The sequence below is a fragment of the Ascidia mentula genome, chromosome 7 (genome assembly GCF_947561715.1).
Source record: "Ascidia mentula chromosome 7, kaAscMent1.1, whole genome shotgun sequence".
Lineage (NCBI taxonomy): Eukaryota > Metazoa > Chordata > Ascidiacea > Phlebobranchia > Ascidiidae > Ascidia > Ascidia mentula.
The window spans coordinates 7,986,107-8,055,653 of record NC_138572.1 but is presented as its reverse complement, the minus strand read 5'-3'; the positions used below and the strand labels follow the sequence as shown (position 1 = coordinate 8,055,653).

General features: G+C 39.6%; 8 protein-coding genes across 9 annotated transcripts; 5 read left to right on the top strand and 3 right to left on the bottom strand.

The window, feature by feature from the left end:
• Window positions 1–1,669: 1,669 nt before the first annotated feature.
• LOC145908941 (arrestin domain-containing protein 2-like) lies at window positions 1,670–5,628 on the top strand. Its single transcript, XM_082996262.1, has 9 exons — window positions 1,670–1,896; window positions 1,954–2,055; window positions 2,165–2,280; window positions 2,762–2,866; window positions 3,168–3,313; window positions 3,907–4,138; window positions 4,361–4,550; window positions 4,738–4,896; window positions 5,368–5,628. Exons 1-9 carry the CDS (start codon window positions 1,791–1,793, stop codon window positions 5,502–5,504), a joined length of 1,293 nt encoding a protein of 430 aa, XP_082852388.1. The 5' UTR covers window positions 1,670–1,790; the 3' UTR covers window positions 5,505–5,628.
• Window positions 5,629–6,396: 768 nt separating this feature from the next.
• LOC145909770 (uncharacterized) lies at window positions 6,397–19,951 on the bottom strand. The gene is made up of 27 exons (XM_082997121.1): window positions 19,694–19,951; window positions 19,049–19,153; window positions 17,978–18,039; window positions 17,602–17,812; window positions 16,325–16,421; window positions 16,046–16,095; window positions 15,902–15,970; window positions 15,600–15,712; window positions 15,182–15,257; window positions 14,787–14,960; window positions 14,375–14,545; window positions 14,132–14,212; window positions 13,772–13,901; window positions 13,201–13,445; window positions 12,739–12,969; window positions 12,565–12,666; window positions 12,357–12,499; window positions 12,006–12,161; window positions 11,043–11,794; window positions 10,655–10,807; window positions 9,915–10,181; window positions 9,479–9,709; window positions 9,091–9,230; window positions 8,575–8,855; window positions 8,220–8,374; window positions 7,490–7,582; window positions 6,397–7,122 (listed from the first exon to the last, which is right to left on the bottom strand). Exons 1-27 carry the CDS (start codon window positions 19,718–19,720, stop codon window positions 6,824–6,826), a joined length of 4,614 nt encoding a protein of 1,537 aa, XP_082853247.1. The 5' UTR covers window positions 19,721–19,951; the 3' UTR covers window positions 6,397–6,823.
• A 2,730-nt stretch (window positions 19,952–22,681) lies between these two features.
• LOC145909457 (tyrosine-protein kinase JAK2-like) lies at window positions 22,682–26,011 on the top strand. Its single transcript, XM_082996848.1, has one exon. The coding sequence runs from the start codon at window positions 22,682–22,684 to the stop codon at window positions 25,970–25,972; it is 3,291 nt and encodes a 1,096-aa protein (XP_082852974.1). The 3' UTR covers window positions 25,973–26,011.
• A 1,414-nt stretch (window positions 26,012–27,425) lies between these two features.
• LOC145909278 (tyrosine-protein kinase JAK2-like) lies at window positions 27,426–31,734 on the top strand. Its single transcript, XM_082996639.1, has 2 exons — window positions 27,426–29,711; window positions 29,745–31,734. Exons 1-2 carry the CDS (start codon window positions 27,606–27,608, stop codon window positions 31,023–31,025), a joined length of 3,387 nt encoding a protein of 1,128 aa, XP_082852765.1. The 5' UTR covers window positions 27,426–27,605; the 3' UTR covers window positions 31,026–31,734.
• A 2,357-nt stretch (window positions 31,735–34,091) lies between these two features.
• LOC145908435 (uncharacterized) lies at window positions 34,092–38,117 on the bottom strand. The gene is made up of 3 exons (XM_082995715.1): window positions 37,970–38,117; window positions 37,162–37,255; window positions 34,092–36,309 (listed from the first exon to the last, which is right to left on the bottom strand). Exons 1-3 carry the CDS (start codon window positions 38,022–38,024, stop codon window positions 34,341–34,343), a joined length of 2,118 nt encoding a protein of 705 aa, XP_082851841.1. The 5' UTR covers window positions 38,025–38,117; the 3' UTR covers window positions 34,092–34,340.
• Window positions 38,118–51,327: 13,210 nt separating this feature from the next.
• LOC145908479 (alpha-(1,6)-fucosyltransferase-like) lies at window positions 51,328–55,845 on the top strand. 2 transcript variants are annotated; one of them, XM_082995773.1, is made up of 8 exons: window positions 51,328–51,506; window positions 51,650–51,699; window positions 52,504–52,598; window positions 53,549–53,795; window positions 54,112–54,367; window positions 54,683–54,847; window positions 54,986–55,136; window positions 55,498–55,845. In XM_082995773.1, exons 1-8 carry the CDS (start codon window positions 51,430–51,432, stop codon window positions 55,819–55,821), a joined length of 1,365 nt encoding a protein of 454 aa, XP_082851899.1. In that variant the 5' UTR covers window positions 51,328–51,429; the 3' UTR covers window positions 55,822–55,845. The 2 variants fall into 2 exon arrangements, with proteins under 2 accessions (XP_082851899.1, XP_082851900.1); XM_082995774.1 differs by lacking the exon at window positions 51,328–51,506 and adding an exon at window positions 52,277–52,366 and having other exon boundaries at window positions 51,674–51,699.
• Window positions 55,846–55,867: 22 nt separating this feature from the next.
• On the bottom strand, window positions 55,868–57,302 carry LOC145908480 (uncharacterized). Its single transcript, XM_082995775.1, has 5 exons — window positions 57,167–57,302; window positions 57,039–57,099; window positions 56,744–56,902; window positions 56,619–56,686; window positions 55,868–56,398 (listed from the first exon to the last, which is right to left on the bottom strand). The coding sequence occupies exons 1-5, from the start codon at window positions 57,263–57,265 to the stop codon at window positions 56,276–56,278; spliced, it is 510 nt and encodes a 169-aa protein (XP_082851901.1). The 5' UTR covers window positions 57,266–57,302; the 3' UTR covers window positions 55,868–56,275.
• Window positions 57,303–57,559: 257 nt separating this feature from the next.
• On the top strand, window positions 57,560–68,254 carry LOC145908266 (protein timeless homolog). The gene is made up of 26 exons (XM_082995508.1): window positions 57,560–57,682; window positions 57,751–57,904; window positions 58,223–58,340; window positions 58,434–58,642; window positions 58,879–58,993; window positions 59,049–59,182; window positions 59,421–59,597; window positions 59,922–60,095; window positions 60,510–60,644; window positions 61,067–61,170; window positions 61,873–62,017; window positions 62,410–62,563; window positions 62,824–62,978; window positions 63,212–63,309; window positions 63,721–63,853; window positions 64,343–64,511; window positions 64,909–65,093; window positions 65,237–65,319; window positions 65,838–66,038; window positions 66,159–66,252; window positions 66,451–66,521; window positions 66,607–66,693; window positions 66,754–66,876; window positions 67,288–67,397; window positions 67,675–67,784; window positions 68,114–68,254. The coding sequence occupies exons 1-26, from the start codon at window positions 57,601–57,603 to the stop codon at window positions 68,202–68,204; spliced, it is 3,411 nt and encodes a 1,136-aa protein (XP_082851634.1). The 5' UTR covers window positions 57,560–57,600; the 3' UTR covers window positions 68,205–68,254.
• The last annotated feature ends 1,293 nt before the right edge of the window (window positions 68,255–69,547 follow it).

Here is a 69,547-nt window from a genome sequence, read left to right as displayed (position 1 = left end):
GACTAGACCGCGAAGCCCGATTCCCATAAAATCAAAATACCCGCAATATTGATGTGTCCCGAATGCCAGATGGCCCCATAATTGTGTCCGAACTACAATGTTTTCGATCACTATTATCAGGCGTCCTTCCCTTTCCAGGGAAAACCGTGACCTTTGGGCTCTGACGAAACACATTTACACGCATTAGTGTGCCTCCCTTGTTTTTGCTTGCCATCTAGCAGCACTACCAAGAAGCATAGTTAATGGAAAACACTTGTTTCTCTTTAGTAGCTGTTATCATAAACCTCATAGGAAAACAAATACCAAACCATGAGTTCGCATTCCTTATTAGTACCTTCCTGAACCCTTCAGTCAGTGAATCTACATCAAAAACGAGATGTACAAGTTTCCCATCGTGCCTAAAAGGGCGAGACACACGTAAAACTTGGCTTGGCAGGATATCATCAATAACAGCACACAGCTTGCTGTGTTTCCTGTCCTACCAGCAGCGCAGACTGGGCGTAAACTCGTGAATATTGTACTGGGACTTCTAGGGGTATATCAGCAAATATTAACAGCAGATTGCTATGTCACCGATATCTCATGAACGGCATTGCCATCAGCTACTTTCCTTTAAAAGTGACTACTTTGCATCGGCACGCAACAGACTTGTTAAATTCTTTTACATTTCTTTATGCCTACTGAGTAAAAAGTGGACCTGGCTATGCAGCTTCTCTCTCTATAGACCATGCAAGTTACTGAGGTCGTATTGCTTCCACTAATTTCAATACCTGATACTTTTGTTTATGTTTCTGTACTGATACAGTGCACAAACGAACCGACAGCGTGGTGGCACATACCAGTAGGGCAGTGGTGACTCATTTTCAAACCGGCACAGACAGCGCGCATTTCAAAAGCTGTACGCGGATCTCAGGGCCGCTGCTTTTGTATTTAGTTGTGCTGCAAATGCCGTCTGTAGTATTCAAAGAAGTACAAAATGACTTAACTGTACAGTTAATCGTGCATGATGGGCCGTGTTGGGCTTCGCATTACATGTCCGTGCCGGCATATTTACTTGTCTGGTCGTGACAACACTTCGTTTGTAGAAGCTTTAACCAGCTGCCATTCAGGACGTGACACTCCGGTATTCTGCTGCAAGTACCACTATTGTTTAGTTAGAAATTTCCAAGTAAGTTTACGACGTTTATCGGGTCTTTGTATAAATGTGTAGGCTTTCACTCTGCGCCCATACAGCTACACCAGTGATGGCCTTAAATATGCAAACCTCATCGCATGATTTTAAATATACTACATTGCTGCCGTAGTGTTGAAAAATACATTTTTAAGGTATCTTATGATATGAAATTCTTCATTTGAATTTCCACCTTATTTTCTGAGATTCTTAACTGTAAACTACAACTACCAAAATATCATCCTAAAAATAGGGACTGATTTCTAAATCATGCGTCTTTTCACACGAACGACGTCAACGGCGATTGGGAACTGACGTCACTCACATCGGAAGTAAGCACTTTGTTTACTTTAATATTGCTACCGTAGCTTCTCATGCGCGAAAGGTTCACCTCTGCGAATGGCAGACACAAACCGGAGGTCATGGTGCTTGAAACGAACAGTTCCTGTTTTTGTTTTGTCTTTAGAGGAAGCGACAGCGCACGGAGCTTCGCAGAGCTAGCAAGCAATCTAGGTGATAAACAAGTATTTCAGCACTGTATGAGTTGTTAAATACTTCTGAGTCTGTCTGAAAAGTTTAAGGGCAGGTTCTTGGTTTGGAACTGAGGTTCAAAGGCGTGATGCCAATCGAAATTCACTTTACACATAAAAGTGCTGTATTTCGTCCTGGAGATTGCGTTACAGGTCACGTGGTGGTCATATCCCAAAAGTCATCGCGGTCGGATGGTAAGTCCGTGTTTACGGAATCGTTGCTTGGCAACTGACGCACGTTATGGATTTCAGGCATTGAACTGGAATGGAGAGGGCGGGTGACAATCATGAACAAAAACAATCAACAGGGAACCTATCTTGTTTTTCGCACTGGACAGGTCCTGAATCACAGCGGTGAGGTTGATGTGTGTATAAAATTATCAAGGCTCTCTAAACGTACCATTGTAAAAAACTGCTATCGTCTTAATGTATGTATTTTTTCAAAGCCTGTTTTTTGAAACAGATACTGGATCGGATAACGACGAACGAGAAATTCGAATTCCTTTTAAACATCGACTTCCGAGTCCTATTCCTCCTTCTCACGTCGGAATATCGTCATGTGCGTCTGTACGATACTCGGTATGTTTAGCAGTGTTGCTTAACCGTGAAGTTGCCCACATGCTGGTAACATAGCATCTGTGAACTTTTGCACCGTTTCATGCAGGCGTGCAGTGACCTTTTGCCTCACTTTCGCTTTTGTGCCTCTGTTAAGTCGACAATTTAGATTGATTGATGATGTATACGGCCGAATATATATATATAGATGAATAGATAAGTAGAACTCGACGATACAGTTTGACAAAGCCTGGCAAAGCATAAAAACATGTGGTTTGCATACTCGTACCGGTAGAAAGTTAATTTAACTGGCGAAAAACCACAGTCACTAATCACTAATTTGAAGCACAGAAGTTTGGAAACATATACGCCAACCTCAAGAAACATTTCGAGTATTGCCACGAAATATTGCGACTTTTCTGTTTTTTTTGCACATCTTTTTCCTTTAAAGATTGTTTTGCAATGCATAAGTCACAGTAACCGCATACGATTCTTTGGCAAAAAGGTGGAAGCGACATTACGGCGAAATTGGGAGGATGGCGTGATTTCTTTGAGCGCCGAAAAGACGTTCAGCATTGTGACTGTTCGAGAAGTCACCGCTTCAAATTTGGTGAGATTTTGTTGATCTTAACACCAGATGTCTTCTTTTCAAACCTAAAATCTCATTAATACGAAACAAATTTTTCAAAAGGTTCGGCGGCGGTGTTCAAAAAGGTTTTATGTTCAAATATGAAATATTAAATTGCATTAAGTGTAAATATTTAAAACTGTAACCATTAAAATAAGGATATATTGCCGATATCCTTAATTTATCATGAAAACAGCATAATATCTTGCAATCTATGCATAGTCCTACTCAAAAGACGTTATGCCACATGTTAAAAATATCGTCATGGTTAATTTTTGTGCAGAATCAAGTGAAGTTGAACCATCGCGTTCGGGCCATGATGTGTTGCTGTTGTCTTTACCCATCCATTGAAGTTGGGATCGCTCTGAATAAACGAGCTTTTGTACCTGGAGAAGAGATATCTGTTCAAATGGCTGTCGCTAATAACAGGTTGCTTTCTTGTCATTATATATTTTTCCCACCATATCATGACTTCGTCGCGTTGAATTTAACAAATTATTGCTACGTTTGCTGGTCATTTGTTCCTCTGATGTATTTTCCCCATTCAATATAAAATAGTAGTTAGTTTGTTTAAATACGCATTGAATATGGAATCATTTGTTTTGGACAATCTGTCAGAATTATATGTTCATAAAATGCGTTTTCCCAAACCATTTTGTTAGGATTTCGCTTATTTAAGAGTCGTTATTCCTAACAAGACCGACACATATGCTTGCATGCAACGGTAATAGAAATTTCAACAGAGCCAATTTAGCGATACTGTGAAAAATGGTCGTGTAAGTTTAACGCAAAATCGGCTCTGCTTACGACATACGACTATTGTATAATTTAAACTAAATTCTCTTGATTAGGCACTCTTTTGTAAAAGACTGACTTTTGTATTACAAAAAATACACTAGCTTTCGCGAGTTCCCCTCGTCAGGTGTAAAAAGAGTGCCTATTCAAGAGAATTTAGTTTGTATTCATATAAAGACTGATACGGCACGTTTATTAATTTGTTTAATTTAAGTGTTTGTTCACAGTGGAAGTGAGATTGCCGGCGTTAACCTGAAACTTCTGCAACTTGTGTCTATTGTGTGCGGGGCTGGTTATTCCTATCAGCGTTCAGTTGTCCAAGAACTCGATCTTCACCAGATCATCATCCCATCTAATCGAAGTCCGTATACGATGCCGTTGAAAAAAATTCCCGTACCCGCGACTGCACCCACGTACGATACCGGTGGTGATATCATGTCTATGAAATACGAAATACAGGTTGGAAATGACTTTTTAAAAATTCCTTTTTAATGTAGATAAATTTTAGGAATTTCGCCAAAAAAAAGGAAAAATTGTCTTTCGGTTTTTAAAACAAGATTTTCTGCATATTTTGTTTGCATTTTATTATATTTTATCAAATCTAATATAAAAGACATTTAGTTTATCTATTGCACACTTTATTTTGTCAAATCTTGTACAAATATTTGAATTCAACCGCAGTGCATAATCTGTCTTCCGTCCTTCTACGAGGATCTCATTCTCACAATGCCTGTTATCATTGGAACGTACCCCGAACCCCTTTGCGCATTAATGCGAAAAATGCCCACTTTGCCTCCTAAAGGATCAATATTGCGACCGGCGCCCAGATCCGATTTGGATTCCCCGGATTTTGCGTCGTCCATTGAAGAAGGTTATCTTTTTGTTTTCCTCTTATATTTAACAACATTCATTTTCCGATAATGTACACGAGGTAGTGCTGAATTACACACAGGAATATCACGTTAAATTAACCAACATAATTATTTGTGCATAACAATGTGGACATAGGGCATGCTTGTGTTCAAAACCAAGGTGAAACCTATTGCTATCCTGCACAGTTGCACCTAAAAGTTCCATGGACAACCTTCATTCCACAGTCCGCAGAAACCAATCAAGTTCAGATTCGGACAGTGATGTGGAATTTCCAGTTCCAGGCAACGGAATCGTTAACCCCGGTTACCAAGCGTCCAGTTTTTCTGAAAATCCTTCACACGAAAGTAGGGCCATTTTTTATATACGTTTATTTGTACCAGAAGAGCAGATTATTTAAAATATAATATGCAGCAACGGCAATACAATCTCTAGGGCCAACTTTGAGGGGAAAATCTCACAAAATACGGTTTCAAGAACTATAACCACAAAGTCATGTGATTCTCAAACTATATGTTTATTTTGTATGCTAAAAAACTACTGGCTATCCAAAGACATTTTCTTGATCAATAACGCGGCTTTATCAAATCAATAATGACAGCCTTTGTAGAAAGAAACCATTGACAAATTAAACTAAAAGAAGCGGCGTATAATCTTTACCAACAGTTCAGCAAAATGACGTAATGATCAGTGAGCTTTACTGACGAGACCTTATAGGTCGAAACAGTGTACACTCTCCGCGGCTTACTTTCACAGACATTTTGTTTAAATTAACACTGGAAAGATTTGACCATGAGCTCGAAACATGTTGTTTGTAGGTCCGGGAACAAAGCGGCAAAGGCCAAGGATGATAATTTACGAGCGAATAGGCAACAACGAATGGATGATTAATTATGCTAGATGTGGAACACTTTGTAAACAACCTGTAACTGACCAACCAACTAACAACACATGAAAATTACAAGCATTATTCGATTTGGAAGTTGAAGATCTACAATTACTGCGTAAACGGCACTTTATTGATAGTTTTTTGTTTTGTATTTTGTTTTGTATCTGATTATTTTAGTACCTCTTGCAGACTTTCCCAATTTGTTGCACTTTTTGTATTTTATTTATGTTGCTCTGTTGACACGATGTGGCGAAAGAAAAAAAAAACTGTATTTTTAGCCAAAATTGCTGTGCCTATTATGGCTTGTTAGAACACACATGCAAGGACTGAATGTCAACACATAACTTTCATCTTGATTGCATTCAACCGTGAAAAATATTGGGACTAATTCTGTTTTTAATAGTCCATTTAATAGCCTTTACCTAAATTGTTATTCGGCATAAGACTATATAAAGGACGATGTGTACAAGACCGCTCTATTCGAATTTGCTAAAAAAGTTTCTAATGAAACGGCACAAAAGAACAACTAAAATACACACATGCTACTTACCAGTCCTATTGCTTGGGTATGTACTGTCCATCTTACCAAGCATGCCATGTAGTGTCGGAGTGATGACAACTAAGTCCAAGTTTTGCGTTATGTGCGCTTGCACTACATGAACGACTGGTAAAACCAGACCAAGAAGAATTATACTTTCTTAAAGCAAGCAACCAACATACCAGTGTTTCGTAAGTACTTGCACATCCTTATCGCCTAAGAGCAAAACTCCGTGTAATGCGAAGCTATGGTATAAGGTATTCGTTGAAGCTAGCGAAATAAAAAAAAACGATTTTCGAAATAATAGAAGTTTTAAACAGTTACTAATTACCCGTTATTTGCCACGCCCAAACCTACACTTACTACTTGCAGAATACAGCACCACTTTTATTCGAATTCGCGTTAACGTTTCGAGTGAAACGGTGCAAGAAAACAATTAATATTGGCCCAGTGTGAGTATCGTGAACAGAAAACACAAAAATGATGCAAAATGCAAGACAGAAGATATAGGCACAAACTTCTAAACGTTGTAATGCTGAGATAAGTGCAACGTAAGTGACTTGTTTGTGTGACTTTTTCCAGCAAAATCGACAATGTTTTTTCTGGTTTGGTTTCCCTCACTTAAGCCCTCATAATCTCAACAAATTGTACACAGTAAAATAAATACATGCATAAGCACGTCGCACTATTTACAAAACGCACGATATTGTAACAGCCTCACATATTGTTCGCGATACTGGTAGACAGAAATGTTTCCAATCAATCTTCAATCCGACGATGGGCGCTCAGTAGCGCCACCATGTCGACGCTTATCTTAATTGCTAGTCGCCGCTAGTGGACGTTATCGTTAGCATGAACAGGATTCTTGTCTCTGAAATTCTCCAGATACTTTTGCCACATATTGAGGACAGGTCTCGCTGCATTCAGAAAAGTGGTTCATCAAGCAAGGATGGTAAGTACCAGCTGTGAACATTCGACCATCCGATTCTCCTGGTGTTTTGACCCACGTGTAAGCATCAAGTCCACTTTCATCCTGAGACTTGCACAAAGTGGTGGTGGTAGCGCCTTCGTAATCGTATGCATAATATTCTGTGCCTCCAGCTTTACCTCCGGTGCCAGCATAGTCTTCCGTGTTTTCAGTGTTTACTGCAAATGTCAATAATGTGTTACTTGCTATCTTGAAGGCATGGCCACAAAAAGGTTTACAAAATGGCCACTACACTCCAATGCTCAAACACGAAACAAATTTTATGTATTCCTTTTTTGTCTAAGCGGGATTGCACAGCCATAAAAGGCCTCATGCCATACCTTAGCTTCAATATCGATCAAATATGGTTTGGTAGAATACAGAGTGTCCAATAATTTACAGCTATTTTAATTATAATTCACATTTTACTAAGTATTTAATGACAACAAAATATACTGGAAATGTTCAAAAAACGTATAGATCTTCCACTGGCAACTGTATTTGGTCTTGGGATGGATCGTTGCATTATATACAAGAAATGCTTACCAGCACCAGCAGCTGGTCCTTCACCTAGAATCGGCTCGTTTCCAGTATTGCCGGCGGACAAAACCCACCGCCTTTTCCTTTGTAAAGTGGTTGCTGCACAAAATACAAAAAAATTTAAAACACAGCGTATATTGTTTTTTATCTAACTGTTATTTTCATAATTTGTTGCTGTCGCTACCAGCCATAATATTCAATAACTTAATTTTCTTCTGGCAAATAATTGTTAGTTTGGTCGACATTTCGGTCGTTATGCAATCAACCTTCATCAGGACAAGTAAGCAAGACGCAAACACCAAGTCGTGTTTAATTCGGTAATAATGTACTGTAGAGCAGAAGTTCCAAAGTGATGTGTCGCGACGCACTGTCGCCTATTGTTGCGGTGTCGCTAACTTAAAAGTTCGTATCAATTATATTACTCTATTTTAATTAGTCTGTTCTTTTGGCACAAAGGTGTAAAGTAGGTGAAATGTCGGTGAATAAATGTTACGTTTAATTGTGCTCGGAGAACAGATTAATTAAAATACAATATGACTGGAAGCTGCAGCAACATAACATATTTCTTTACTTTCGAAGAAGCTTTGCGAATTCTATTTCAGTTTGATTTGTCATACTCCTAAGCCAAAGCATATGTCATTAGAACGTCGCCGTTGGGAAAAGTTTATTTCTTTTGGAATTGTTGAGCCACCGAATTGTTGAAACTTTTATTATGAAATAAACGGCAATAACCAACCTTCCGTTGCGGTCTCTTGTACGTCACTTGCAGCCGCTCCTTGATTGGACACTTGACTAAGAATCTTTCTTTCTGCCCCTTGCATCCACATTGGTCTGCTGCCGTTAATGACGTTTGGTGGATCATATGTACACAAGTTAATTTCTTCCAAAGATCTAAATATAGAACAAAATTGGTAAAATAAACACCAACTGATGGAGCACACTTATTTGTGACTAACGCAAGCACGCATGCAAAAAGAGCAAAAAGCAACCCAACTGTTTATCACAAAGAAAATCGCAACGATATGCTACGTCAATTTAAATGGCAAAAAAATTTAGGCAGTACTTTTACCAAAAACAAACACAAATCTTACCTGTCGGAGAAAGAACCGCCATTTCGAGATGTATCTATGATGTAATGAAGTCCTGTCTGACAATGAATTTCTTCCGCTAACTGTTGATTAAAGGTGCTGTTCACGAAAGAACCGACATTGATGGAGAAGCCTCGTATATTTTGTGGCATGTTTTTCATCACTCCTATTATATGATCCAGATTGACTTGCCATTGTAGATACATGGCGTTCCCGGCGTCCACGTAGACCCACGAATTAGGAAACATTTTAACAACGTTCCCGACACGCTGAGCAAATGCAACCTGTAGATCGTAACAACTCCATTATTAAACCGTTAAATTTACCTTATGCGTCGATAGTTTTACTGGCATAGTAGCCAACGCATTGCAGCCTAGCTGGATCGGCCACTTTTTTGAATCAAGATGAAATATTAAGGCAACCTTTGGATATATGTAGGGGAGTGTTTTTTGCTTAACATGCGAAAGCACGAAACACTGCTGCGTCATGGAAGTCATGAATAAGAAAAAATGGGTTTACCTGATATTCTGTATTGTGATACTCCGTCTTCGAATTAAAAGTGTGCATAAGAAGAGATGGTTCCATCACAATTAATGACGGCACATCCGATAAATGCTCGGCGTACTTGGTCATTTTTTCGTCGTATTCCTCCCACGTGTCTGGAAACATCAAATATATACGAATTAGTGTTGAGAATATAACACATAGACTTGTCGAAACCAATAATAGATATCACATACATTCAATTAAAAATTTTTTAACAACAAAATAACAAATTAACAAAATGGTAAAAATGCTATTCTTTACAATTTGCGTCAAAAAATTTTCGACTTGGACTTTGCGGTTATCGGTGGCTTTGTTTTCTACCACTTGCGGTCAAGGCCTCTCAATATTTGTAGCAACTTACCAATTCTGTGCTCGGGCATGTAATGTCCTGCTTCTTGGTCAAGAGCAAGGCCCTGAGAAGGATGCATGAAAAACACAATGATAGGGACTTCATCCTTTTCGCATGCAGACTGCTTGATCTGCTGCATCGTGTAGAAATCGTCTTCTAACCCGAGCAACCAGAAAGCATTCCTGTTGACCATAAGTTTTGATGCTGCGTCCTGGGTCTGTACCATAGTGAGTCGGCTCACTCCTGTAAGAATATTGTATGATAATAATGACACGAGCAGGTTGGTAAATGTTTAAGGTTGGCAGACATGAAGTAAGGCAACCACTTTTTTATTGCGTCAGTTATTTGATGTAGTGGAAAACACTGTATTTTATCACAAAATCTATATTGACGAATTTCTTTGATTTTTTTCGACAATTCTGGGGAAAAAAATAACAAAGAAACTTACCAAGCTGTCCAGTGTAGGTGTGAGGGCAAGTAAAGTTCTCAGTCAAGTTTCGAGTTGTGAACGCCTGCACCATGATGAGGGCGGCGCAAACCAGACGAAGCAGAAGCTGCACGTTCCTAAAGCAGGCGACCAACAAGCCAGGGATTCGCACGCGGTACCAGCAGTAGATTACCACAATCAGATAGGGTGTCATGTTGATAAGAGCCCAAGACATACCAATCATGTACATGTAGTAGAAGTAGAACTTTACATCCTTGGCAATACTAGCTGTAATTTAAAGTTGTAAATGTTGGCATTGTCGCTAATAGGAAAAGCAGATAATTGGAATTCATTTGAATGGAAAAGTGTGGTGGTTTGGGCTTATGGTAAACAGGACACGTCAGACCACGCCAGTATATTGCCCGAGGCGGAAACTGCTCTTTAATTTATAACCGAGCGATTTAAAAGTAGATTGACGGGTTTGTTCCCAGCAAACAGATTTCTGTTGTAACTTAATAATCTGTTCTTCTGGCAAAGATAAAACGTAACTTTATTCACCGACGTTTCGCCTTACCTTGAGGAAGCCTTGTTGAATAACAGGCGAAACGTCGGTGAATAAAGTTACGTTTTATCTTTGCCAGAAGAACAGATTATTAAGTTACAATATGCCTGGCAGCAACAAAAACATTAGATTTCTGTTGATTTAAACAGCGTTGCTGCTAAAATATATGAAATTAACAGTGATTAGTGATTTTCCGAACCTTGAACAATAGCATAAACGATGGTGATCAACATGATGAAAAACATAATGAAATGCATGTAGCAAGCCCGCACGTCTTCCTTCTGAAATCCGACGTTCGAACCTTCCTCGTCTTCGTCAGTCTTCTTCTTGGTTGTTTTAAATGTCAGCTCACCTGTAACACAAACGATGAATAAAACACAAAGAAGTGAAATGGCTCTAACATACAAAAGTGAGGTTCGTGGACCTTATGCAATTGCCTGTAGCATAAGAAGTAACGTAAGGCTAAGCCATAAAAAGTCTGTAAACAATTATATAACTACCAATACTAGTATAATGATACCAATCTAAGATCGATAAAACCCAGTCCTGTTCAAACAGAGAAATGCAAACAGGAATAATATTCGTACCTTTTCCCTTCAGTAGCTTGGTTCCGACGATACGTCTTACTCCGTTGAAGTAAGTAAACCACAGGTTAGTAGAGGCCAATTCTCCGTTCCACATGTCTCTGATGCCGAATCCCGGTGGCGGGAACAGCAGAAGGACGTTTCCAAGCAGATAGTAGATAAAGAAAGCGAAGGCGAACTCTAAGCCGATTTTAGACACAGGCCAGAGACCGAAGAAGATAGCCCAGGTTGGTACAAGCTGGAAGAAAGGAATTGAAATGGAAGCACAGAAGTAATTGAATCCACAGGAACTGTAGAAGATACGTTGGGAGAGCGAAAGACCAGACTGCATGAGTGGAAACTCGTCGAGGAAAATCTGCAGGTTTCCTTTACACCAACGCGAACGCTGTTTAAAGATCTCCGTAATCTCGTGAGGCGATTGACCGATGGCGAGAACTTCATGATGGTAAGCTACACCCCATCCCATGGTACACAAGCGAAGAGAAAGAAGAGTGTCTTCCGTAAGACAGCCCACAGGGAAGTATCCAACGTCCTTGAGGGCATCGGCTCGTACGACGAAATTGGTTCCACAACAGTTGACGGCACTCCAACGATCGAGACTCGGTTCAATACGATGGAAGAAAGAGACGTTCAAATGATCCCACACGTCTTCCTCAGGGTTGACGTTGTAGAAGAACTGAGGTGTTTGTACCAAAGCAAGAGGTCTTGTTCGTTTCTCGGAGAAAACGGGCAATACACGTAGTAGGTAGTTTCTCCTGAAAATTGAAGAGGATTTTGTTTTAGTCTTTGGTAAATAAATACGAAAAGAATGCTGAAAAAAAACAGATTTTTGACAGCTAGTCAAGCAAGCGGATACAAATCATTGGTATCATGTACCTATTTACAAGACTGGATGCAAAACAAACATAAAAATGCAATATGGTAGTTGAAGCTTGTGACGAACCAGGTTAAGTATCATTTACATACCTGGGCATGAAGTCGGCATCGAAAATAATTACACATTCCTGTTCAGGATGGGCGTCATCAAAGATGTAGTGAAGAGTGTGGTTGATGTTACCGGCTTTAGCGTGGTGGGGGACACCAGGCAACTTTGGACGAGCAACGTAGTGCAAATACACTCGTCTGCGATAATAAAAACTCGTTTTATGTGTGAACATGCTAACATTCATTTTGTCAAATGCCTTTTACTAGTTTTGTTAGATTTTTTTTGTACGCTGCAATTAACTAGCATTCTCTATATACTGGTTGATATTATTTGCAAGAGAATGATTTTTACAAATAAGTTCAATTTCGCAATTGTGTCGCTGTTAAGATTACCGTTTGGTTCTCTTTGATAAAACCCAGTTTTCCAAGATCTCTCTCTTTCCGTCGTCGAGAACGTAAACGTGAACGTGGAAGTTTGGTGGCAAATCCATGTGAATAATTTCGTGTACAGTTCCAGCAACCACCTCTAGCGGTTCCTGCGTGAAAGGCATTTATTGAGTAAATTACACGTTTTTCACAGTACAGCAGTGCATGACTTTACCTTGTAAGTAGGTACCATAATCCTGGCGGTGTGAAACTTGGGGTTTTCGAAGGCATCAGTAGGGGCGGGGTCACGTGATATCCATCGCCAAAGACACAGACCCTGCAGTAATGAATTGTTTGTTAACTCATGGAACAACATTAGAGGAAAAGATGTTGTCAAAAACACACCCACCTGTAATATAAGGGAAGGTGCAGTGATGATCTCAAGAATGGCGACAACGATACAGTAAATTCGGTTCAGTCCGGGCGCGTCCAAGGTGAACTGTATGCGCACGTACACATATGCAAGGAAGGACATGATGTACACAACGTACACAACTTGATAGATGTAGTTATGGCTTTTAACGGAAATTTTGGGCACCGGAATGGCAGTTTCAGGGGCAGGAGTGTCATCGTCGATAAACTGAAAGAGAGTTAAGACGTTGTCAACAAAATCAGTGTTTTCTCATATTCGGTGCACTAAATTCATACTAATAATCGCAATTAAAAATACAAATAATACTAAAATTAAAAAAATACCAACAACACCAATTTAAAAATATCCCCACTAATAATGTGTATCCCTGCTAACAATCACCCCACAGAAAATTGTACTGATAAAACGATAAAGCACAGTTCATCGTGATAATATTACCTCCTCAAAGTCATCCCAGTACTCCTCATCATCAGATCCCATAAAGTCATCGTCCATCATCTTACTCTTGGGAATATTATCTCTGTAAACGGGTGGAGGCACTTGGCTCTTTTCCGATGGCATTCTTCTATCCGTCATAGCGAAAGACACTTCGTCATCCATGGGGGGTGGTGGAGGATAGTTCTGTCGTTCTGTATCGTGATGACGGTGTCTTCGTTCCAGTGGAGGAGCGGACGGTGCAACGGCTAGAAAAGAAACTAAGGTTACGATTGGGAAATTAAACTGCATGTACGAGCAAATGTTGACTGTATCAGTAAAATTCCAGAAGAGGAAAGATTAGTTCAATGAGTTACAAAACCCCCAGTTTGTTTTTTCAAAAGCTGGGTAGCACCCTTACGTTTCTATCACAATCCTTTAGCTCCATACACTCCAACACAGAAAAACTAATTTAAACATAAAAATAGCAAAAGCAAAAGCATTAACACTAATAACAAGTCATTCCGAGTTTTTAAATATATTAAGTTTCAAATTTCGCGAAGAATATGCGAAGATAGATAGTTAATTTACTTACATGCATTGTTAGAAGCGTCGGCGTGTGCTCTCGTCATGGGTCTAATAGTTAAGTTACGTGGACCGATACCACTGTCACTACTGTCGTAATACTCTTCGTCTCCTGTATGCCAGTCCTGGGATCTGCGGGTCTGCAATTATAATGGCTTCCTATAACATTTATAGCTACTACTATATCACAAGCAAATGCTTGTCAAACTACGCTGTGCGACGTTATGAGAGAGGAAAATACACAATCGTTGTTTCTATGACTTCAAGCTAGTGAGCAAAAGTACATTGATCAGGATAAATCAATGTAAATGCTAAATTGTGCCAATAGTTAATCTCCAACAAACAATAATCGCGATTTTTTACAACTTACTCTTCCTGAAGGTGTTTGGCCGTCTAAACCTCTTTTCGCCTCGCCTGGTTGATTGTGTGCCTGATTCACAGCGCTGTATACCTAAAATGAAGAGATTAGAGAGGTCGAACGGTTTCATAAGCTCTCACATTTGCATTCTAGTCGGTCAAGTATGTAAACGATTAGGCCAAACTTTCCAGGTGAAATACAGAAATGCAGTGATGTCAAAGGAACATGCAAATGTAAAGACCAATAAAGCGTTACCTGTTTTTGACAGTCTTCGAGTCGCTTGCTGAAGTAATCTGCCATTTCCTCCATGTTCTGGGAAGATGCTCCTTGTGTTTCAAGGTTTTCGAGACCCTTACTTAGCTGGAACTTGAGACTGTCCAGTTCATCTCTTACAGCGGAAATATTGGTTTCTGTTTGCTGATCGCTCTACAAAAAACACGTTCTTGTTGTCTAGGGTTTTAATTTGAATTAATTAGAATACACACACAAAGCACTACAGGATCAGCCTGGTATTCCATATAATATTGAAAATTATATTTTGGCATATGGGCATCGTCAGTTCTTTGTTTAAACAGAATCCCAGTAAAAATAGTCCTGTATTAAAGTTCAGATCCTCATATTCGATACTAGAAGTCATTTTGAAGGCATACCAGGTGCAAAGACTTACAGGTCTGAAAGATCTGCTGTTGGTTGGAGTGATGGTGGAAGCATCAGAAGATACACCAGCCCTGTTGCTCGGTCTGATAGTTCTGTTCCTTGGCTCACGGCCGTTTCGAGCAAAAGACCCTCCTCCTGGAGGGCCACGATTGTAACTGTACATCGACGAATCGTCAGTGAACGACTGTTGATGAAAACGTAATATATTAATAATAATCAACCCACAGATCGGTCAGAAAGGTTTTCAGCGCGAGGAACCGTCCACTTGATTGATAGTTTTATATTTGAAATTTGAATGTTATTGACGCCTTCAGTTCATTAAATAGCAACTATTTTGAATTTTTGTTTCAATTAATGAACAACAATATATTATTCAAGACAGAGATTTCGTACAAGACATTTTACCTGATTACGGCGTTGTTGTCCGTCTTGCAATTCATTCAAAGCATGGTCAGCTTGCCTCTGTACATCGTCAAGTTTTCTGGTAGGATATAAATTATATCAATTAACACCACGTCTTGTTATCTGTTATCACACCTATACATTAACTAGCTTCCAAATCTTGTTTATTAGATCGGCAATCATAATGAAACAACAACAGCGCAAGTCACGAAAAAAATACAAAGAAATGTAGGCAATTGTACGTTAGGTTTACAGGCTTCACAACCCAGACATTGCAGCCCAGCTGGATCAGTTACTTTTCGTGACAAGTCGGGGCGAGATTTGAAAAATCAAGCTAACCAATCATGCGATTGCATGAAACAATGCAACTTGCATGTTATTTTATAACGTATGTACAGTTGTCGTATTTTGGAGAACCTACTTGTTGAAGTATTCAGCGAGCTCGTCGATGTCTGTAGGTCTATGATCGCCGTTTGTGAGTGTGGTGTTCGTGTCTTCCGAATAACCAGACTGAAGACGACTCATATCGGCACTCTAAATTCATAATGTGTTGAAACTCTGGTCGATTTATGTAGGACTTACGTTACACTGCAATTAAAGCACAAATAATTGCAAAATATTAATATTATTTTTTGTTTGGCTGTAACCGCACGATTTACGTGTCCAAATAATATGAGATGGAGACATAGTAAAGAAACAAATCGTATCGGCGTTGGTTTTTACCTCCATTGGGTTTGGATAAAACTGCCCGGTGAAGTTGGATGACGAAGTATCCCCTTTCAAATACTTCTCCTGCAAATTGCAGAGCAATTTTTTGAAATTGATCGGGCGTGGGCAAGACTGCGAATTTATAACAAAGTTACTCACCGGCTTTGGAGGCCTTGGGGGATACCGCCCGTCAAAGTCGTCTTGTGAGTCTGCGAACATCATAAACGTGCTTTATTTTTTCTTTATACACTCGAGTATGAAATCCTAGCTTAAATGTTGATTTGGTCAAATTTAAGGTGCCTACATTTATTAACACAATTACAAGTAATTCAATAGGCCGTTCCCACTGCTTTCTGTAGAATTTTTTTTCAATATTCAGGCATACCAAACACAGTAATTGAATTGTCATTGTAGGTGTGTTAAGGTGGGCAAACTTACCAAAACTGTCAGCCGAACTATATACGCTGGAACCGTCGGATCCCAGTCTGTGTGGATCATCGCTTCCAGATGTAGTTCGTCTCGTTGAATCACTAATCTATAACGAGTAAAAATTGTATTACTCAGGGTGGGAACAACTTTAAACGGATATTTTCGCCACTGAAGTATCGGCACTCAAACAATTAAATGGTTCTATGAGTAAAGTACGATATCAGAATAAGTAGGGTTGCCATGTTTAACAACCAGTTAGCAGACTATGTGAATGTGAAAAGTATGAAATGAATGCTCAATTGTGACTAACGCCTAAAATGGTTAAATTTTTGTTAGTTGATGGATTTCAAAGTCACTCAATTTTTAACAATCAAAATAAAACTATTCTACATTGCAGTAGAACCTCTGTGTGTGTATGTCCATGCATAATTGCACTACAATTTTCAAGAATGTTGAATAAATTGCTCTGTACTCAGATGTAGTTATTGATATACAGGTGTACGTGGTCAAAGGTGGTAACGTCTTTGTCAAAAACAATTAAGTAATGGCAAAGCGGCGTTCACACGTTGTAGAAAGGACCTAGGTTGTCGGGGTAACAATTCTTTCCAGTTGGATGGCTGTACGTCATAATCAGCAGGAAACTCGTAAACAAACAAAGGCCATTATGACGTGTCATGTGGGAGTTATTGCTTGCCTCCCAATGTCGTAAACCAAACTGGCATGATAACGACTTTTAAATCGCCGACAATTAAATCCCTTGGCGTAGCTACGTGTGCGACAAGGTGACTTTAAGGTCGCCGAACGCAGGGAATTGCCCTTTGGTCGTCAAAATTGTGTATTGTATAGAATGGCTCAACTAACTGGTTTTGAGTAAACTGTTTGTACTGGTTTATCTAAAGATATATTTGAGCCCGGAAATCCTTCAATTTCAAAAATGAAACAAATGATGGAACGTATTTTAAAGAAATATCTTCGTCATTGTCTTCCTGCGATTGCAGGAACACACACGGTAAAATATTTTTATCGTTACGGTAAAATACTGAATAAGTGGTCGTTACTTTTTTTACATTCACCAAGCGTATAATTTCTAGAATAACTAAATGAATAAACATATGTAGGTTAATTTGTGGTGGTGAAGTTTCCCAAGAGCGTTAAACGTAAAATACGATTTTAGTCAATGTATCATAAGGTTCACAGGCTTCGCAGCCAAGGCATTGCAGCCAAGCTGGATCAGCCAGCATGGCATTTACTTCTGCGTTAGTCAATGTATTTAATGTAATTCCTACTGTGTATGGAGGGGGGAGTTTTCTCGCATCCAAAGTCCGTCTTCTCTCTCGAGATTTATGTCTTCCAGGAGGATGGTGATTCGCTCCCATGGAGATGGTTCTCCTCTTCCCCTCCGGGATTGGAGGAGGTTGTTGCCCACTTGTGAAGGATGACCCCGAGGTGTGACGGGGGTAGGCAGAACTCGGCAAAGTGCTGACATTTCGCGACCGACTGTGACGTAACAATGAGTTTCAGAGCGTGACAGTGGTAGCTAACAGAATGTTACAAAGTGTAAATTTGTGACAGGATATGGTAATGGGATTGATTCAATACCAATTGGTATGTACCGGGTGTTTATTTTTTATTATATTTTACTGTATATTAAGTATGATTTACCTTGCAGATGTATCGCTATCATCAAAATTAAAATGGCTTGGGCCAAAATCGTCTGATGTTGCCTGTGAAAAATAATCAAACAATTTGAAAAAAGTTTTTAAACAGCAATTGTCAAAAAATATAAAGTTTGGATGATACTTGTGAGGTTTACAGGCTTCGCAGCCCAGGCATTGCAGCCTATGATACTTGCGTTGTATGATGCTTGTGATGCCACTATTCACCAAAATATCGCGCTAATATATAATGCATTTAAACGCAGTGATGTTCTTCTGTGCACTATTACAAAACACAGGCCTGTTACCCGGCGTACTACGTATTACGTAACACCACGGACTTCTGAAATTTGCTGTATCTTTTTGGCAATTTATAATCCAATTACCCTTTTGTTCGCTGTTGTGTATACGAGTTCAAAGCTCATTAAGAGCAATTAGCGCAACGTGGCCGCCTCGTGAAGACATTGTGACGTTAGCGTGAAAACGCCTCGTAATTGTGACGTGAAACCGGTTCTGCCACTCTTTTGCCACGATCACTGCGCGTGCACAAAGCACGTCGAGTTGTTTCCCATCATATCGTGGTTATGTAAGCCACGAATAAGACTCGTTTTGCTTGCGGCCCTCGGCGATTACAAGAGAATACGTAAACACATGAAAATTTATACGAACGACGCCACCGTGGGATCGTAAACAATACTCGTGTCTTCCGCAATGGAAATGAACTTGCCATAACATTCACAAATACCGAAACAATTCTTGGCATAATGTATTTAGATTGTTGTTCTCGAGCCAACGAACGCCGCCCGGAGGCATAAAAATTTGCATTTCAGCTGAAGATAACGACTACGTAAAACGTATGTTTCCGTGAAACTTCAGTCCAAAGAGTGTGATTGCTGGCCTTTGGGTCACAATTGAGTCAAAAGAAAAAAAAATATTTTCGTTGCCTCTTACAAATTAAATTGCGAAATGTGTGACACGTAACATTTGTATCAACCCTGGATAAATTCACGATATGAAATTAACAACTACGACACAGCAAAGACCACGCGATACCTGATAAAAAGAATTTAGTACTTACGAATGAAGAACTTGTGTATCTTGATGGTTTTGGTGGGAATGAGCTTCTTGGCAAGCTTCGGCTTTCGTTTCGTCCCGCATTGGAACGTTTGTAAGCTCCGGGAAGCTACAAAAAATGAAAATGTCATCAAGGACCGTACGTTTCTTCAAGACAAACGATATAGCCCACGTAACTGCTACGAAATTGTTTTTACAGATTCACAATCATTCTCAATGTAAATGGGTTATATTGTTTGACTTGAATATTTATAAAACCGTGAGTTATGTTCCTAAATCGTATAATGTATTTGCTTCGAAAGGTGTAGTATCGTGTTGTCATGTGGTTTACGAATCCCACAGAAAATGTCCTTAAACGCAGATTTTCGTCCTTAAACGCAGATACCATGGAACTAAAGGTAATAATTGGGACACCAGTGAAAGATTCTATGTAAGAACGGACATAGACACACAGATTAAAATCAATGTTTAATGCTGTTTTAAACTTAAAACTGTGGCTGTTTGCAAAAGTGTATTTTGGCTCGCACATTGAAATTGGCCAAGTTTAAACAAAATTGTTCATAAACTCGCAGCACTAATAGAAGAAAATTTTGCTGGAAAGGGTTTAGCATACCACCATAAATCCTTGCACTCAGTTATAAACATTTACCTCGTGATCTCTATCTGCACGACTCATGGTTTCTCAGTGCTATAGAAAGTTTCTCAAGTCAGGGGTAGAACAGTTGTTGCTTTTTGCAAGCTCAAGGGCGCTGTGATGAAAGAAGCGTCGATCTGAAGTCGACTTTCTTCCCGCGTCCAAACTGAAAACTGAAAAGGCAGCAGGCCTTTGCCTGTGCAAAGTTTTGATATTGACTACGAGTTTTCTATAATATACACCGTACTCAATTGTCCTTGTGTTTTGAGGGGCGATTCTGCGAAAAAAACATTCTTCAGGTTGTGAGAAAGTAAGACAGGTAGCTTTGTTAGGTATATGCGTTGTGGCAGGACAGGATCCCCATCTACCTTAATGTAATAACCTTATACTTTTGAGTTACTATCAGGAATTTCTGTTAGCAATTGCTGCCGAGAATCTATCATAAAACTGAAACTTTTCTACAATTATTGAAACAAAATCTATTTATCTATTGCGGTCGACCTACGCCTAATTTTAAATTTGTTTACCTAAAGTAGTTACATAACAAAAATGTGATGTCCAAACCTTTCCCGAAATGCACACAACAGCAACGTTTACCAGAAGTTACACCTTCCCTTTCGTAAATTGTTATCATTGCATTAAACCTTTCACGCAGAAAGCAGTCACCACTATCCTTCGCCGATAAACAGAAACCACAATGTTTCTCAACATTGTAACCCACTAATGCGAGACTTCCAACCCTAGCCTCCGCCTGTTCTCTAATGGTGCGGAGAGGTTTAGTCTCACCTAAAGTGATTCAGTAACTCGCAGAGCCGCATACTGACGTACTGGTTGGACAGGTACTGAATCGCTCCAGGGTAATACGACAGCAGGTTGCCTGGTTATTCAACCGACTTCTCGGCTGGAGTGAGCTGTCTCTCTAGCCGCAGGCAATCAATACAATAACTGTGTGAACTGATATCGTGTGTCCTTGGCTCATTCCTCAGACGTATTGGATGTTATTATATCCGCTCGGGCTGTTAATTAAGTTCACAAACGCAAATCTGACGTTTTCTTCCTTTGGACAAGTCGGATCGGATTTTCTGCCGTGCTTTCTGGTGGAAAACTTTATTCTCAACTTAAGTATTATTCTGACGATTTTGCACATACACCAACTATTGCGAATGAATCAAACCGTGGAAGTTTTTTAAACATTATACCTTGCTATCATACAAGAGAGTGAAATAACCGACTTTTTAAGTACGTTCATTACATACTAATCTTGAACATGCTACCATTATATTAACTAATCTTCCTAGTTATCCCGTGCTGAAACCGTTCGTTTGAAATCTTTGTGTTAATTGCTTTTTGAAGGGCGTAGCAAACTGCGATTGACAAAACCGACGTTCCAACGTTATTTATATCTTATTCATGAAAAGGTTGCAAAAAGCCATATTGCTAAAATATATATACACTATAAGGCGGTTCTTCTGGCAAGTAATGAATATATATACACGTCTTTTACGCCATGACAACAATTTGAAAAACATTCTTGTGTCTTGTAGATAAAGATAACACCCGTTTTATTCAAATTGCTATTCAGTGGCCGGATATAGAAAACACTTGCCGACGGCAACATACTGACAAGTTTATTGTTTCTTGCCCAATCAAGGGCAATTCACGTGAACATGTATTCAATTCTAATGTCGTGAACTGCGCTTGGCATTTCTCTGATAATAACGTAGTGAAGTTGTTCTCAGCAAACGTTGTTTATAGTTTTAAAGTGAGGCCTAAAATTTATGTGGATTGACTGCGCACACCAACGATTGCGAAACCATACATGTATTTACATTCGACGCCACAGCCCCTTTTGATCAACAGTCCTTGATAATGTAACCTATAAGCCCCACTTTTTTTAAGCCCCGCCTGATTGAAATGCCAATACTTACTTCGATTTACGCGTTTTATTCCCTGTTCATAACTTAGTAATCTCGACTTAACTCAGTAAATGGCATATAAAACTTTCTGGTAATTATGTCGTGACAATTTTTTCTGGCGGTGGGAACAGCGTCGTTGACTGTGCAGTGTAGAGCTTTAATGGAAACTTTAAGCCTCCTCTTGGCCCTTCGAAAATTACTTCACCTTTGTCTTCTACAGTGTAGTTTGTTGGCTGCAAAACGTGTAAGATTGAAGTTGCAATTCTATCCAAGGTACCCGCATTTGCCAAATTTTGGTTCAGGAATTGTTTGACGCAAAAAAGTATGAGTGGAGCCTAATGTGATAATCTGCCACCGGGGGCGCACTTGATCCGATCCTTGCTTGTAATGTCAATATTGGCATAGATCATTCATGTGACAACCATCGGTGGCATTGTCAGTCTGGTTTATAGTTGGGCGAATGCTTTTTTCCCGGCTTTAGATACAACGAGTGAAACCATGGTTTCAACTGACTGCAGTCAGTTTTTGTGAAAGTAGCAGGATTCTCCTGTTGCTTCCAAAAGTTGTAGGGTCAAAGATGACTAACCAACAACACGGAGGTAGTTTACCTGATTTCGAATATAGATTTTTCGTTTCTATTGTTAAAGCCAAGTACTAGCGAAGATCATTCAGGAAAAAGCTGAACTTATACAATGATAACTATAATATATGCAGAATAGATACTATGCAACGTTAGGTTTGGTTCCATTTCTGATATTTGTTTTATCGCCTGCTGCGTTTATGTGCTTGGTGTCTACCCTATGTTTGCCTAGGGCGAACAGAAAAAAACCTTTATATGTTATGGTTGCTACGTGATGTTTGCGATTGAAGTTGTGTTGTGCGCTTGTGAACCTGACAGGAATGTCCAATTTAATTACTCTGTATTGTAGGTCACAAAACAGAAAGCCACGGGTTGATTTAAACGTACTTTTCCTGAGTAAAGCAAACCTCTGTATTTGTTAGAGTAGATCCAAGTTGATTTGCTTTAAGGGTGTTTTTCACAAAAATGAACTAAAAAAAAAAGTTGTTTGATATCAATGCATGTGGAATGGAAACAAGTACCACCGTCTCGGTTAATGTCAAACTCTTCAAATGTGATACAAGCTGGCTACAATGTCCCAGTACCGATGGGATCAAGACATTGCTGAAAGACTCTTCCATACGTTCTGTAACAGTTGATTCCAAATCATATCTTGAACGTGTTCTGATCGAGTGCGGAAAGAAATGTGGCATTACGCCAGTGTACTTGCGGTTCTTTGGACTAAAGGACTTGCGCACACAGCACTGGGTAAACTTAAATCGAACTGTCAAAGAGCAAGCGAAAATTGGTAACAATGCCGTGAGCTCGGATGTGATGCTGCTTGAATTTCGTGTTCGCTTTGTCTTCGAAGCGGATAATCCGGGACGAGGGCCGCTGTCAACGTACTGCACTTCAGGCTCAAAAGAAGACCGTCGGCCTGTTTACGACTCTAAAACGTTGTTGTACCTTTTTCACCAGCGCCGAGAAGATTTTAGGACGACAGCTCCTGATATTTCTGGCACCAACGAGGATGAAAGCAACAATCTTGGTCTTGCAGTTTTTGATCTTTTCAGACTGGGTTGCGAATTGAGATGTGATATCCAAACCGTAAAAAGTAAGGTAGATTTGAAAAATTTACTTTCCTCCAGATACAACTCCAAATTGAAAAGCCGTGGCTATCTCGCCCGACTGTGGGTCGATCAACGATTCAAATACTTTACAAAGCAATCAACAGATCTTTATGCAAAGGTTACCGAGTCGCTTGACTCGCGTGTTATGTTTCACCTCGAGTACATCAGATACCTGGAGTCGTACTTAAAACTGGACCATAGTGAAACATTTCTTAGTCTTTCCTCTGAAAATACAGAGGGACCTGAAAGCCTTAAAGTAGGGCCGTACTGTGGTATAACTGAACAAAGAGGCGACACATCATCTTTATGGGGTCAGTTGTCTGATATCGCTGACCTACACCTGACTGAAAGCTCTTGTGAAGGGCACGAGAGTTACAATGTCACTTTGGTTCATGTAAACGGCGATACAGTATCGTTCAAGTTTTCTGACAAACAGGAAGCTGAGGGCTTGGCTTCGTGTATTGATGGCTACTATCACCTCTTAGTCGATTCTCACTACTACCTGTGTAAAAAGGTTTGCCGTCCGTCGTTGGTAATGCAACTGAATCAGCGATGTTTCGGTCCTATTCAGTTGTCAGCCGCCCAAAGAGCTCTGAAAAGTATTTCGCATCCAACGATTTTTTGTGACAATGTACTAAGATGCAGTAGCGTAAATTATGAAGAGTATTTTTTAGCCATGCTCAATGAAAAGCTTGACGTAGTAGCGGCCAAAGCGTTAAATGAAAATGGCAAGTTCTATATTTGCGGAAATGAGCAAGAGAGACAATTTCTCGATCAACCTACATTGATGAGTCCCCCAGTTAAATTTTCCAGTCCTTTAATGGTTGAGATTTCCAGGCGAGGCAACGAAGCCGCTGCAAAGTTACCCACAGATATGACGCTAATAACACAGGACGAATATACTCCAATGCACAGGATTGGTGATAATCGAGTTACTTGCGTCGTGCTTCACTCAAAGAAAAGAAATGCAGCTGAAAAAGTGGTCGTGAAGCAATTGTACGAACTTGAAGAACACTGGGAAAATAATTTTCTTCAAGGAAGGTTTCAAACCGCAATGAACGCATTTTACCGGATAAATGATTGGACGGACTCGACGAAGGCAAATAGAAACATCCACTTGGTCCGAATTATGGGCTCCATGATGCACTACAACGTAATACTTGAATACATGCCTTTGGGGGATATAATTCTATATGCAACCCATCATACTGAAAGGCCAGAAACAAGCTGGTTTCTATCGGTATATTGGCAGTTGGCGCATGCTTGTTCATACATGGAAGAGAAGGGGTTCGCACACGGAAACATCAGAGGAAAGAACGTGCTCCTTAAACGGGCTTATACTCATCCCTTTGTTAAACTGAGTGACCCCGGAGTTACCACGCAAAAGTCTAAAGACAATGTAATTGTTCCTGTCCTTAAACCACCTTGGTTAGCCTATGAGTTTTGTTTCCCTCAATCAGTGGCAGCTTGCAACGAGCCAACCATAAACGGCGATAAATGGAGCTACGCCAGCACTGTATGTGAGATATGGAAATGGGGCACACTTGAGTATACACTCACTCAAAACTACGCTCACGGAGAGGTATTACCGCTGCCAACCGAGCTGAGAAGTCAGGGTTTTGGTAGATTCTGTGATTTGCTGACAGCTTGCTGGATGGTAAGGCCCTTAACAAGGCCAGCTTTCAGACAAATTATGCGGGAAATTAGTGACAGTGCAAACACCCTAAGTTTTGGCAATGAGAAACCGGAAGAAGGAGATGAACCAATAATTTCACAACCCGCGATGTCGAGCATGGAAATATTCGAAGAAAGTAACATGGTTACGATTCGTCCGCTTGGGAATGGTCGCTTTGGACTCGTTGAACTGTGCGAGTACAGACATGGCGAAGAACGACTGCAGGTTGCAGTGAAATCTATTCCAAACGTTTTCAACCACCGATCAAGAAGGGAGGTGTACAGTGAAGTGGAAGCCATGAGTAGAGTTGATCACCGTTACGTGACCACGCTTTTGGGTGTTACCTTTCCGTCGTATCGACTGGTATTGGAGTACTTAGAAAATGGATCATTAAAGGAATATTTGAAAACTAAAAGAAATTCAGGGGTTTCGTTGGCAGGGTTGCACTCTCTGTTTTGCAATTTCTCGAGCCAGATTGCTGAAGGTATGCAAGCAGTTCAGGAGAAAGGCCTTCTTCATCGAGACCTAGCTACCCGAAACATTCTGCTAGCTAAAGATGCATCGGGTTTGGGTCTTTATGCAAAGATCTCCGACTTTGGCTTGACCCGCAATTTTTCTGAAGAAACGGAATACTACCAAGTCAACTCCCAAACTTTGCCGTTGAATTGGACGGCACCAGAAAGCATATGTGAAGATTACGCAAAATTCTATCCTAGCTCAGATGTTTGGTCCTATGGAGTTTGCGTTTGGGAAATTTTCTCCTACGGCAATGTTCCTAATTACGTCATACCGAAGGAATTCCACGGACGTAATAGATTTAAAAGACTATATCGCTACTTACAAAGTGGTAATAGATTGCCGCAACCTATTGACTGTCCAGGAGAAGTTTTTTACTTAATGTTGAGTTGCTGGAAGTTTAACCGACATGAAAGGCCAACGTTTGGTGAATTGCAGCAAGAATTTTCCGTGTTGGCAGAGAAACTCAACCTAAACCATCGTATAAGTCGTATTTAATTTTTTCTCGTTATTGTATGGATAGTGTTGACGTATTTTTGGGACAATGTAGCTGTATCCGGCTCCCAAATTCTCGCCGTACTTGTGCGAGCCTATATTGCGTAAGATAAGCAACAACTTTGTTCAGTTAACTCGCATGTGTTTTCAAGTTTCGCAATGCGCTGTGTTTTCAATTGATACAATTCGTGCTGCAAATATAAATCATGGTAGCCTACACTTTCTATCAGTTGGGTCGGGTGAAAACACCGCACAATACTTCGTAGGTTGCTTTTAAAACAAATTATAGTCGGGATCATATCCTTATGTAGCATTCTGCAACCTCCAATGCAGCAAAAAATGGCTAAATTATCTTTTTGTTTAAGACGTCAGATCTCCATTTGACCAAACGTTAACATCTTGCAGCCCTTTACCCAACTTTCGAAACTTTCTTCAAAAGGAACGTAAATCCCCGCAGTGTTCCCCGCGTTTGTGTGCACATTTCACATCCAGACCATGGCGTGTTTGCGTTGGCTGTGCAAACACCAGACAAAGCGATTATTGCACCAGCAGGGTTTAGGCTGTTAAATTGGCAGACGCCCACAATGTGACTGAGCTTAAAAGCCAGTAGGCCACTACTTGCAATTGTTAATTAAAAAGTTAACTTTTTCAACGTAGGTAAATCGTACCATTCAAAGAAATTTAGAAAAAGAAAAACTGCAAAGCATTAACGAACTTTCTTGAAAAATATGAACGTTTGTAAAATACAATAAACTACTATGTTTACTTGTTCTGCAAAAAAAGCACGTTTACTTTCTCAGAGGTCATTTCGAAAATACATTACCGAAAGAAGGGTCATGCAGAAATTTAAAATGGTGCGCGAAGTGGACCATAATGCCCCTCTGTTGAAAATGTTGATTATTTTAAGAACAACTACCATGCACAATAAGCCCCCACAATAGATATACTATTGAAAAAGAGTTTTTTTAAAAACAATAAAATGATTTACGTCACAAAGACAAAAAACGTGCACTTACCAAAACTTTAGTCCCGCTTTTTGTCTGTTTATTTTTCTGATGGTCGTTCGGAAAGGCATTTCTGCTATCCTGGTGATTATGCTTCTGAAATTTCTAGGTTTAGAGAATACAATACAACAATCCAAGACGAAGACTGGTTTTACATGAATGTCTTCAAACCACCCTCGGTTAGTCAAGGTGTGTTTTTGTGTTAAAAAATGTCGTTATGCTATAGCGTTTGCGGTGATCGCGAGATAGCGCTGTTCAGTCGAAATCTGTCTGAGATTCTCAGTGTTCTGCCCTGTTGAGCAGGCCATGTTTAACCTTTGGGTTAGTTTCTGACAGCGTTTAGCAGACTAAAACCTTTTCGGCCTTTCTGTATAAACAAGCGTTGGAAAAACTGATATCGCTACGGTTCGTACGGCAAAATATTTTCTGCAAATGGAATTCATGTTGTTGTATTGCTAATAGGCAGCTAAATTTTTTTTTATCAAACTAAATGTATATTGAAAGGTATATAGTAATTACCATTAGCTAAAATTTTGAAGATGTATTTGTGAGAAATGACAGTTTGTAACTTATAATTTGCGTGAAGCATAATATTATTAATATACAATAATGCTATTATTTTGCTAAACAGAATGAATGGGTGCAAACAGTTATTTATGCCACTAAATGATATGGATGATGGACACATGCTAAGCATTCATGTAAAACTGTTCAAACCAGATTCCAAAGCTGATTGTGTTGGACCATCTTACCAAAGGAATTTACAAAATTTTTCAAACTGCACAATTCAGATATCGCCAGAATCATTATTGGAAGCAATCCTTGTGAAGTGTGCTGAAAAATGTGACATTACACCTATATATCTTTCCTTATTCGGTTTGAAAGACAGTGACACTGGATCATGGATGAATTTGGCACTAACAGTTTCAGAGTATGTTACTCGAAAAACTTCCCAGTCTCCCATTTGTTTGGAATTTAGAGTTCGATTTATTTTTACCAATGACTGTCCTGGCACTTCTGGTCAACAGCAACTTGCTTACCGCTACTCAGTGGAGAAAAACAGAAAGCATGATGTTATGAATGATGCAGTACTGCTGTATTTGTTCTACCAACAACGTGATGATTTTAGAGAAGGCAAGCTTAAACTCTCTGTTAATGTGTTGGATGAAGATAGTGCTAACTTGGGAATTGCTGTCCTTGACATACTCAGACTTGCTTGTGAATTGAAAATGGATTTGCAGTCTGTTATAAGGCACATCTCTTTGAAAAAATTAGTGTCACACACTTATTGTGATCGACTGTCTTCCAAACATATGCTGAGAAAAATGATGATTAGGCACCGATTCAGGCATTATGTGACGCATTTCGAAACCAGATATAGGCAGTGCCTAAACAACAACTCAAGTGCGTTATATTTCCATGTTAAATACTTGAAGAATTTGGAAATATTAATTGGCTCTCAAAATATGGAGGTTTTTGAAGTGATAACCAAGTCTGACAATCCAGAAGAATGCAACAAAATATCTGTTGGTCCTTATTCTGAAATTGTAAAACACTCCAAAAGTGATGCTAGCGGCACTAAATGGTGTAGGTTTGCTGATATAGCTGATGTCAAGTTGTCATTCAAGGATGTCAACAGTCAGGGGCACTGGACTGTCACATTGATTCACATGAGCGGTGAAGTGCTCTCTCTTGTAATGCCATCCCTCAATGATGCAGAAAATCTTGCAACATGTATTGATGGATACTATCATCTGTTGGTCGATTCCCACCATTACCTGTGTAAGCAAGTGTGCAGGCCTTCATTGGTTAAACAGCTGGATTTGTCATGTCATGGTCCTATTTCATCTGCATTTGCAGTACATGTTCTAAAATGCCTGCCATCTCCACAGGTGGGGAACTGCCTTCTCAGGTGCAGTTATGAGAAGTATGATGAGTACTTTATCAACACCATTGTGGATGTCACACCAGATCGAGAAGTAATTGTCCGAAACTTCAAAATTGTCAAAACTGATGGTCTATTTGGTGTATATGGAGATGATAATCTTATGAGACGCGAAAGCTTGACTGATCTGTTAGAAGAATGTGAGCACCCATTCCAAAATGACCTCAGACTTCCATTCAATGTGGCAAGGCTTGTTTATCCAACAGTAGCACAGCCCAATGCACTATTAGTCCACATTAATGAAATTGAGGATGTACTACCTACACCTACTGATATGACTATCATTCCCCAGGGCGCATACAAGTTTCAGCAGCACCTCGGTGGTGGAAGGTTTACAGAAGTGACCTTGTATTCAAAGAGGGACCAAAGAAGTGATGAAGTGGTTGTGAAGAAAGTTTATGACTGCGATCACCCAGGACAGCAACAGCAAATAGAGTCGTCATTTGAAGACTCCATGATCAGATTTAAGCAGCTCAACAACTGGATGGATGGTGATGGCAAGAACAAAAACATCCATGTGGTACAACTAAAGGGCACCATAATGAGCAACAACCTTGTTCTGGAGTATGTGCCTCTTGGTTCCATAACTAAATATGCACAGACCCATAGAGAGCACCCTGGAACTGAGTGGATTATGTCTGTTATTTGGCAGCTTTCAAATGCTTGCTCTTACCTTGAAGACAAAGGTTGTGCCCATGGAAACATTCGAGGCAAAAATGTTCTTTTAAAGCACGATGGTGACCATCCATTCATCAAGTTAAGTGACCCTGGTGTCAGCACATGCCAAAAGACAGTCACATACAGCCACAAAACAAAAATATTGAAGGAACCGACCCTTAGTGCTCCTTGGCTGGCATATGAATACTGTAGTGTGGATTATGATCCTACTACTGAAAACCCCACTGTCAATGGTGATAAATGGAGTTTTGCAAGTACAGTATGCGAAATATGTTACTGGTCTGCAAGTATAAATGTCCTGCGCCCTTATAATGCATTTGATCTTTCCCATGAACTTAAGGTGGCATATCGAACCCAATCTGCTGTGCTTCTACCAGGAATGCTACTGGCGCCTGAGCTTGGTATAGTTGCTAAGCTATTGAAAAAATGCTGGAGCATTTGGCCACAAAACAGACCCGCTTTCAGACACATCATGCAAGAACTTGGTGCAATTTCAAGTGACTTTGAATTTGAAAGCAATGACCCAGGTCCTGTTGACGCTGAAGAACCAATGCCCGATTTGGATGTTTACGATGACCAGAACCTCATGAACATACGACAGCTTGGCAGGGGTCATTTTGGCCATGTGGACTTGTGCCAATACGATCGATGTCGCAATGGGGAGATTGAGAAGGTAGCTGTCAAGTCGCTAATACGCAACTTCAACAATCCACAGACTAAAAATGACTTGTACAATGAAATTCAGGCAATGCGACAAATTCACCACCGTTACGTGGTAAAGCTGAAAGGGGTTACATTTCCCTCTGTGAGAATTGTGATGGAATATCTTGCATGTGGGTCTTTAAAAAGCTACTTGAGCAAGAAAAAATCATCTGGAGTCCCCTTGGTTAGCTTGTTTTACAATTTGTATGAGTTTTGCCGCCAGATTTCTGAGGGCATGCAAGCACTGCAAGAACATCGCCTCATTCACCGCGATCTTGCTTTGCGGAACATACTCCTCGATAAAGATTCTGACAGAAACCTTTATGTGAAAATCTCTGACTTTGGACTGTCCAGGGTTTTGGGTGAAGAAGAGTCATATTACAGAGGAAGTCTTGACCAATTTCCCGCTTTGTGGTATGCACCAGAATGTCTAATTCCAGACAGGTCATTTCGATTTGAATCTGATGTCTGGTCTTTTGGAGTTACCATTTGGCAGATGTTTTCTTATGGTGCTGCACCGCAGTATGCAAGCCAAAAAAGTGTGGGTTTGGGGCAAATCGGCAAACTCTGTCAGATTCTCCAGGATGGCGAAAGGCTCAACAAACCAGTTGACTGCCCACAGACGGTCTATGATATTATGATGAGGTGCTGGAAATACAATCCACAGGAACGAATTCGATTTGATGCCTTGCAAGAATCCTTCAGTTCGTTGGTTTACGAACATTAATGTTAGGCATGTACAAATTTGTTTTCCAGCATAAGTGTTTGAACTTACATCAGCACCATCATTTTTATGTTTCAGTGTTCTTTCCAGTTAATTTGTACCATTTGGGCACCCTTAGTAAGCTTAGTTTACAAATAATTTTTCTATCTTAAAAATGCCATAAGGAATTGTAAAGCTTTTACAATTTTATCCACTGAACTGTTATGTTTAAGCCGCAGTAACTGGTACAAGGTTTTGTGCATTTAGTTTCTCTTTGTACTTGATATACGCAAGAAATTCCAATTGCTGGTTATTGCAATTTCGTTCGGCATTTAAGTTCACAGCAGTATAGTGTATTGTTCTTTTTTCTATTGAATTGTGCCCAAAAACAGCTAATCTGGTGTGTTTGCCATCTGGTTTTACCGTATTTGTTTTTTTGTCTGGGTTCTTATTGATATGTATATCACTGCGGTGTTACTGATATGCATGTAGGACTGTAGCATCCAGCTGCCGATGGGTATCATGTGCCGGTATACCAACTGTTTCCTTTTATTGCTTCTCTGTGCAGCATTTGCCGCGTTGCAGCATTGTGACTTCCCAACTGGCATTGTTTGCTGTGGCGTGCAGAGCCCATTTATACTGACTTCCTGCTGTAAGTGTTAAATGATACGACCCCATGAATATTGTGACATGTTATTGTCGCTGCTATAAACGTTGTATAATAAACGCCACCGACCAATCTACTTGTGGTTTAGGATAGTATGCTACCCCAGACTATATTTACGTATTAATGCATAATTGTGTGTCAAAATGCCACTTAAATCACACTGGAGAGTGGAGATTGAACTGTATATTTCCCCAAAGCTGATAAAGCTGCAGAGGCTTGTTTGAAAGTCGCACGCCGTGTTTATTTGTTTGTTTTTATCTCTAATAAAACAAATAACGCCAAACAGGGATTGCAGAATCACAGTATATCCATATAGCGCTCAATATATCACGCCTAAAAAACGCAAACCACATAAAATTGCCTCCATATTCAAACTTTTTCAGTTCCAAGTTATTGAAATTAACAAACAAGGTGCATTACGACGCGAAGTGATTAAGCTCTTGGCATAAACCTCTTTGCAGTGATATTAGTATGTCGATAGCCACCGTGTATTGCTTGTACAACCTAAGTTCGAAGCCGCAAGAGTGGCAGCAACGGTTAATTACAACGAGGCTGCGGTTGAAGCGCCTCGTCACCAAAGGGAAGTCGTTGTCGTGTTGATAGACATTAACGAACAAACATGCCAGGAAAGCGTGTAATTTTTCTTCACTCTTGTTCTTGACAAAGAGTAAGTTAGGACAGCGCCCATTTTTTCTCCAAAAAACTATGATATGTAAAAAAACAAGAAAATTTCACTCTTGTAATATTTGTAATGTTTTGATTTGATTCACTTGTATGAGTCTCAAGTCGTATTACAGTGTCCAAAAACGAGTTAAACAAGCCGCCCCTGGTAGCTTATCAGTGTGTTGGTTCACAAAACAGTGTCGTCCAATTTGGCCACTCATGCTTCAAATCTCAATTTACAGCAATTCGAAGAACTTGCGGTGTTCCGTGGTTGAGATCACGACAACGCGGATAACTAACGCAGTGACGCACAGGCGGGCACTTGAAATCGAATACCCTCTAGTCGAGTCCATGACTCGGAAAAAAGTAAATACGTGGTTAAGAGTCATGATAACAGAAGGTATAGGCGTATGCGTAACATATATTTGCACAGTTTCTCATTTCAAGAAAAAATATGCAACCTATGAAAGAGTTGCGTGAAATTATTTTATTTACAACAAATTGCATTAACTTTTAAGTCGCAAACAAATTCTAAACCTTTTCGTTGTGGCCAATCGCATCAAATATGTTACGTTTTGTGTGCTATTGCGGAGCGAGTCAAGCTTTCAAAAAATCGATTGCCCTTGTACCAAACACAAATACACAGATACATGGATACACATAATAAACATATTGATATGAATCACTTGATACCACAGCATCTTTCTTAAGCCGCAACCACCGAACAGGATTAACCGCCTAATTTTAGGTTGAACAGTTGGCCCGCAATCGATCTTAGGCGATTCTCCCCAAACAAGGACGCCATGTTTTAAACGTAGGCGGACCATTATCTGTACATTTTAAATGCTGAAACCAACCATTTTGAAATATTTATGCGCATGTACACTGGAACATAATTACTTGTATTTTTATCCCTACAACGTACATTTTACACGTTGTATTGGATTTCTGTCATCCTCTATGTTGTGTTTGCAAACATGCTACATTGATTTTTAATGACTAACGCATTGGAAATTAATAATTTATTTCTCGTCGCCACTAGCAAAAAGAAAACCTGACGGTTTGACTGATTGAAAACCATTGCATTCAATAGACCTTAGTCATTTCTGAGGTTTCTGCTTTAGAAAATGTAAATGCGCGTATTTTTAAGCGAAGTGCTTACTTTAGGGTTTCATGCTTGGGTTTCTCCTTCGAAGGTGCTTACTTGTTCATGAAATACAGAAAAAGGGTTGTATGACGCAGTGCCGAACGTTTTCAAACCGGCCACCCTAAAAATAGGGTCTGCCAACCTGACGAAAAATAAGTAATATCCTCAACATCGGAGAGAGTTCTGACACAAATTCGAAATTTCGGCATCAAAAAGCAGCTTGCTTATTTTTAAGCCCACGTCGGTAGTAACCCTGCTTCTAAGTTACAGATATGTTTGTTGTTTCGGTGATAAAACAAAATATACAGCAATATTGTAAAATAATCAAATTCTACATATTCTACGAGAACTGCTGCTTCGCGACATTTGAATTCTTCCGCAGATTGTCATCGTAATTACGTTAGGGAACCGAGTTACGCTATGTAAATATTTTGTTTAGCGTTTGTTAAGTACACTAAGACCGCCTGTTGCTATGGGATTTCAACATCAACTGATTTTCACGAATAACTCGTATATCTATTACAGTAAACTCCGTTGAACCATGTCAGTGTGGACAGTAACTATGCAGCGTATTGGAAGCAAATCATTTCGCTCTTAAAATTCAAAGTTAAACGACACAAAGTTTATTAAAAAAAATGTACGACCGCAATTGCAACACGACGATGTCGCGAAAAAAAAATTAGACACGATACCGGAAAACCGTTATATCTTTGGCTGCTTCAAATGGGTAACGGTTTATTTTCCTGTGTGGTCATTTTTATAATACAAGACGCAGTGGCATACAAATATCGACAGCGGTCAAAATAAAGGAACATGTTGACGAAAGAAAGGTTCAGTTAAAGGTCAATCTTCGCGCAATGGTTTAAAGGTCTGTCATGACAAGACCTGTCGACTCAAGCTCATACGTTTGTGACAATATTTCTCTGTCACGGTGACCGGGTGGCAGACAGAGTTTTTCCGCCACCAACCTTCGGGCGCTAAGTTTTGCCTCCACCTCTCCTACTGTCGGTAGAGGGCGACAAAGCTTTTCGAAATTCAGTCGATCCAAAGGCTCGAGCAAACGGTCTGGTCGGCCGCCGAGTTTTGCGATTAAATCCGGGGGAAGCTTACTCAGATCGACCGGTAGGGTTCCGTATTCACAGATATAGCGCCCTCCGCCTCCTATACTTAACTTCCGTCCTGCGCGCTTGTGTTTCGAGTGCGTTCTTGCGGATTGTGGACGATTTGGGTCATTCAGAACAGCGCCCTCGCTTCTGTGACGCGGTTTTGCCGCCACTCGCCTCGTAGGCGTCTTTTTCGTGCTGATTGTGGTCCCAGGCCCTGCCCACGTGGCTTGCGAGTAGATAGGCATTTCTATCACAGTTCCGCTTCCAGTTGGGGATGTCAGGGACGTTGTCTTGTATTTGATGTTCTTTTTTCTAGCTGCGTTTTGCGGTTTCTTAACCTTTGGCTTGGGCTCCACCGACGAAAAAAAAACCTCGCCTTTATCGTCCGAACTACAATCCCCTACAGTTTCTCGAGGTTTGTCTTGCTCACTATCAGGATAAGTATCCAAATTCAGGCGCCTCGTTCGTCGTTTAGAAGGTGCTCGTGACGTAACAAAACCTGGTTCGGACGCATACCCGTCGCTGGACGCACGGTGTCCCTTGTGTCGCCTTTTGCTCTTCGCCTTGATTCTTCTTGAGCTCAACCTTGCTCCACCATCGCTGTCGTATTGACGCATAAACCGTTTACTTTTTGAGCTTCTGCGCGTCGTGCAAGAATCGGCCATACTCTCCGTATCGCTACTTTGTTGGTTCTCGAATGTAGAGTCGTCGCTTTCCTGTTGGTGGAGCACCGACGCTAAGACCTCAGACCGCATTGTGTTCTGCTGGGACTCGGTACGCTCATCAAAGGGTAGTTTAGGCAAGCGCAGGGCTCCGCTGCTCCTCATATCTTGACGAAGGGCTTCCATGGCCTCACCTATCTCACTCTCGTACATCTCCACAATGTCCTCGTTTTCGATAACAGAGCACTCGTGGAAGGCAGAATCACAGTCCGAGACTCTCTTACGACGATCGGCCATTCTTAAGCGCGAAGCATTTTTTCTTTTCCTCCACCCTTTTCCTTCACATCCTTCGACGTCAGACACGTAATCCGAAGTATTGCTAGGTTTGCTACTGAGCTGTGATGATATGGCAGATAGATGGCGCGTGCTTCGTTCCTCTGGGTACTTGTCTAAGGCCTGGTCGCCGGAAAAGTCATTGTACACCTCGATGTTAACGGAATACGGCCGTCGTTGTTCCACAGACTGTAAAGTTGTATTTAAAGGTTTGCGTAATGTGGCCGAGTTGGAACGTTTAAGGTTGGTGTTTTCTTTGGCAAACATTTGTATCTTCGATTCATTTGTCATCATCAGCGTGGCTGGAAGGGTGCGATCCTGGTACAAACCAATATCGCTTGGCAGTTTCTGTGAGTCCTTGCTCTTACGTCTAGATTCGCGCGAGCTTCGTCGACCCTTGCCTCTTGTAGTGATTTCAATCGACTTTCTGCCGGGCGAATCGCGAACGTTTTCAGTCGCGATGACCTGCGACGTTTTGTGAGTGGGCGACTTGTCTTTTGTGACTGTCTCCGTTACAGTAACAACTTTCTTGTCGGAGACAGGCGTTGGCAGTCTGTAGTCGGCGTGGTGCGAAGCAATGGTTTGGCGGGACATGTTCGGGTCATTGTTGTTGTTAATGTGCCATCTAGCGGCCACTGTCTTGTCTCCAAACGGCCGCAAGTTGGCAGGTTTCTGTTGGGAACGCTTGCAGCATAGACTCGGGTAGTGGCCGTGTTTACGTCGGTACCACCTAAACATTGCAAAAAAAAACATTAGTATGTTGTGGATCCACGGCTTTTGCCACGTGATAATTATAAATATGACAAGAAGCTGTTACGAAATGCTGGTGATGTGTTGAAGAAATGAGATGCTCACATTATAGTAAAAAATCTCAGTGCAGATAATCAAGGCAGATCACAATAAAGCAAGCCTTCGAGAAGTCTTCAAGGGCTTATGCTGTGATCACTCATGAGAACGCACAGCACACACTTGAACACACATGTGATTTCTTTTCGAAACATCGACACAAGTGAAATCACACACGAAAATTGAACTGACACGGAGTGTACTCGCCATGGCGGAACATGCGTAAACCTGTTTTAGCGAAAGCGCTGTGGCTGGCACCGAAACTCAGTACCAGCAGTGTAAGTAATGCAAATCGTTGTTATTGGCCCCGCCCGATTCCAATTGCGCTTTTTTCCAGCGATTCCTGTGGACGATATAAGGTCGTATCACTGTGTTCACGACCTCGCGCCAACTACGTCGGTGCCGCTGATCTTTTTGGTTATTTCTTACCCCCTCACACACACAAATAACAGTTTCTCGTTTTTAAAATCCACAGAAACATTCTTTTTGTAATTCTCTCCTAGTATTCCTTTATCTCACGCACATGGCGTTTAATCGGTTAAATTAATCGGTTGTGTGGTGTATTACATCACCAACAATTAAAACGGCTTAAGGTTACGCGTTTCAATTCTTGCTCTGTGTCTTCAACAGAAGAAAGGAACACATACTGCTTCCCGTGTTCATATACAGTTCTGTTTCGGAGTAAAACTTGCCAGTGAATACAGTTGGAGCGCACACGTATTACATACGTACTTACCAAATTCGAAGCCCGATTGCAGCAATTACTAGAACGACGAATATAACCACAAGTGTGACTATGACAACGGTGTTGTCGCCTCCGCTTTCTGTTCCTACAAAATTGCAAATAATTTTCGGTTATGAATCATGGAAGAATGGACTGTGTATTGGGTCAGTCCAGCAGCATAAGACTGGGTACGGTAATATATATTGCAGTTAACGGGGATATATAAGAGTTTTTAAACAAGCACAGTTTTTGTGAATGTGCATGGTTTATATTTCAAAAGCCTTGCATTACTTTTGACAAATGTAGAGCATATATTCGTACACGTTATCTTGCATGTGATATTAAACAGTTTGAGCAAGTTAAAGTTTAAAGCCCCTGGTATTGCTTTTGCATGCAGCCTAAGTGCAGCATATATCCGTACAGGTTATTTTTTAATCCGCACGCGGATTGTAAAATATCCTTTGAGATCATTCCAATACACAACGTGTGAATATTCAGCCGGCACAATATAAATTATTTAGTAGTTCGGTTTGGTGAAAGCATCTGTTTCCTTGGTCGATTTTCTATCAGGTGTCTAGACGAAGACTCGTGAGATAGGCCGAGTTTACTTGCACGGGCTTAACTTGTATTTCTTTTAACTAGATGCGACTTGGCATTTTATTATCTGTTATCAGCTTATCAAAAATGTCTGCCATTTTTCAGTGGAGGTAGTTCCCGTTTCATTAAACAAATCATACACTTCAATATTTTGGATGTTGTTCAAAGTTGTGCACATGGGTATTTTACGATCAAATCGATATATTGGTATTGGTTACTATACCTGATGTTGTTGGTGCTGTAGCGGCGAAAGTCGAACCCACGCCCGAGGTACTCATAATTTTTCTATGGTCGATTCAATTCTTCATTTTCTCAACAGCAGAGTGCACAATTCATATCAGTTTTTAAATAACTTTACACATACATGGATGCAACCTGAATAATCAAATCACATTAAATCCTTTTTCGTTTGCACGAAAATCTTGTACACATTACGGCTAACGCACAGATGAAACCATATAATGTTGTCGATTCAAATGCCAATGAATACACCCAATTTTATTCAAACTGTGCCAAAACACATGTTTTCCACAGCTTCGCGAAAAGAAACAAGGATCTGATGTTCTATAATGAAACTTTACACTATATTCTTCCTGGCAGTTAATACTGTTATGCATTGAAAGAAGCAAAATACGTAACCTTAATGAGTAACTAATAAAACTTACAAATTTAAACCTGCTCTTGCCACATAAAAACTCACAATTGCATCTCTGTTTCTTGACCACATACAAAAGCTTACTCGGACAATGTCGTTGCGTCGTCCAATATACCTAATAAGCAGTCTCAGTCGCTCTCAATCTTAAATCCGCCCTCGACATCTGTTGGCCTTTCCGTCTCTTGCCCGTATAACGCACAAAAAGCACTTGTCGCCATTCTCCAATGGCGAACACGTGCCCACGCGCGTGTCTACCTCGTCAGCGGGCACCTTAAAACAAACACCCCCCGCCACTGGTCGCTTTATATTCCATTAATAGCCTTCACCATCGCGTCGCCCAATTAGACGAACAATTAGCGACCCGCGTTGACATGTCCTCGCTAAAACCTAGCATCGTATCCAGCTTGTTACCAATTGTTAGGCGTCGTGCCCTTGCTGGTGGGTTTAATTGCGCTACGATATCGACCCACTTGTCGCAAAATGTGTTTTTACCGAAATTGTGTAGGCATTAAAGCGATTCGTTGCAATTTATTGCGCCGAAACCGCGAGGTAACTGTTGAATTTTTGTTCTGTTGTAGTTACTGACCATGTCTGTTGGGCAAAATGTACGTATGTACAGGTGACTATTTTCCTAATATTGTCCGAACACTTGTTTTTTTTAGCTAACTGAATAAATCATACAAGAGGCTGGCATAATTCTACTAATTAAACTGATTTGCATAGTTATACGAACCGTAATACAAACATAAAGCGCCAGTATACAGTGTTTCTATCACATAGGTTTGCTAAAACACAATTATCCATGTTCTGTGATACTTTGACTTATATAGCGCTCATATACTATTCACTGTAAAATTCGTAATCATTTTAACGTGTTTAGCGAACTCCTTCTCGTCATATATTATTTTAAGCGACAACCAATTGTCCTGTCAGACAATAGAACAAAATGGTTCTGTTTCACCTGCATTAACAATCTGCACAAAGATTCGTAACAACACTATAGTCATTCCAAGGCCATGTATGCATAGTGAAGTTTGCTAGAAAAGAAATCCTTCCCTTAGTTGAAGATTAACGTCTTCAATTTCCCGCCAACGTGCAAGACCATAAACCCGAAAACAGATCGACGGGGTATTTCTGTGCCGCTGAAGCAATATTGACTTCCCTATCGCGCTGATAGTGGACGCATAGGCGTGTGCTATCTTGTATCAACAGAGAGCTCCGGTCCTACTCGTAGCCTGAGGATAACGTAAAAATGTTAGCCCTATTAAACGATCCCAACCGGCACCTTGGTTAACAAAGGCATTGCGGCAACAGAGTTTGGATATACGGTCATAAATTAGGATTTTCTGTAAAGGGATTTGTCATTGTGGTCGGAAGCTGTAGGGTTGCCTGCTGCTGACATACGGTTATCAAGACACGGATATTTGCCGAATACACACTGCGTCATTCATACATACTGTGTATACCTTACTTTGATGCAGAATATATTACCACACCAATCTTAAACGGTTTAAACTCGTTGATTGTTGGCGTCTTGTCTGTTTCCTGCCAGGAACCTGTGCTAACCTTCTACATATAGCGTAATGTTGCATTAGTTAGTTGCCGTGAATGGGCTTAGTTAAACTTGCAGATTACACAAATCAGTATCTTCAAGTATGTGTACCATCAAAACACTGCGGCCGAAAACTATTTGTCATTTGAGCACTTTGTCACCTGCATATGCATTACGTAAGGAAACTGCTTTACTGTAAATGCCGCGCATACAAAATACTGTAAAGACTATCGCGCCGCTCAGGCACAGGCGGAAACCCCGCAACGCACAAGTACAGGAACTTGACGTTAAACATGCCCGCTGTATTATAATGGTAACCGCAGTCTCGCCATAACATCCACAACAATACAAAAGCTAACGATGTCGAGGTCTTGTCCATTTAACGGACAAAGGCGCTTGCTTTGACATTGCTGATAATAAGACGGCCTTGACGCTTGATAAAATCAGTCGGCAAATGGAAATCGGTTTTGTTTAGCATTTGGCTCCCGGCGAGCTAAAGTGTTGACGTTTTTATAAGGAAAAAGGTTTCGCATTTAAGGGCATATTTTATCATTCCCTAACGCCAACTTTAATCAATACTGTCATTGATCTTATTACTGGCATTTTTCACCAGCTGTAGATGAATCAATGATGCATGTTCACTTCAAGCATCTAACTGTAAGTTATCAACATAACATGGTCACACGTTTCCAAGAACAAAAAATAACATTGCTAATGTTCTGCGTGATCAAAAATCGAAATATCTATATGTAGCAGCAAGTACCTTTCTTGCGTGTATAATTTCGTTCTGTTAGTATGGGCCTTTTTTGTCAATGCTTCTCACGCCACGTCTTCCATAACTTTCATCAAAGAACATACGACTTTGTGCTTCCCAAAACTAAAACGTGTACAAATTAAAATTACCCCCTCAGCAGTAAACATTCCACGATGCAACGCTTCCAAATAAAGCAATCGACTATTTAAATATCGTGTCACTCCGTTTGCTGTTGCACAAGGAGGTGATGAACCACTCTCTCCGTTGGGAAAACATGCTTTCTCCAACGTACTCGTTTTATCGAATGTAATAACCGATATGTTTACAATACCGACACGATTGCCACCAGTGGTGGCCACCGCATGTATGATAACATGTAATTCCATGTGGTTGGGAGTATAGCGTTGCTTTCTGTCGATAAATCTCATTCTACAGTTAACAGTGCGATTTAAAATGTGAATTAATTGTGTAGTCGATGTTGCCAATGAACACGGGCTAAACTGTACATGCCCTTTTAACTGTGATTTCCAAGCAATCACATACATTTCCAACAATTCGAAATAGCTAAAGCAATTTTTTGTCGTACTTTTGTGTTACAATAATTCAGCAATTCATTAATTCTGCTAGATGCATATACACAGTTGTATGGACTACGTCTATCTGACAGTACATGCATATACCGGAGTTACTTCATAACAAAATGAAAATCTCTTAATTGCTTGCGATCGTCTTAAACTGCAAGTTCTCTTAAATCCACCGTATCCTGTACTGTTTCCTTTAGATCTAAAATACGACTTCGTACCACTTCTGCCCACGGGTTATGACAAAACCGTTTTTGCACGACCTCACTGTGCTGTGCCGTTAACCAACGTAAGCACTTGCACCTGCATACCAGCGCATATACAGATGGTGTCATATTTTCGTCAGAGTGCATGAATATTTCATATTAAGTTGCGACGCTCGCAGTGCAGCAATACGCTGGCATCGCTCAAACCATTTTATCATCATCATAAAACACTTCCCTTGCCATCTTGGGTATACAATTTAAACAGAAGCTGCGATGTTATTCTAATTGCATTGTAGGCCAAACAAGGAAAAGCCATTTTAATTTACAATTATAGCTCGCTGGAAGAGCAAGCGCTCTAAACCAATAACCAATACGCCAATACCGCATCGATAAACCAATAATTTTGTGACAATAGTTAGACGGGCCATGTGGACGCCGTGGAATGCAAAATCGTCACAAACCGGTACCGCGTTTTCATCACCATGGGGTCATATACAACACACATAAATACAGTGTTAAGTTCAAACATTTATTCTTAATGTAGGTTTTTGATGGTTTAATTCAACAAAAAATGTGAAACAAAAATCAATAATAGCATGAGGGCAGCTCGACACTCACCGAGAAATGATTATAGTCCAGATATTCAGCATACAAAAACCAACCTGATTATTTACTTAAGCATACCCTTTGGTGTAAGATGAACTCCCCGTACCTTACATTACTAGACACTGACTGGAAATTTGTTTCAGTGGACATTTGCAGTGTCATTGAAAACTGAAATGCGATGAAAATGATAAAAGAAAAACTTTTTACCATAGCAATATAACTTACATTTCATAGCAAAATCTATGGATCAAAGATAACATTGCAAATACAGCCCAACGCCCAAACCGCTCCTCTGACATTTGCAAAATAAAATCTTACCCAAGTTGTCGACCATACAACCAGGCACGATCGATACGATGTTAACATTACTCGCGACGATCGACGAGCGCGGTATCAATGCGGATTAAGTTATGAAAAGATGACTACGCTTTCAATTGGCGGCGGCAATACAAATCACAGAGGTCAGTTCGTCTAAGCCCAGGGGTCAGGAGGGTCAGTCGTTGGAGCGAACGCCATGTTCGATTCCGCCCTCTGTAGCGTACTGACGCTTCGCGACGGCGTTCCGTGGTGTTCGGTTCGCGTTGGGATACACACGATATAGGTTGTAAGCCTCGGGGAAACTTTTTTAAAGGGGCGGCTTAGGTATGCAGTGGGAATTGCTACGCAAATAGTTAAGCTGATGTCCAGTTGTAGCCTAGGAATCCCAACAATGTGTGATTCTAGCCGTGTGTGAAAGTACAATGATGTAATTGCTTGGCAAGGCAATTGCCAATACCTACGTAACTTTAATACATCCACTAAAATTGTATCAACATAATACAAGTGTTTGAAGAATTGTCACATATTTAATTGAAGACGATAACGTTTTTTTCCTTTCCTTCATACTAAACACTATAAAATCAACACAGTAACCAAGCGACGATTAAAGGCATTCAAATACAAATTCTAGATATTTCGTGAAAACGTTCGCTTTAGAAGCAGCCCCACGTCAACACCTGTGCCACGTAACACAGTGCTGCGCAAAAGACAAACTTAGTCATTATCTAAACCTCCGTTTTTTTTATGACAAATGTTTAAAGCATGCTTTTTGTCACTAATATGAAACACGCATTCACTTCTGTCAAAATCTCATCAAACATGTCTTACCATGTATATGTCTTACGACAAAATTGAAACTTCACTAAATACTACACAGCGCGCAGTCGCTGACCCGACTCGGCCCTAAACAACATCCGTCTTGCCTTGCGCGCGATTTCAGTACACAAAACAGTTCAAATCCTGACACGAGTATTGTATGAGGGTCACGAAAACAGCGCGGACAGAGTCAAACAAAGGGGTTGGCGAGTGTAATTGAGTGTTGCTGCGTTGAGGGCTCTCCAAGGAAAGGCGACAGCGGTGCGTTTCCCAGAGGTTTAACCGCCTATATCTGTTTCCTTCAAATACGTATGTTTATCTCCAGGATACAGATATGCCAAAATAAGGCTTGTTCGAGAGTTGATCCCATTGAGAAGGGTTGACGACATTGTGCACAAAATTAGGTGGAAAGGTTCAGAAATTATGATAAAGACACTTTAATTGACATATAAACATGCATCTATTTCATTCTTTATGACTGTTTTTGCCGTTTTACAAACTATCCACAAAATGCCGAAACCTTTTCTCAGAAAAACCATCATGTTTAATACTGAGGGGAAAACTTGGGTAAGAATTAAGGAAATAATGCTGTTAAAGGCCAAACATGATAACGAACTTGTATTGGAGTTTGGATGAAACGAAGATCCTGGCGTTGGTGTGAATATGCTCCCATGTAAAAGTATTTATCTTCGATACTATGCTCCCCTAAACCTGAAACTCACACTTACGTTCAACACAAGATAGTACTAGAAAACACGAACTCACTTCCGGCAAGAAAATATGTAGTATTTATGGCCTGCTTCATAATCGATTATACACACCACGTACAAACTACGTCACGGAAAAATCGATGCGGATTCTAGCGAGGTGTCTAGTATTACGTTTGGCCTCTAGTCGGGAGTTTAAACACTCCACAATCAACGTAAAGCGAAAACTAATCGATGTTTGGCTGGGTTCTACTTACGACCCGTTATCTCAGTACCGATGGGAACAATTGGAAGTTGGGCCGTTTTTTATGCTCGAGTGGCTATGGTACCATTCATAAGAAAATACATATATTCTTGACATTGCCTAAATAGCAAAAATGTTTGACACCAGACTTTACTTTTATAATCAATTCGTGTACACGGTGCCGCATTTTCGCAAATAGTTTAGTCATTTATGCATAAACAATGACCTTAGAAATGAGCTTTAAACAATGCAGTATTTTGTGTACGTTTTTAGTTCACACAATCAAAGGACGAAGTGTAACTTTAACCAGCCACCGTGAAACCTGTTTACGCCAGCACTTCAAAAAGGCCGATAATTTCCAGTTGAACACAACGACAGCAAACCAAAACGTGTTTTAACATGTCCGAGCCTTGCCGCATTCCCACACTACGGCGTCGTTTACTCGAAAAGCACCCTGGCGTCTGCCTATAGGTTTCTAATCACCAATGTTCTGCAAAGGATTACCCGCGAACCAAACCTCAGTACCAGCGCTTAACGATTCGACACGGCAACGATGGTGGCTAATTTTACTTTAAACTTGAAATTTAACACCTCGGCAATTACCTAAGCGAGCGCGAACGATAACTGTTATACCAGGTTGCGGTTTCGGTTACTGCAACCGCATGAAAATATGAGCTTTTACCAACAGTAGATAAAAACAAAATGCTAACAACAACAAAAAAAAATATTACATCTTTCGTCCCGAGTTGATAACCTTTATGGTTTTATCGGTGCCCATTCCATTTCATTTCTTTGTATATTGTTCTTACGCGTAGATGCCTTTTTTGCAAAATAAACATGAGTTGATTTGATTATCGTCCTCTTCTCTGAAGCTATAGACGTATAATCATACTTTAAAGGTGAAACTTGCGTGAAATTTATACTTTAACACCAACGCAAACTGAAAAAAAGATTTGTAATCTATATCACGTTTCGCCCTATCGGCCACGAAGCTTGGGCGAATCTCGAAACAGGTCAACACTTACAAACTGTGCTACTGTATAGTGCGACGTTCAAAGTACATTTCCTAACACAAAAGATATCCTTCGAGGAGTCTGAATCTCAATATCGACCACTATAGATTTGCTGGCGATGCGGAGGCCGCTAATTACGTCACAGGGGGCGGCGATAACAAGCAATTACACCTCGCAGGTGGAACAAACACATTATTACGGCAAAAATCTCATTGTAACGCGTTAATTGCGCCGACTGCTCTTCACCTCTCGCATTAAAACCATTCCATGTTTCCGGATTACAGGTAATGGAACATTCGACTAAGTATTCGACAAAAGTATTAATACAACGAGTAATAGCGGTGGCGATAAATGCACAGTAGTGGATAACTCGTCAAACCAACTGTACTGTTAGCACCGTCAAGACTTGGTTGGTGATTTTAGACAATACGCATTCGGCGAGAAACACGTTTGGGCGTTACAGTCAATAAAAACCAAGAGCTTTTTTACAATAAGAAAGATCGAAACGCTTTCTCTTATTTGGTTTCAACACTGCGACAAAAATGTTATCTAATTTAGATAAAATAGCGCCTTAAGTGCAAACTCAACACCTCTGACTCACTGGCAATTAATCAGAGGAACGAAAATAGCCGTTGTATTCTTTGAAGTTGTAGCACTTTACCTGTAGTAACTTTTGTAACACGGTAGCATGGCCTGACTGAAATTCCATCTCCACTCCATTAAAGCATTAATCACACTGACTCGCATTATCACTAATAGCAGCCAAATTCAGCCACAGCAGCTAGGATACTAAATGTATCTGTCCGAACACGAAGTTGAATCCGGAACATTTGACCCCAAGTGCTGTCGGCGAGTTATTCGAGAAAGCCTGTAGGGATTTGTTATTGTAAAATTCGAGGAATCGTAATAGAGCGCACGAAAGTAACCGGCCTTTTCCGCGGCCTGTTTACACGACTCGCTCGGTGTCAACCGGAAAAAAAGGCCGTCGCGTTCGGTTACCCCTCGTCGCTTGAAATTGTACCTTCGCGGTTCGGTCTTGTTTACAGCGGGATCGCTGTTTTCTGTAACAATAATCCTGTTTAAAACGGGAGTCCAAACATGTCCCGTTGTTGACTTGATTGGATTCAACCGCGAACCGCTTTGATTTCAAAATGACGGCCTTTTAGGTGCATTTATATTGTTTTGTTATGGAGGGTTTGTTCAGTCAATCAGCCCAATGAACGACTTTCTTGACACCGTGCTAGTATAATAAACTGACCTAAGTTCAAGCTCTGTTTTTAGTACAAGCTCTGTTAACCTCACCATGTTGATATATTTTAATGACAATCTGAGTGTCTTACGGTACAACGCCTTGCTTTGTATTCCACACCTTAATTTCTTGTAAAATCGAACCTCATCCATGCAACGATATTTGCCACAATTTACAACCTTTCCAGAAAACTCAATGGATGATGCTGCCAACATGTTGATAAATCAATGTTTTGCTTCAGCAAGCAAAGGTGACTTACTTCAACGCTTGATCAATCTGAGACTATTAAAAATGTATACCGTAGTTCGTCGAACCTTTCTTCAGCAGCAGATTCCACAGAAACATTGTCACAAAACCCCAGTCCGCATCTTTCGAATGTTTCTCTTGTGTGCTCTGAAAGGCGTTTACAAATTAGGCCACATGTCTTGTGCTCTTGGCTCTGGCAATTCTCTGGCCACCTTGAAACTAGTTCCAACTACAATAGACTCCCCGCAGTTGTGGCTACTAATGCGGTTTAATTCGGTCCTGGCAGTAAAAGTCCCAGCGGGCGAAGTATTTGTGATAATTGGTCCTTTACAACAATGCATTCGCCGCTGTCAAATAATGCCAACTACATGGAACGCCAAAAACGCTACAGCCTACTATGACATGACATTTGTTGAAGTTATGACTGATCGGTTTTGCTTTGCCACTGTACTGTGGTACCTGCATTATTACACTAGTTCAGTGATTCCCAAAATTTTGTGTGTGCTTACCACTTGGAGGTAAAACAATTGTGACGCCCAGGGGATGAAGTAATAAACATTTTGAGATCACTTACGATTTTTTAAATTTGAACTATATCCGCAAATTACGGAAAGGTGCTAGCGTGCCACCGGTTGGGAAACACTGCACTAGTTCAACCCAAAAGGTATCAACAAGACGAACTTTCCAGAGAACGTTTTACTATAGCTTAACTTTCTCGTCTGTTCATCACTTCCGTACTTCGAAAGAGAACTTTAAAATAAGTAATGCGAAACTGCATGAGGTCATAATAACTGAAACACGTTTACAAAGTAAATATGGCGAAATATTGTTCGCAAAGAAGTTCATCCTGGTTCGAAATAGGTGCTACCTTTGTTGTTCGTGTTCGAGTCATTTGAATCCGTCTGTCGGAGAAACGTGGATCTTGTTACAATGTTATGCCGCCAACCTTTTGTTAAAGGCTTAAGGCTCATCAGATGTGTTGCTGGGTGTGCTCCGAGTATCATGTGGTAAATTCACAAAAGGTGGTCTGGGAGTAACACATCTGTCTCCATAGAGCCAACTTAAAAAAAGTTGAAGAGTTTGGATCCAAATTTGGCATGATAGTAGAAAAGGTAGATATTAAACATCTATCAAACTGTCAGTAAGGTTTTCTGTTTTCTTATGATGAAATGTCCGTTTGCAACAAAACATTTTGCAGGCTTTAAAACCTGCCCATGTTTTTAATAAGGCCCAAAATTTTGTTGTTTTGTAAAAACATTTTCCAAGTCTCAAGAAGCCAATGAAAGTGTTTGTTGCTACGTTACATCCCAAATAACGTCCAAAGAAACCGATTCATACAATATTACAATCCCTTTATAACTTAAAATACACAACACGAAACAACACACAAACAACATAAGGTTAGACTGCAAGGTGTTACAGACTATTATGGGAAAATCAAAAATTTTGGTTCATAGCATACCGGTTATTTTTAGTATATGATAGAGGCCGCTGAAAACGTTAGAAACATGTTGGGCCTTTTTTTGCTCACGTGGGGCGACATACGAAACCGAAACTAACTTACCTTCATAGCAATTCAGTTTACACTTTGAACATTGCTGTGCATAAAAAACATAAGTCATATTAACAAAAACTTTAAATTTTTGTAACTGAAAAATTAAGTGAATCAATATGCCTTAAATAAATGGGTTATTGACCATAACAATTTTGATATAGAATGAAAGTTTCCCAGACTTTGTAAACCGACGATAGTAGATATATATATTACCGCGATATACGCAGAAACTGACGTTTTCTTGTACATTTAGAAATATGGCTAGCGGGCCTTATTACCATCAGGGACTTATCACCATCAGGGACTTTTTACCTTCAGGTATCTTACGTGTACTTACTAATGTACACTTGCTGTTATTGTTGTGCGTGTTATTGCTCTTTGACAGTTCACGCTAGATGGCGCCCGCTGGCAGTTATGAGTTGGTAGGAAGTGGATAAGTTGTGTCCACAGATGCAAAACAGTTACAGTGCAACCTTGACGCGTTCAGCAACATGGGGTGGTTGACCCGAAAATGGTGATACCAGTTTCACAATCGCTTCGTCAGAAAATTGCGATACCTAGAAATGAAATGAGCGCAAAGCAAAATTACATGCTTTAATATGATATTGGACTTGAATTGCTGTTAAATCTAGCGTTTATGCTTGCGTTGGCACTCTCCTGCTTGTTGATTTTGTGTCACTGCAGCATGGAATGATATTTTCGGTGCCACGTGTTTAACCTCGAATAATTTAGAGCTTAGTTTAGGTACGTGTGTTTCCATGCGAAGAAAGGAAACGATACTGTTTCAGATACGTGAAAGGAATAGACAGCACAAAAGCTGAGATCAGATGGTGAACCAAAGACAATGTTTTATTCTCGCCTGCTTCGTGTCAGACAGAGTGACAGACATTTTCAGTTATTTCTAACCGAGGCTATTTCCAGGGTAGTGCGTAATGGGGTGGTTTTAGCACACGTGACGTTTACCCTTTTGCAGCCAGTACTGAGCCAGGATAATTGTATTTTAATAAATCTGGTCTTCCTGCACTAAAAGTCGTTTAATTGTGGCAACAGAATAATTAAAATACATTAGGCCTGACGGCAACAACAGCACAACACAAGGTTATTAGTCCAGTAAAACAAAACATTTTGTTTTAACTATGCGTGGAGAAACTCAGCAGATACAAAATAAGTTTTTCTGTCAGTGACAAGTTGGGTATGATGCGTTTGATAGGTTAACGACATCAACCTCCGCCCTGAATCATAACCCATTGTGAAAATGATGGGTACATTTAGTCAGCATTGTGACGGGACAATTGTTTATGGTGTTTTCTCTCATTAGTGGTGAACGCAATGTATGCGTATTGTTAAGCCACGTGTCACATTTTGGTGCGAAAAGGGCCTTAATCTAGCACTGAGAACTACCATGTATTTACGAAGAGTATATATGACTATTGAAATTGACGCCAAAACGTATCGGTATTATTACTTCCTCCAGTTTAAGTGCGTTTTTAACGGAAGATGACTACTCAGATTCCCCAGTCACGTAACTTTGGTTCGTCTGTATAAGCGTTTCGATCAGACGTTACTGTTGGCTTCTGTGTGCAGAAACCTATCCTTTGCGTGCACGAGAGACCCATACTGGATTTACGTCTGAACGAATTGTTCCGTCGTTGCATCTGGCAGTAACTCATTGAATATATTATACACTTCTTGTTTTGTGCCACAATCGTTTTAGGTGCAACGTATATGTCCCTCTATTTGCAAGTTTATCAAATAAAAATAATTAGCTTTGGGTTTCTGTTATGTTTTGTAAATTTTTTTATCGTCACATTCCAGATAAAAACACCTAAACAAGAAAGCTGTATTGTCGGTGGTAGATTACTGTTGTTCGTTGGCGTTTGCCGCCATATTCTGGCTCATTTTTTCTTGTTTATTCAGCACCCTGTATGAGGAACGTGATTAGCCAACGACAGTCTGGTAATCGAATAGTGCTGATGTCTTGGAATAATGTTTGCGTACTTGTTCTGATAAGTGTCGGATTGCTAAAGACCTGAACATTTTTTTGCCAGAAGAGCTTTGAATTTATTGAATATTGTGCTTGCGGTAGCGTCAGCAACAAAATATCTTGTTTCCTCTTGAAATTATTATAATTATTCCTATTGCTTGCGGTGATGTTCAACCCGTAAGTTATGATATATATATATATATAGTTGGGCCTGAATAACAACAAAAGGACGTGGTTGTTTTTTATGTTAACCAATTGTCTCTGACATTAATTGGAATACACTTTACTGTGTTATATCAAATCTCTATTCTCCGACAACCGCCTTCTTCCTAAACGGCCCACGTGTTTTCTTAAAGCTTCACAATGCCCGCTAATTGTGTGGAGTGCTAATTCCAAGATAAACAAAGCACGATGAAAAAACAAATTTAAACGTTTGTGGGTACACTTCATATAGTTAACACTTTTCCCAGAGTGAAAATTCCTGAAATGGGTTGCATATCAAAAATCCTAGCGACATGTCAAAACAGTTTAGTTTTTTTTTCCAGGCAGTGCCAAAATTTTTTTCCAGGCAGTGCCAAACATTGATTAGTGCCCTTGCATTTGTAGTGTCGACGTCATATTTGCAATTATTATGTTGTTTATTTCTTGCATCACCCATTTTTTTTAATGTCGGATAATAATCACGCTGCAAACCCATATCAACTTATTTTCGGCGAAGGTGGTATTCGTCCGTATGCATGGAAGATCTGGTCAACCTTTTGTGACACTTCCAGCAACAAGCCGCCTTTTCAAATGAGTCACGGGGTAATCCGAACTCATTAAGCCACACATGCCTGTTGCGTATGGAAGACGAACTAAAGTCAAATAGGACAGAGACGTTTTGTACGCGTGGTTTGCAACACTTTAATATATAACCTCGCGCGCTTGTTTATTATGTATTAAACTGATCGATTGACTTTGGGTTTGATAGCAGCCTTTTTATCAGGAGTCAGATATACGGCAGTGTTATTATTTAGGTAGACGTTTTAAGCAATGCTCTACACATTCTGGTTTTCGGCACTTTGACGATTTTTATTGTAATATAATTTCAGCATTTGTCAACTTAGTGTAGAGAATCGAATGAGATTGCCGTGTTTCTCTTTGTAAATTTCTTATTGTCCTGTATACACGAACAACCCATGTAAATATTGGTTTAAAATGGTTTCATCAAACCAAAAGTTACTTTTCATTCTCCTTCTGACAACAGTGTTGATCACCATTTCCCAAAATGCGAGGTAATATGATTTAACCCAAAAGCGTCACAGCTTGTATTATCTCAGCCTTTCGCCTTGAAGCAAAAGTAAAGTAAATTTAAACAAGTTTGTTTGCGTTTGCAACAAAGTTGCCTTAATTGAAGATTGGTATGTGATTTTTTCAGAATTCAGGAGCGTCTGGGGAAATGGATTCAAACTTCAACTGAAAATGCAGGTTATTTTAACTTTTGGTCGTTTTTGTAGTGTTTTTGTGGCAGCTTTAATTCAATTGCATTTAAGCGATAACCAAGTGGCTTATTTCAATTAACTGAAATAATAATTTTTTTCGTTAAAATGTCGATTGGAGAGGCGAGCAAGTAGAGCCTCTTTGTTTTACTCCATGTATTTGCTGAAAAGAAATGTAAGCTTGCCTACAACATATAAAATAGATTTATATAAACGTCAGTTTTTGTCAACCGTTTTGGTCCCCTTTTTCTGCCTCTGCACCACTGCACACAGACTCATAGAAAATGTGCAACAAAATTAAGAACATTTTCAACAGATTTAATTTATTTTATGAGCATGCTTATCTCACAGTGAGCCTTATTTCCTTGCTTGACAAGTGAATAGACTTGGGGAACCATGGTTGTCAAATCGTGTCAGATACCATTTGTTGAATTTGACTGTTTTGTTTTAACAATAGGCAACGAGGCAGTAACCATAGACTACAACACTGCAAAATATTCTGGGCCTATACGACTGTAGTGTTATTCAAGCCATCTGGTGGCTTTTTAAATACTATTTTCTTACAGTTTTGAAACAAAGCCAAATGAAACACGTCGCTTTTTACCAAAATGTGCAACAACATGTGGATTGCGCCAAATAGAATATGGAAATTGTCGGTAAAAGATGTCTGTTGGTGGCAAAGTGCTTGCGGACTCGGCCAAAACCGTTCATAGACATATTTGAATCCGAGAATTTGAGGTTGAGAAACACTTTGTTAGCTGTCTTTTTCACACTCGCTATTTTGTTCCAACAGCAAATGTCACACAAGAAATACTCCCGCAGCCACCCGTGTCATTCCAACTGAAACGCTTACGTGAATTCGTGCAGGACAAACTTGAAACTTTGCAGGTAAGCAGCGCACGGTACTCGATGTTGTTGAGCAACTGCTTCTTGACATTATATCCATATAGTTCACCGTAAATCTATTCGTTATTTATAGTTCCGCGTGTGCTTTCCAACCGTTCGTCGGTCCCTTTAGCTATACCAAAGGTCAAACTCTATTTGGCAAGCAAACAGCTGTCTGACTGCTGTTTGTCCATGGCCACTTGACTTACAAAACGACCCCATAAGAAAGGAACAATTAAACGTCAGTTTTTTGAAGCTAGAATTTAGAAGACCACAATTTTTTGCGCATTGAAGGGTGTGCTCAAAGCGCACTGAGATCTTCTGTCACCCATTTTTTAGTTCCGGGAATATACCCTCGTAAAAGACACTGAGATGCACAGGTTGATTCTTGCAGTCTTTTGTGACAATTTTGCCTTGTTCTTTTCCATGCTCAACTTGAAATAAATTTAAGTTATTGCAAATTTGAAAACAGTACGACACATGCAGTGCCGGTTTGTAACTGAAAAACCCTTCGAATTAACGTCACTGGCTCCCGCATAGCGCTGGACATGAATCAACCACCAGCAATTAGCTATGTTTAGTTGTAATTTTCAAAAGTTGTCAATGTCCCACGTCTGCTTGTGGACTTGTATTTAATTGTACGCGTTCTCAAGCTAATCGTTTTGCATCTAACAACTTTTCATTGGTTGAAAGCTTGAGGCATTTTTATTATCCAGCAGGCTCAAAGCCACTATTGATGAAACCCCTTGAACAAGTTTATTCTATGTACTTGACTTGCCAAACAAAACAAGCAAACAGTATGCAGGCGCAAAGTACTGGGAAAACACGTTCTTTAAATGATTAATGTCCCATGTATTTCCTAAATCTGGTGTATGTGTCGTAGTGAGATATAATATACGTCGTAACTGTTAAAACAAAAACTTAACATCACTATATGTATTGTTTTCTCGAAGAACCCAAGCAACTGTACCACGGCCAGAAAGCTTTTGTGCAAAGTAAAGGCCCAATGTGGAATGGGTTGTCGACTTCATCATATTTCCACGTGTCTTCTCTTGGCTACGGGAACTAATAGGACTCTGGTTCTCGATATGATTCTGCGAGGGTATTCAAAAGTCCAGTCCATCACCGATGCCTATTTGCCATTAAGCGGTACATGCGATTGGTCAGATACCGAATATAACGAGGCAGAAACGATTCAAGGTAAAGGATCAACATTTTGTTGGACGTTAGCAGACAAAGGACCAATAGACATAATGCATTTTTTAGACATTTCTTACTTTCTGAAAAAAATGTATTGGATCTTGAACTTTTTGAATGTAAATACGACTGCTCTTCTGGCATAACTTAACGTACGTTTCGTCTGCCATACAGCAAGACTTCATTAGAATTTAACATCACAATTCAAACGTTAACCGCACTAAAGTTTGTGTGGGTTTCTATGGCCCTGGCGCAAACCCTAATAAGTTAACTTTTACTACTGTTAGTATTGCTTGTGTAAAAAACGTTACTTTTCCAGGTGATGGGGAAGTGGAGACCACTGCAGGAAAGCGTGTGGTAAAGTTGACTGTAACTGGAGTTGTTAAACCGTTCACTCACTTCGCTCCGTTCACCTACCCTGGCGTCTTTAAAGAGTATCTGAAACCCTTCGGAGATGATTCTCATGCGTGGTGGCTTGGCCAACTGATGATCTACATTACCAGAATGCAACCAAGCCTTGGACAGGAAATAAAAGAAATTAAGACAAAAATGGGGTTCGAACATCCCGTTGTTGGGTAATATGAAGGCTTTCCTGTAATTCCTATTAATATTACGTAAACAAAGCTTTGAACAGATCTGGAGAAACTTTTGAAATGCATAAACATTTCATCAGTCTAGAGCAATTTCACTACGAATAGTATTATGTGTATTGTATAGCTTAATTACGTAAGGGACGTTTAAACGACAATAAAATTTTTTTGAAAATTAAACGTAGATTACAGTGCCAGTAGTTGCAGAGATACGGGATTTTATTTTTCTACGTTTTTCCACTTTGTGTTCATTGGTTCCGTCAGTATCACCGCGATATCCGTCAGTATCATTGGTTGCAGGATTCACGTCAGACGAACGGACAAATTGGCTCACGATGCGAAACTTCACGAGATTGGGGAATATATGCTGCAAGCAGAGCAGTGGTTTCAAGAGCGCAATGTGACCGAAAGGCGAATTTTTCTGGCCACCGATGATCTTGCAGTCTATGACGAGGCCAAGAAAAAGTATTTTTTAAAATATCTTCATTAAAGTATCTTTTTCAAGAGCACTAAGTGCACAATATGGTGGAAGTAGGCTATGCAAATACCGTACCTTGTCCAAAACAAATTTGAACGGTTTCATGATTATGCTCATTTTTACAGGTATCCACAGTACAAATTCATGTGCTTGAGTGATAACGCGTATTACGCTCAAATGAAACGGCGAAGAAGCGATGAAGCTTTCTGGGGGATTGTAAAAGACATATCTCTTCTCGGGGAATGTGATTTCGTCGTGTGCACATTCTCTTCAAACGTAGGTGTCCCAGTAAAGAATAAATATTGGAAATACAACGTTATGAAACGCTTTCCATTTCCGAACCAACTATAAAATGGCCGCAGAAAATTAAAGAAATAGCTGCCTGTAACTAACAATCTTATTCAAGAAGTAGTTTATGATATCAAGTACAAGCTATTCCGGCTAACGATTTATTTGATTGCATTGACGAGACTGAACCAAATATGAAAAATTGGTTCGTGGAGTTCGCAGACATTTGAAACCAACGCACAAAGTCTATTATAACTATACTTATTTGTTGTAGGCAGTTTTTTGTTTATACGATCATTATCAGCTTTTACCTGAATAAAAATACGGCAAATTTGTTTACAACACACAGATTGGCCGAATGACTCATGAAATGCTGTTGGCAAGAAGTGACGACCAACATTTAATGTCATCAATATCCATTGATATCGGCTGGTTTTTCTATGGCATGGTGAACATTGACAATATCGCAATAGAAGATCACAATGCCACAAAAAAGAACGAACTTCAATTTCGCACGGGCGACGTTATTAAAAATGCATGGTGCAGAATAAACTGCAAAGGAACGAATACGCGGACGGGACAAAAAGGGAGTTACCCGGAAACGAAAGTGAGAAAAATTCCACTCCCAGCACCCTATGCTTTGTTTAAAAACACTTCGTTGCCTTTTGTGTAAATTATTTTTGATTGCTGGCCTGTCTTTCAGTAAAACACAAAACACAGTTGTTTTGTCACAGGAATATATTTACAATTTTCGTATTTGCATATTTTTTCACCTTTACTATGGGAACAAAAAATTTCGTTAAAAAACAACCAAATGTATGCCTTGACGTTGTGTGTATACAGCTAATGTTGTCAGTGCAATAAAACGTCTTGTTTTTAATTGTCAAAAATATGCAGAGTATGTTATCTATATGCCCAGAATGGTTATTTAAACTGTTTATTTTTTGATATAATATACCCAGCACTACAGCTTCTGCAACTCATTTTTCTTCTGCAATATCTCATATTCAGCGGAATTTGCATTCCACAATCTATACTTGCTTTGTTGCATCAGAAGTACTGAACTTCACCACCAACATCTTTTGAACAATATCAGCAAACCACATTGGAATTGTGATTGATAAGTTCTAGTGGCTAGCTTTGCGAAGGGCCAGCAGACCAGTAATTGTGTCACTTGAAAGATGTTGTATTTGTCGATATTCATTAGAATTTGCATACCTCAGTTTGGTGTGAGGATCAGTATAAAGTGCCTGAAATTATGTAAAAAATTCATAGGTTAATTTGATGCCTTTGCAGTTATATTTACAATAATACACAAATTGGTTGTACAGTATTTTCTTCAATTTACAAACAACTACAGTTGCTGACGATGCCATTTGATTTAGTTTCAATAAATCTATTCTGTTGATGCTGCCATAAAAAGATATTTCATGGTAAAAACATATCAAAAAATATTTAACAACAACTTACTGGCAAGCCAGACAAATCAGAATACTTCTTTTTAGGTTTGGTTGTAGCTGGAGCATCAATGCTTGCATCTATTATTACACAAGCATAAAGTATTGAGCATTTTTTTTACAAAACAATCATCTCACATGTTATTTCCCCTGGCAATGCTTGAGACTTCTGTGTGTTCATTATTTGTTTCAAGTTTTTCCAAATCCTTGTTTGAATGACAAACCCTTCGTCTCTGTGCGTTGGGTTCTTAAAGCACAGAACCTCTTTTGAAGGAGTTTTCGTGGAAGAATGAGTGCCTGTAGTCAGACAAAAACCTTTAATTAAATTAATGCTCTAATTTTACAAGTGAGAACAGAGTCGAATGGTTGTTGGCATAATTTTTTTGCCAAAACACATCATTAATATAATCTAATCAATTAAAAAGTATTTTACCATCCTGTTTTGTTTGACTTGGACTTGAAACTTCATTGACATTTCCGCTTGTTGGATTGGTCTACAGGAAACGGAATCAAGGTTTGTTTCCATAAGCATGTTTACAAAAATCTGTGTAAAACACGAACCTCATGGTTTAACTTTCGTTTTCTTCCTCTTGTAGCTCCTGGACTTTTAGTGCCCTTCTTTATTTTTGCTTCAACAGTCTTCTTGGAAGTTTTCTCCATAACTGCATGCACAAGTTTAAGATTTTAAACATGGACTTTACGTGGTTTGGTAAAAGTTACTCACTTCCAAATATACTGCATGAGTGATTTTATTAGGAATATAGTTATTTGGATACATAAACTCTACAAAACATGTCTGTTCGCTAAATTTGATTTTTGGAAATGTGTGTTCTTTTGAAAAATACACTGCAAGTCAACAAAAACACTTGTTTTCGCAGTTTTCTGGTTAATGTCCAATGAAGTTATGTTTCATCCAATGATCGGAAATGTTTCGCGCCAAACAAAATTTTGTATCGCAAAAACCGTAGTTTTTGGTAATTTTGTTAAATTCAACTATGAATTCTGAACTGCTGGCAACCTGCAATGCTTTGGGCTACCTTGAAGAAGAAAACTACTACAAAGAGCCCGACTGTTTAGGTGAGTAAAAGATTCAATCGCACTGCATTAGGCAATAACATTGTCTTTAAACACTATCTCTGCTCCAGATAACATAAAATGCCTGATCAAGTATCTGCACAGCGAGGATAGCACCAGAGACATAAGGGTGCAGCTTGGATCAGCTCATGTGGTGCAAAATGACCTGATTCCAATAATTTGTCAATATGTGTCCGATTCTGATTTGTTTCATGCTGTTCTCAGGTATTATTGGGTCACTTCCAGACTTTCACTGTAAATGAATAGCATTTTTTGTTGAACTTTAAGTAACTTGTCAGGGTGTTTGTTTATATTGATGTGGTAAACATGTTCATTAGCTGTATGAGAATCTCGCCATCGGTTGGGCATTGTCTTTTATTCCAGAACAGCATATTACTGCAACTGGTATCTTTTAAATCATGCATTTAAAACATGCATTCGCAAGTAGATTTTTTTGCATATTTACATTAATTACCAAATTACTTTCCAAAAATCTTTAGCGATCAACCAATGTAAAGGCACTTTTAACATTTTTGTGTGTAGATTGTTGATAAACCTGACACAACCTGCCTTACTATGCTTTGGTGGAAACATACCAAAGGATACGGTTATGCATCATCACTATCTTGAGGTCCTTGCACACAATCAAGCATACAAAGAGGTATTAGTTTGTGTACATTCTCATTGGTGTCCTTAATTTCATGCTATGCAAAAAAGCCTATACAATTGTTGGTATGTTCGCACAATATTTTAGGCTTTTGGAAGTCATGAAAAAGTTTGGAAGGTACTGACCCAAAAGGTTTATGACATCCTGGAGACAGATTGGGAAGACAGGAGGCCTGAAGAAGGTCTTGTCATAGAAAGATTCCTTGTCTTGTTAAGAAATCTGTTACATGTTCCACCTACTAATGAAGACATAGAAAAAACATCAGAAAATATGTCAACCCATGACAAACTGTTATGGTAAATAAGTTTCCCATATATGTACAACCACCTTGCTTTTTGGAGGGTTATTGTTATCAAGCTAGTTAGACTTTCATGTCGCTTTAAGCTACAAGAATATGATAGCTTATTTTTGCATAACATCAATGATGCTTTTTTGCTCGCAGTCGATTGGTTTAAATTAAAATATAAACAACTAGAAGTCATTTTTGATGGTTTTTGTACATCCTAATCTGTTTAGATTTTCTTTTATTAAGGCAAATCCATGCAGCTGGGGTTGAATCGCTTCTCCTATATATGAGCAATTCCAGTACTGAACAGGAGTTCTGTCTTCACTTGATGGAAATTATCTGCCTGTTTTTGAAAGAACAGGTTTGTATTATGTTATAAACTGTAATTAATAAAGTAAGTGGTAAATAATGTACAGACTGCTGAGTGCCTTGCGAAAGCTGGAACAGTTCCTAATGCATCTCAAAGAGAAAAAGAGGGCAATGAATTATTGGAGTTGAGAAGAGCTGAGGATGCAAAAAGGAGACAAAATCGGGCAAAAATGACTCCCTGGTATGGGTGTACTGTGCAAGTCACGAATATTAACTATCAGTTTGTATTTTGAATCCCAAAAATGCAATTGTAAATTTAATATGCAGAATGTGTGGACTTTTATTTATAAGAATATGGACTTTTATTTATAATTTAAGTACTGTAGTCCATTTTGCAATGCAACTTATCAATTTAGGTGTGTATCAATATAACATCCTGGGCAATTGTGCTCGCAACAAGTACACCAATGTGTTTTAAGGCACTCCAGATTTGGTGGCACATATGTGTCTATGGGGACTAAAGCATTGGCGGATGCTAAGGATGTTATTTTACACAAGGCAGTCAGACACTGTGATAAAATATCTTTTGATGAAGGCAAGGCCAAAGTAAGAAAAGCACGCAATCGACGTGCCTTGGTAGATGACTCTATTAAAAGGTAAGCATGTTTGCCAAGATTTTTTGCTTTTCACTATTAAAATGTGTACTACCAACCTTGTTAATGGCTGTATTCAGTTTAAATAACCTGGCCAGGTTATACAAAATGTTATAAAATATCAATAACCCTACTTTTGCATTCTTTCAAATACATTACATTAATAATTCAAGAACTTCCGGGCTTCTACCGCTTCATTGTTTATACTTGTTTTTAGCTGTTAATTGGTGTTGTACCTTAACTTTGTTACACCTGCAGTCAATTAACACTTAGCATATAACAAAACACATGCTTTGACTTATAACTTTTCTTTCGGGCTATTAACAGAGAGTCGTCTGGAAACATTCGCGTGATGCTTAAATCGTTCTGCAACGGGTTGTTGGAAAATGGTTACAACGTGTTGATGCGATCAATTAAGGACAGAATCTCCAGAGAAAAGGCACAAGACCAAGACGAGACTTACTTTTTTTGGGCTATGGGTTTTTTCCTCGCTTTCAACAGGTCTATTTCACTTCTTCTTGTAAATGGACTGCTATAGTTATCAATACTCATTAGTACCTTTTAGTAGTTGTGTGTTATGTTACAAATCATGTCAAAATGTTGATGTCTTCTCGTGTTATAGTTTTTACTATTGACTGCGTCGCGACGCTCTGTTGCATAAATTAGATATTAATTTGCAATTTGCTAATGCATAATCACGTAAATCCTAATATTACTAATTTTCATGTAAAATACTAATACCTAAAATAATTTTGTGTTGCAAATGCCTGGTTACCTAGCTTATTACGGTAAGTATATACTGAGGTTTGGTGCCACCGCAAATGGAGTGCATACAAATGCATCAAAGTGCTGTCCGCGAACGCGGCTAAGTTTCATCCAATTCCGACCGAAAACTGGTTGTGTTTGTATGGGCAGGTATCACAACTTCAGAATCGAGCTTGTATCGGAGACCATGCAGTTGTCCACGCTCCACTTTCTCGACACACAGATGGTGAATCACCTGGAACTGATGACCGTTGACAAACACGAAGCTGTTTCTTGGGGGAAAAGGTGAATGTATATATGTGCAAAAAGAGCCATTATATTCATAGGTATGACTGTGCTAGCTTTTACATTATGAGACCTTACAGTTCGAAACAGTGTGTACACCCTGTATGCAGCTCTTAAGGTGTATGCAAATATTAAAAAAGTGTATTTAAAGCTAGAAAGGTTTCGTGCTATCGTGTGACAAGAAGGAAAGTTTTGCTCCATCACTCCCGCGTATCTTAACACAATACCTTCTGACCGCTGAGCTCCCGTAGCTCAGTCATAGGGCATTTGGCCTGGTTAGCCCAGGGTCGTGAGTTTAAACCTCCCCGTAGCTTGATTTTTTTGAAACTCTCTCCGACTTGTCGGGAAAAGTGACTGATCCAGCTTGGCTGTGATACAGTGAATAATATTAAAGCCGAATATAACATAGTTGTATCATCCAGAATGCACCTTGCCTTGAAGTGTTACTACGAGTTCCTAATGACCGTTCATATGATGGAGACGTCGCAGAACTCGTCCCTCAACGAAAGTGCCAGAGTGCTTATGAGTATGCTTATAAACCACCTTTGTCTTATTGTACAGTGTACCTTTTTGACATGTAATATACGAAACCCACATGTGAATTCAAGGGTTTGGATTGCAATTCTAATAGCCCTTCGCCATACAGCCCATTAAACAAACTATATGTAACATTTTGGAGGCATGCTTGTCATTGGGCTTGTGGGGCCCTCTTTTAGTTAAGGTTCTATTGGCAACACAGAAGTAAGATTTTAAGGGCTTGTTTTTCAAAATTATTAATTCTATAGTCTAACACATAACACCATCCCCGTTATTTAAACTTAATAGGTTTCCCTGTCCTTCGTTATGATACTTATTGCAGTGATTTTCAACCGGTGTTCCGAGGAACACCAGTGTTCCTTGACAGATCGTCAGGTGTTCCGCAAGAATTGCCTGGTGTTCCTTGGAACACGGGTCGAAAATCACTTGTTTATCACAAAGGGCATAAATAGGTTTATGAAAGTAATCATCCACTATCATCAGTTTGAATGTTCCATCGTGAATTGCTTCATTTAATGTTGTGTAACAATAAGACTCGTTTTGTAATAATAAGAATGTAATTGCGCGAGCCTGTCGCTGGTAAAGGACAATGCCGCAGTACTTCCAACAATTTGGTGTTCCGCAAAATTATTTTTAAAAAAGTGTTCCGTGGCTCAAAAAGGTTGAAAAATACTGACTACATTTACCACAGACAACATTTTTTACATCGTTGAGTACCGCGAAATATTTCTCACGTTGCTGCGAAAATACGACGAACGAAAACAGACCCGTACGTTTCTTCGGGATGTCGTCAAATCCACGCACCTTTTCCTCAAGATGTTTGAAAATTTCTGCAAGTAAGAAAGATTTGAGCCACTTCCACGGTTTTATTTGATTAGATTGAGAGATCTCATTATGTAGTTGGACATCAACACTGTTCGCGCCACTTTTGTTGGTGTTTGCAAAATAGGAAAAACAACCTTGTTCCTTTTGGCATGGGATTTTTGGATCCAGTGCCAAATTGTTCTTGACATGTCCTAATTATTGTAAGGAGATAAACATTTTTGTGAGCAGTACACAATGTTCAGGCCTATATCACGTATCACCAGTACAGCTGGTGTGAGTACGGCCTTGTAAGTTTACTGCCCAGGCAAGACATTGTGTGGGGTTAAAACACTGCCACTGTCCGCATCTTGCCCATTTTTTTATTTCTTTTCTGCGTTTCAACCGTCGAACATAAATTTTACAGAGGTAAGAAAGTGGTCGTACAGAAGAAAGTGCGGGGACCAGGAAAGAAACGCAAGAAGAAGGTGACGTCACACAATGAGCGCAAAACATTCACAGAAGAAGAAAAAGCTGCGAAATGGGGCGAAATACAGGGAGCAGTCGCAACAGCCGTAGAGGTGGTTATACCTTAAGTAAAACTTACTTAATAGGCTATTTAGTGTTGTAATATGGTGGTAATTCGACTTTAGTTCCAACTTTTGAATGCACGCCTCCGGCTAAAAATGCCTTCAGTTAATCTGAACTTGCATGTCTTGTAAATTGAACTTCTGCAGAGTGGTATGGACGCCAAAGCTAATCTGATGTGACATAACAGGTCTGTGTTTATGAGAAAAACTTACTTACTCAATTCCCTATCCTCGCTATTTCTGCAATGTAGGTTTCGCGTGACAACGAAACAGTTTCCCACAACATTTTCGACCCAACATCCGCTGTTACCGAGGAAGTTCAACAACAACAAGCTCTTCTCCGAATCCAGTGTCATCTACTCGAAGATCAGTCGGAGGAAGCAATCACTGTTCTGCGAACAGCGAGGTATCTCCACATTTTGTGATGATCATTTTATCTACGTTCTGTTCTATTTAGTACATACAGTGACCTGATATTAACAATAAAAAGTGAAGACAAAATGCTGAAGCCTTTTTTGCCGCTTTAAACCCCCAAGAATGAGAGAGACTTACTTATTTAAAAGCGTAGGGCTAATTTTTTTATCCATTGGCGGAATAGAACGAGTTGTACATGTATTTAGACTTACCTTTTCGAAATAGGTCGGTATGGCCGGAGAAAAACATATTCGGAAGGGAGAACACCACTCATGATGAGGAGGTGACGTCACTCCATGAAATATGCCTGGCTGATTTGTCAGGTAAGTAAAAACGCTTCCTGCTCCATTTCCTGTATGCGGGTTGCTAATTCCTCCTTAAATGTTGGAGTATAGAAGTCCTTGTGATGTACTTGTGTTGGTAGAAGTGCTACTTTTCCATGTACCTTATATACCAGTCTAAAATATATAAAAACAAGCAATTTTTCTTGTATTATGTGCCTTTATCTCTACCAACTTCTTGCACAAACTGTACGCTGCGTCACTTTTGCGTATAAAATGCACTTTGCTTTGACCTAGGTAGCATTTGTGCAGCTTGCGTTGTCGTTTTGTCACCTATAACCTGCATTGATGAAACCTGACTGGCTTTTGTCTGTTGGCTAACGCTCCCATATTATTCTCAATGTTCTTGCTAGTAACAAAACTGTCGGTTATACTGTTGTTTTAATCTGACAGGTGTTGAGCCACCTGAAGATCCGCCGCATGATGAGGAAGAGGAAAATGAGATTGAGGAATTGGACGAGGAAGAGGCGAGCGCCCCCAGGCGGACGAAAGAAATCGAGTTTAATTTTCAGGAGTTTGTGAAAAAGTAAGTAGTTAACTTTGCACGGGACTGCGCTTAGCGCCTATCACAGTAAATGTCCTTATAATTATGCAAGTAAAGTGGTTGTTTCACGAGATTACATTGGTAATAACATGTTTTACTACTTGAGTTTGGTCTGCTACTGTTTTCCGATTTCATTCATAAGTTTAATTTCTTTCTCTGATTGGCACTCTTTTGTAAAGGACCGACTTTTGTAATGTAAACAGTACACAAGCTTTCGCGATTTTCCCTCGCTTCGTCAGGTGTAAATGAACACAATGCGATACAAAAAAACATAAGTTTATAAACAGTGGAATTGATAAATCTGAGGCCACCTGATATTGCAGAATTGTTATATGCAAGTCCTTCACTTGGCGTTCGCAGCTATATAGTGTCGACATCATTTTGTAGGTTTACTGGCATTGCCAGTTGGCTACAACACTTGACCTTGTTTACATAACAAAGCTGGTATGTTTTACAATGCACCACTTTTAGGTTTGCTGATTCTCGTGTTGTCGTTCCTTATGTAAAACTGTTACAAGAATTCGAAGTCAACGACGTCCACGTGAACCATTGTGTGGTGAAAATGCTTCACCGTGTCGGATTCGACCTGAAAATGTACGGACTTCTCTTCCAAGCTTCCCTGTTGCGCGTCTTCCAGAAGGTGGGGTTGCGTTTCGTGTTAAGAATTAACTACCTGACACTTCATATTACAACTTGCTCGCTGCAACACGCTTTAGATACCGAAAAATAAGTAATTTTTATGAATAAATCGGGTGGTTAAAGCAGCCCTTCTGGTTGTTATATACTGCCCTCGATTGACCTAGGGACGAAGGTTCAAAGTATTAATGTTGAAAAATCGACAGGGACACATGAATATAAGAAACATTGGCCACTAATTACCCTTAAAACTTTCTCATCAGAAAGAATAGCGGCATCTTAAGGTTTGTGGCAGGCAAGATTCGAGCTCTTTCGAAGAGATCGCGTTAAATTTGTTTGCTGTCCGGTGTATGTTTTGAAATTAGACTTAGTTTCCAAAGAGGTAACTTACCTACGAACAGGTATTCGCTGCCACTGTGATCAACAAGTCTTACAGAGAACTCGCGGCCTTCGGGAAATGGGTGATTGGAAAATTGTACGAAGTCGCAGAGAGGAACACGTGCGTTTACGCCGAAATGCTGTTTTGGAGTTCAGCGTCCGAAGCATATGAACTGACAGAAGGATATGGCACGTATTCTAATTCCAAGTATGTGTAAGATGTCATAATCGTGCTTATTTATAAGATTTTTGACTGGGCGTCCGTATTTTCAATATGTCTTGGCTTAAACAACGTTAATAAGCCCCCGGCACTACACATGCAACGGAATTTGGACAGTACTTTTTTTACAGAAAGCCAAGTCGTGCTCAGTGGTCTGAAGAGGAAATTGCGGAGCTAACAGAACTTTACAAACAATTTAAGGAACAAGATAGTGGTGATTACATTTCTGTGACAATTAAAAAATATATTATGTTATGTCTTTGAATTGACTGAATTAGGTTGAATGCAAACAAAAATTAAAAACATTGCCATCTAATTACACGTTAAAACCCTTTTTTGTTATATCTTGAAAATTGCATTACTCTCTGTTATTTGATTTTTCCTCGTACGGTTACGGTTATTTTTAAACCAGAGGAAACTTTGTGTTTCAAATGGTTTGTGTACAGTAATTGGACCCAGACACATTTTCGTCTGGCAACTTCAATTTTCAAAAGCATTACCAATAACAATGACCTGTATATGAATCAGTATAGCTCACTAAGAACCATGACACGAATCTACTGACTCCTAAAGCCGGAATACTTAAGAGCTTCAACTTAATTAATCTCACTTTGTCATGACGTTTCGATTACAAATCAAAAAATTCTCAATCTAAAGCAGAATTTTTGCCGTTTCATACACACGGAATTAAATCCATGAACACCATACACTTTGTATCATACTTACGTTCAGACGCGGTGGATGGAATCTTATCGAAAATAACTGACCAGTCGCGAACCAGGCGCCAAATTTGCAACCAGCTTGTTAATATTGGACTTGTGGATAGCTTGGCCGACTTAAAACGGGTCAAAGGCTCTAAGGTCCCTGCTATGTGGCGGGAAGATGATATTGAAGAATTGAAACGTTTATACGAGGAATTCTCGACGTCGGACGGTATTGTGTTTTAGTTATCTATGTCTAATTAACCAGAAAATGGTGCATTTTATTGATGGTAAAAATTTGAATGCTCCTGTGACGTCATACCTCGCATTAATTGTAATGGTGCCGTTTCAGACCCAGTTGGAAACATCATACAAATGATGAGCAACAAGAAGTCCAAAGGAAAAGTAACTGAAAAGATCCTTTCTCTTGGCCTTGTCAGCAATAGGTAGGAAGAAAAATGCAAAGCAGCTTCGTTTTGTGTGTTTACGTGTTTCATTTACCATGTACTATAAATATGTAAGCTATGTGAAAATACGTTCGTATGGCAAATGAAACTTTACCAACTTTTGGTGACGATTATGTTTATTTTTAATGTAATACCTATTGCTAATAGTAATACGCTAAAGTAAATACTTTTTCCCAGAAAACAACTTTACAAGAAAAGAGCAAAAAAAACTGGAAAGAAACGTTCAGAACCGGAAATCATGCATATCGGTAAGATATCAGCAAACCGCATTAACAACCGGTAAATGCACTTACACAAAAAAGATAACAATGCATATGTTTCTGTCTGAAATAGGCGGCGGTTACAGCGACAATGAAAGCGACCAGAACGACGTTCATTCAAGCGGAACGGACTCGAGTGACGATGAATCACGTGACAATGGTTTATATTGCGAATCTGCTGCTTAACACCATTGTTTAATCGCCTATTTATTGCTTTCAGAGACAACAAATGTATCGGTCGAAGCTCTGGTAAAAGACTGCTCTGAAGCGGGATTGGATAACGCGGTCACGTGGTTATTGGATTGTATTGGCAACGTTGCTGGCGATATTGTTGAGCCTGGAGGTACACGTATAGCGAGTTTGAAAACATTTGGTCTTGTGTCATTTTTCGATTTGGAAATGTGTCTTTTTTCAAAAGAATAAAATACGACCTTTATATAAGATACAACTTTTAATTGAGCCGAAACCGTTCCTCAGAAATTATGAAACTTCGCATTTTCAAACCACTTTAATTGCATTTCTGCAAGGGTTTTTACGTTCAATGCCGAAATCACATTAAATTATTTCCTGCAGCCGCATGTTTGGCCAACATTGTATTGTTCAATGGCCCATGACTACAGATCATACCTTACGAAAATGGTATACGATTGGAGGCTGATCACCTTTATTATCGGTGGTGATTGGCTTCGCATACTTACCAATGATGAATTTAATCATTTTGGTCTCGGTAAGAATTGTTGACTTATTTCCAAAGACCTCGTCCCGCTTGTTCCAATCACCGAAGAACAGGAGGACGCAATGAACAATCGTCCCTTTAAAAAACTTCTAAAATCCATCGGAGTGCATCCACCTGCAACCGAACAGGTAAAAAATACTAACAAAATTATCACACCCTGTATAAAGATACAGCATAGCGTGATTCTCCTTGAGGATATCACAGTTACCTGAACGCCTGACTTAAATAACCTTTATGGTTTTATCGGTGTCCACGTCACATTTTTTGTGTTTGTTGTTTACCCGCGTAATTGTTTTGCGCGAAATACAAAATAATTTTGATTTGTTTAAATTCGTAAACACTTTTTCAAAAAGCGGAACTCCAAATCAACGTTGGGTGTTTAATACATAATACTGTTACGTTTAGGAACGGTTTTGGCGTATTCCGCATAGTGTAAAGGACTCCCACCTCCGGAAAGCTGTAGAATCATCAGAACACACCAAGAAACGAAAACGCCTCAATGAGTCTTTGAACAGGTTGATATTTTATACTTTGGTTATAATCTTGTATGTGTGTCATTTTTGACACATGCAAATGCTAGGGATCTTTACAGCGCTTACTCTTAGTTGCCTAGCAACGTTTAAATGGGATCAGATATTCCCTCTGTTCACAAAAAGCAACCCAGCACAGCAGCATGATATATTCGCCTTAAACCAAGTTTTTCAGTTTCAAAAACAATCCTTCTCAAAATACATTTTCTCTATTACTTATATAAATTAATGCGTTATGACGTCATTCAAACGGGGAAGGTTGCCTCAAACATACATTATGTATAAAACAAACACAAATCAACTCCCATTCACAGTGACGACGACGACGACTCTGAGCCAGAGAAACCCAAGGATAAGAGAAGGAAGGCAATGATTCTAGATGACGATGATGAAGATGAAGATTAACACAATGTGTTTAGATATATATTCACTTTCATTTCTATGTTTCTCTTCTGGCTTTTTAACTCAAAAAAAGAAAAATTACAAAGAGATTTGGTAACAACTCGTTCCTTTGCAATGCCCTGATCAGTCTACAGCGCTTTCAGACTAGTGATTGGATGATTTCTGCAAGTATTATAGCGTTTTATTGGGATTTTTAACAAGTGAATTTCCAGAATTTGGTCAACTGCAATGTCGTATTTTTAATTCCAAAAATAATGTCAAAAAAAATTCATAAACTTCATTGTCCTATATCAAGGCTTAATTTCAAGTTTTGTACACAATACTGGCCGGTAACCCGATAAATTTATGCTTTGATACAGTGCTACACAAAGAATAGGTTGCTAAACGAATTAGCTTTTGCAATTTATCTATTTCAACGTCAGTTGCTTTCTAAATCTCGCTTATCTTTTGAATAGGGTCACAAGGAAATTTTTTTTTATATAACAAAAAAAATTTGAGAAGCGCTGTGTCAATGCCAATGATAGATTCAATGAAATCGATGTGTTTGCATCAATCTGATTTTTGGAAAGCCGCATATTTGCCACACCAGAATTCATACTCAATTAATACCATCGGCGCTTTCACATCAAGTACTGCGGTACACAGCACCTTCTGAACTTAGCAGAATTCGTCAAACATTAACTTTATGGCCTACACTGCAAACTTGTAGTTTAATAGTCGATGGTCCAGGTGGAAAGTTGTAGTTCACCTTGTCGATAAGTCACGGGATTACGTCAAATCAAAAGTAACAACTAAAATAACATCCTGTACGTTATCGTTGTAAAACAGAAGGTTTAAAATCCCTATAGAAGCCATGAAACAGTTTCTAGGAGAAGGAGTGAAGGGCTACATTGAGCTTGACAATATTGGAATAGATCCAAAACGAAAAGGTAAAAGTAATAGTTCAATGGTTGTACTGAAAGGTTATTGTAACTTGTAAATTGACCACCGGACTGGAATTATTAGTAGTTACACCAAACAACACTGTTGAGACCATAGTTCAAAACAGTGCGCATCTGTACGCAGCTCACAAAGTCATAATATTGGGCTCACGCTTATGTGAATAATTATTTTAAGGTTTTCAAGACATTTTGCCTTGGCTGAGAAACGCGGAAATGGGCAGCTTGGCAATTTTTGTCACTCTATACATGAAAATCTGCAATGAGAGAATACGGGACGCTGGACGAACTCTTTTTTTGGCTCAGCAGGATTTTGAATTTTTAGAAGCATTCCATCTGGGCCCCATAAAACACCCTCATGATGAAGGCAAACTTGTACTAAAACAGCCTGTACGTTTTACGAGTACA

Bases quoted from the DNA above. Each gene is read 5' to 3' on its own strand.
- LOC145909770 (XM_082997121.1), bottom strand. From the start codon at position 19,720: ATGAGTCGTGCAGATAGAGATCACGAG. The intron at 12,667-12,738 runs GTGGGTGTGTTT...TCATTACTGCAG, and splicing joins CACCTTCCCTTATATTACAG to GGTCTGTGTCTTTGGCGATG. The intron at 10,182-10,654 runs GTTCGGAAAATC...TTTAAATTACAG, and splicing joins CGTTTATGCTATTGTTCAAG to CTAGTATTGCCAAGGATGTA.
- LOC145908266 (XM_082995508.1), top strand. From the start codon at position 57,601: ATGAATTCTGAACTGCTGGCAACCTGCAATGCTTTGGGCTACCTTGAA. The intron at 60,096-60,509 runs GTCTATTTCACT...TTGTATGGGCAG, and splicing joins TTTTTCCTCGCTTTCAACAG to GTATCACAACTTCAGAATCG. The intron at 65,094-65,236 runs GTATGTGTAAGA...CTTTTTTTACAG, and splicing joins GGCACGTATTCTAATTCCAA to AAAGCCAAGTCGTGCTCAGT.
- LOC145908941 (XM_082996262.1), top strand. From the start codon at position 1,791: ATGCCAATCGAAATTCACTTTACACATAAAAGTGCTGTATTTCGTCCT. The intron at 1,897-1,953 runs GTAAGTCCGTGT...TATGGATTTCAG, and splicing joins AAAGTCATCGCGGTCGGATG to GCATTGAACTGGAATGGAGA. The intron at 2,867-3,167 runs GTGAGATTTTGT...ATTTTTGTGCAG, and splicing joins AAGTCACCGCTTCAAATTTG to AATCAAGTGAAGTTGAACCA.
- LOC145908435 (XM_082995715.1), bottom strand. From the start codon at position 38,024: ATGAGTACCTCGGGCGTGGGTTCGACTTTCGCCGCTACAGCACCAACA. The intron at 37,256-37,969 runs GTATAGTAACCA...GCAATTTTGTAG, and splicing joins TACAGCACCAACAACATCAG to GAACAGAAAGCGGAGGCGAC. The intron at 36,310-37,161 runs GTAAGTACGTAT...TGCAATGTTTAG, and splicing joins GCAATCGGGCTTCGAATTTG to GTGGTACCGACGTAAACACG.
- LOC145908480 (XM_082995775.1), bottom strand. From the start codon at position 57,265: ATGGAGAAAACTTCCAAGAAGACTGTTGAAGCAAAAATAAAGAAGGGC. The intron at 57,100-57,166 runs GTTCGTGTTTTA...CGTTTCCTGTAG, and splicing joins AACGAAAGTTAAACCATGAG to ACCAATCCAACAAGCGGAAA. The intron at 56,687-56,743 runs GTGAGATGATTG...GTGTAATAATAG, and splicing joins ATTGCCAGGGGAAATAACAT to ATGCAAGCATTGATGCTCCA.
- LOC145909278 (XM_082996639.1), top strand. From the start codon at position 27,606: ATGAATGGGTGCAAACAGTTATTTATGCCACTAAATGATATGGATGAT. The intron at 29,712-29,744 runs GTCACATACAGC...AAAATATTGAAG, and splicing joins TCAGCACATGCCAAAAGACA to GAACCGACCCTTAGTGCTCC.
- LOC145909457 (XM_082996848.1), top strand. From the start codon at position 22,682: ATGGAAACAAGTACCACCGTCTCGGTTAATGTCAAACTCTTCAAATGT.
- LOC145908479 (XM_082995773.1), top strand. From the start codon at position 51,430: ATGGTTTCATCAAACCAAAAGTTACTTTTCATTCTCCTTCTGACAACA. The intron at 53,796-54,111 runs GTAAAGGATCAA...TTACTTTTCCAG, and splicing joins CGAGGCAGAAACGATTCAAG to GTGATGGGGAAGTGGAGACC. The intron at 54,848-54,985 runs GTATTTTTTAAA...TCATTTTTACAG, and splicing joins TATGACGAGGCCAAGAAAAA to GTATCCACAGTACAAATTCA.